Genomic DNA, 72,089 nt, shown 5'->3' with positions numbered 1-72,089 from the left:
TCCCTTGGAGTCATCTACTCAAGTTATGTCAAGAGCTCCACCATCCACCTCCATCCCCACCCATAACACGCACACACCACACCACCCACACTCAAACCATAAGCCACATTTACACTCACAATCCACTATTACACTACTAGCCTCATCCTTATCCTCATCCTCACCCACATTCACTATTCACAACCAACATGTTATACACAATTCTTCCTAATACTAGTTAGTGAGTTTGTTGTTACGCCGCTTTCAGCAATATTCCAGCAATATCACAGCGGGGAACACCAGAAATGGGCTTCACACATCGTACCCATGTGGGGAATCGAACCCGGGTATTCGGTGTGACGGGCGAACGCTTTAACCACTAGGCTACCCCACGCTCTTCCTAATACTAGCACTCCACCTTAATCCGAGCCCAAGTGTACACACAGCCACTATGACAAGCCACTTTTCATAGATTACAGGAATATTTCTGATACACAAAATGTTCATTATTTCTAAAACAAAATAATTACTGATACTTGGAGTAATGCTGTAACCATTCCTTGGTTCTCCTGGACGCGGCCATGTTGACTTCCAATATTCTGTGTTGTCCATATCTGTCAATCACACGGCCGCAGCGCCTTCATCCAGAACCACCAAGACCTGAAATATTCATAATTGGTTGATATTATCTAGTCGACCATATGTCAGCATCGTCACCAACGAAACATACACTATATACGGATACCGAACGGTACGCCTAATTTCCGAACAGAACAAATATGTACAACGGTTTATGGGTACCCGTTAGGAAACCGAACCCCATCAACCAATGTTTATCGTAACAGGCGACTACATGGATCGATGCTCATGATGCTCAATCACCGGATCATCTTGTTCAAAATTGGTTATTTACAAATCGCCGCCATCCAGCCGGAATATTTCCGCGTGCAGCATAAACAACAAACAAATCAATCTGTGTTTATCGTAACAGGAGATTAAATGGATCGATGCTCCTGATATCAACCACGGGTCGTCTAGTTCAGAATTAGTTATTTACAGATCGCAGAGATCTATTCTGAATATTGCCTAGCGCGGCATTTAACAACAAACAAATAAAACTTAATGAGCACCTGATGAAACATCAAAGCGTAACTTCTCTATCAAAATATTTATTGCAAATGTCATCGGTGAAAGGGTGCAGAGGCAATACCAGTACACAGTTGTCAATATTTGATGAATCAGCTGCCCCAGTGAAGCTTTGTTTCCATAACCATCACAGACAGTAGCCACACAGCCTCTAATCTGTTTGAACATGTCACTTTTGATTTAACCGTTGATATGTATGCGGTGTTCCGTGTTTGTATATTTTGGGTTCCACCACGAGGCAGACAACTCGATAAGTCTACGTTGTCTAGGTTGTACATACATGTCAATATCGGAGAACACCAGTAAATCTAATTTGAGTCTCGAATTATGTATAGCTTGGAAAGTATCACAAGTATTAGATTTACTTATTGAGGATAACGCCCCTTCGTTCGGGGTTTCATATTACTGATGACTGTTTGAGAAATAAAAGAAGAAACTCAATCGTGTTTAGGGACCGTTCATAAGTTATTGCTTGGGTGTGTGGGTGTGTGTGTGATTATTTTGAGAAAGGGGGGAGGGGGGAGGTGTCACCCATTTTGTTCTGGGGAGGTAGGGGGTCATCAGTTTTGTGCACATGAACTAGCTAGGGGGGTCATCAATTTTGTACATAAAAATATTTTATAAGTATGCTTTAAAATTATGGGAAAGGGAGGTGGGGTCATTGATTTTGTACATGACATGCAGAGGAGGTCACATACTTTGTACTTCAATTTTAGAGGGGTTCATTCATATTGTACATGCTACTCCATATAAAATATAATCATCATCACCCCCTAGCCATAAATTATGTACAGTCTTTTATCGTAAGGACAAGAAACGATACTAACAAATAGATAAAACCAGTAGTCCGCCAGACACAGATTTTTCATGCCCTCTTTAAAACACAATCTCGACAGTTTCTAGTTTTAAAATTAACACTCCTAGGAAAAAAAACATGAACATAAGCCACTGAAAAAAGGATTCAGCTGAAAGACATTAAACGCTAATTCAATTATGTTGGTATTTGTCCACCATCAGAAAAAACAGAGCCATGAGTCACGTACCATCAACCGTGCTTACGTAACGAAACGAAACATAAAATTAAAAAGGTAATGCTGCGTTTCTTTAGCTGGGACGGTTGTAAATAATCATGGTTTAATATGCTTTTGTTTGTTTGTTTGCTGTTTAACGGCACACTCAGCAATATTCCAGTTATATAAAAATGTAAATAATGGAGTCTGGACCAGACAATCCAGTGATCAACATCATGAGCATCTACGCAATTGGGATGCTATGACATGTGTCAACCAAGTCAGCGAGCCTGACCACCCGGTTAGTTGACTCTAGCATGAGTTACTAAAGATGAATTCCAACCCGGATTTTCACGGGTGCTTTTAATATGCAAAATATATCGAAAAAAATAATAAAGTTCAACATCATTATCATCGTACTTTATAACTTTGGTGCACGTCGAAAGACCACAAAGGTAAGCCATAATATTGGTGGAGTCTGTGTATACCATTTACATTCATATTCCATAATGTGCATAAAAACGTGGATATTTCATTTGAAAAAGTCCATTGTCGAGGTGTGAAGAAGAGAGACGGCAACCAAATTCACCTCATCGAAATAGACACGGGCTTATTTACACAGGATCTGACCCTTTGCGATCGAAGGCTCGTCTTCCTTGCACGGTATCGAATAAAGCATTGGTGGTCGACCTCGTTATTGTTGATTTCTGATAGGGAATAACACTATGTGGATACCCTGATGTTAGCCTCCTAGAGCACACTGTCAATACAGGGGGCGATGGGGTAGCCTAGTGGTTAAAGCGTTCGCTCGTCACGCCAAAGGCCCGGGTTCGATTCCCCACATGGGTACAATTTGTGAAGCTCATTTCTGGTGTCCCCCGCCGTGATATTGCTGGAATATTGCTAAAAACGGCGTAAAACCATACTCAGTCAGTCAGTCAGTCGTCAATACAGACACATACACCTATGTTGAACTTTATCCTTACTATAGACTGTTACCATATGGACGTATTTTTGTAATATAGGTCAGATAAAATAGTGAAACGTCATCATCATCTTGTCACTATTCCATATTCCATTCGTCTACAGGGGGCGGTGGGGTAGCCTAGTGGTTAAAGCGTTTGCTCGTCACGCTGAAGACCCGGGTTCGATTCCCACATGGGTACAATGTGTGAAGTCCATTTCTGGTGTCCCCCGCCGTGAGATTTCTGGAATAATGCTGAAGCGGCGTAAAACCAAACTCACTCACTCACCCACCATTCATCTAGTCATTATTTCATGATATGCTCATTTTGTTACTATTCACGTTCAAGTGACTATTGCAGATTTAAATCTCCTGGTCCCTATTTCACAAACTACTCCAGCCTACCATGAATGTAGATAATGTTGGTATTAATCAACATCAAATTCGTCTAGTCAATATTTCACTTTCATGGTGTGCAGTAACTATGTTACATACAATTTATATATTATCTAGTCACTATTTCATGTACAATAGTAACGAAATCACTTACTATTTCAGGCAAAATCGTCAAACATACAGTTCTTCTTACACTGACTGACTGAGTGTGGTTTTACGCCGCTTTTAGCTATATTCCATCAAGATATCACGGCGGGGGACACCAGAAATGGGCTTCACACATTGTACCCATGTGGGGAATCGAACCCGGGTCTTCGGCGTGACGAGCGAACGCTTTAACCACTAGGCTACCTTACTGCCCAATTTTCTCCTTACAAGAAACTACAAAGAAGACACTCAGTTGAATTTAGCCATAAACACCTCGTTTTCCTTCCCCTGCGGTTCTATTCAAGGAAGTAGAAAGAAAACACGCCAACTGGACCAATATGGCAACTGATGCAACGATAAGTGATTCCACGCACGACTAAGGGCGGCAACTCTGCAAATCAAATTGCGACAGGCCACTGAGACATCAGTGCTCCACTCTAATACAAGAGCGCGGCCTGACAATTTGTATAATCCATAAATAATGCAGTATTTCAATCACAACGTTCAACTTTCTACCTGCATGTGTTATCTAGTATCTCGTCAAATTAGGACAGTGCAAATATAAATAATAACTTATCAAAAATTAATACTTTCATAATGCCTAGAGTGTGACAACATGCCAAACAAAAGCCACATTGCAGAGCGCCTGAAACCAATTCATTATTTGGCGAGTAGGATGTGTTTGTGCTGCCAGCCTACATAATTCATCGCCGTATGATTGGGTGTGTGTTTTCAAATCCCGAATCAATACTAACATAGTTTGGAAGTGAATGACATTGTTTTATGCGCCCTAAACTAGCACATAGTGTTACACTTCTCGGCTATAATTATATGCCACCAGACAGCGTTTTGTGAATTAATAGTCAATACCATAAGGCCGGTGTGTCCATTGCAGGAATATGGTTGGTGCCACAGGCCTTGGCACCACTTCGCCAGAGACCACATAATCAATACCAGATGCTGTATCATTGTAACAATTGTAAAATGGGATACTCAAAGGCAAGTAGAGATATCTAGAAAAAAGGTAATATTTGCTCGACGGTCGGAATCGAAGGTCGGTATGATACGGGAGCGAGCCGGGGTTTTTAAAATGCCACCACGGCGTGTGTCTGGTGATAGAGATGTTTCCTGGATTTGCTGCGCAGCATTTCGCGTTGATAGGCCCACTGGGTTGCTAAAATAAATTTGCCTGTCCAGTGTGGCCAAAAATCAATTCAAACATGGCATATTACCGAATGGACTGTACCACGGGGGACATCATCTCCGAGAAGAAACGGATCTGGTACTGGACCATAACACTCGATACTTCACATTATTAACGAAATAGATGCATAATCCAGTCGTAATAGAATTCCCACTAAGAAAGTCCTTGAAGAGATTGGAAGATGCTTAGCCCAAGTAAACGATACTATTGAACAAATATTGGCCCTATAACACGACACAAACTCATGTCAGGGACGTTCGTTCATGTGTAGAGCTCTACGCCAAAGATAGCATTACGGCTTAAAGAGCGATCGGAGCGCCGTTTGGTTATTCTGGCCTATTCGTCACACAATCTCCGACTAGACAGATGAATACGTTCAATGTGACGGTTTCATGTGAACTTCATCTTTCCTTCACCTTTCACAGCGTTTCAGTCCCTGTTCTATATCTAACCGCATCTATATAGCCAACGGAAATAGTATCATAAGTGCACGTTTTCGTGATGATGATACAATTCTGTAAGGGTTCTTTATCTGATCTGATATAACACTTAAAGGTTCAAAGGAAGATTGTTTTTGTCAAGATGGTTCTCTGATTATATTATAACAATTCTAATACAAATGTTGTTCCGTTTATTTTATAGTATATCTGCGTTGGATGGATGTATTTGATGATAATGAAGCGTATATGCTGATGTAGGGAAGGGTGGATACGATTATCGATTTTCCCACGAGCTCTTGAGTAATAATATTCATCTGTTTTAAACGTAAAACATTAAAATGAATGTATAAACAGTCGCAGAAAGGGCATGAGGGACATGTTAAAGAACGGTGACAAAACTCCACGTGCAACACATTACGTTCACCATCAGAGGTACATGCCGTACCGGTTGCCCCAAGATTATTGGACTCATCGTTTCCATGCTGTTTAAGGCCGCACGCAGCATTATGTGACGGCGACCTGTATATAGTGAAATTAGACCAGACAATCGGGTGATTAATGTTATGAGCAACTATTCTTACCATCAGGGTACGATACCTAACACGTCACGCTGAAGGCCCCGGGTTCGATTCCCCACATGGGTACAATGTGTGAAGCCCATTTCTGGTGTCCTCTGCCGTGATATTGCTGGAATATTGCTACAAGAGGCGTAAAAATCACTCACTCACTAACGAACGAACGATGCCAAATATCCTGTCCAAAAAGAGCATCCTTCGATCAGCTGGTCTGGGGAACTATTCTGACCCGGGTTCCTATTCTGTCCCCTTGGGATATTGATTTCGTTGGCTACTGTTGTATTGTTGAATTATAGTGAATTTGTTGAACTGATTAAGTCGGGTTTACTGTTAATTGAATATTAATGACATAGATAATTAGTTTCTGTCGGTGCATCGATGGACTGACCATAGGTGGGCTTGCAGATGCTAATAAGTGTATACCGAGAAAATCTATAGCGAGCCAGCAAGATTACACTATTGTAAGGAATATGATCAAAATATCATTATTTTCTGAATTCGTCTGGAGATGGAGCCATATATATGATAAGCCAATATCTTAATGTAAAATTAAATCAAGCATTATATTGTATGTCACACTGCACAATGTACATTCATTCATTCCTGATAAAAGTTCAACTTCTAACATGAATACGGAAAATACTCGCTTCTGCTTGGTCAACCAGAGGTTTCAAATCGCTATATGAACCTCTCACTGTAAAAACAGAGTTGGCTATCACGTGGCCACTGAAGCTAATGTTTATTGGAAGTACTGCACTTCCGGTTTGTCAGCCATAGGATCTAATCATAACATTGTTGACATTGAAAATTAAGAATGTTTATTGTACAAGTGTCAAGCGTATGATCCTAAATCATGGTAAATATGAAAAATTAAAACGATAAATGTTTCCGATGTAAAGGTTGTTGAGAAAGCCAAATTGTCCTGAGTGAGTGTACTTTCACGCCGCGGTCTGTAATAAAATCGCGTCTGAACTATAAAATCCAGTGATCAACAGCAATTTGGACACGATGACATGTGTCAACCACGTCAGCGAGCCAGACCACCCGATCCCGTTAGTCACCTCTTTCGACAATCATGGGTTACTGAAGATCAATTCTAACCCGGATCTTCACGGGTCCCAACTGTTCTGAATGCGAGTAGAACTATGCAGGCAATCCAAGACGAGGACAACCCAGCGTACGAACGTCGGTGCAATTGTCGGCGACCTATAATTGTTCCCAAAAACAGACCGCACTGCTCTTCTGTTCTGGCATTCAGACGCCGTTACGTTTCCGAATTAAATGAAAATGAGACCGAACCTTTAAAATTGTCAAAGATGAAGTGTTATTACAAACCGCAACATCAGGCGACTATTGGACACATCCACGCAGAGATAGGCTTAACTTTTTCAGAGGTATAGTCTCATTAGATTCTGAAGCACAACACCCAAATCATCTCTGCAACAATAAGAGCCTGTCATCTTATTCCTCCTTAAATACTAGCATCTGGTGTCCATTTCAAGCACAGGCCTGCTGCCTAATAATTCTAATAAATACTGAAAGGGCTTAGACTCCATCCAAAGTATTACAAGATTTCTGACTGACGGGAGAGCTCCCCAATCAAACCGAATTACATCAAATCACAGAACACAGAGGCGCCAATGGTGGGCATTACAGAGACGCTCTGATCTCAGAAGTATCACCACAAAGTCTGGATGTTGAGGACGAACCAGTGTGGACATGTCTTTGACGAACTGGGTAGGGTGACAGCTATTCTGGGAGTCTCATAGCAGACTCTTGTCCTCGGCTTCAAAACTATGTCATTGCATGGTGAGAACTGTAGTCAATGCTGTCGTACGGTCTCGGTGAGACAGGCGCCTGTAATGGTATTTTAATTACCTGAGCGTTTCGCCACAGGGAATATAACGGGCCTGTGTGTACGGTGGCTTCATATCTGTATTGTCATTTTGTTCGGTGGCATATGGAGACAAGTGTGTTTTGCCCTTCGAATTATTTCTTCTCAGTGAGCTTCTATTGGGAGGCCTTTGTGCAGGCGATAGGAGGATGGTTTTGTCAGTTTTGTGTTTACAAGATGTCAGAATATTATGTTATGCGTTTGTGTTTCATTAATGGATTCGGTTTTGAGAGACAGGTTAGAGAATGGTTAAAGCGTCCGCTCGTCACGACGAAGACCCGGGTTCGATTCCCCGCAATGTGTGAAGACATTGCTGATGTCCTCTCCGTGATATTGCTGGAATATTGCTAAACGCGGCGTAAAACCATACTCACTCACTCACTTGAGAGACAATATGGCAATCTGCTTCCGATATTGGTAACTTACAATTTCAGTTCTATTGGAACGCACACAAACCGCCCCTAACAGGTAGAGGTGTTTCAAAGGCAGTATAAATTGTTGATTTAATACACATCTCTCTATAACGTAACTATACTGTGTGTAACTGTCTACGTGCTTGAGTTTTATGGCGCCAACGGCTTGGGGAGTTGTTCTCAATATCACCCACTGGTTTATTTGCCGAGACCCGATTATCCAGTAGCTACAGCTGTGCTTGTTGTTGCTTTACACAGAAAGCTTCATCCAAAGTATATAAAGTTTATATTTTGAGATAGAAAATACTCTGTGTTGAGTGGGGTATCATACCTTGCAGCAGGACCAAGATGCCACAACTGTGGACGAAAGACCATTGGTATCGCGAATGAAACATGGCTATTTATACCGCTATGGTCGATGACTGACACACAATAATTCAAGAAATGCGCTTTGAAGCATATCAAAACCCCTCAATTTCAAATGTTCCTTTCAATAAACCCACATTATGAATCTGTACAAGCGAAATCTATAAGTCAACATTGTGCTCATTGATGTAACATCCATTAATTTCCCTCTTACAAATTGCATTGTTTTCCCTTCATGCCAAAGCAATGTCGAAAATGGTTGCCCGTCAGACAAACCCATTGACAAATGCATTCCTCTACGATGTTACAGAACTCGCATAAGCGACGCTGATCCATTCATTGCGAATGGCACTAAACGTTGGCGTCTAAATTACCGGCACTCAACCGTAACACACGCGACTTGAGTGTTCTCTTGAAGGTGGCGATGGGGCTCGAACTCCACAACAGGTCATGGCTGACTGGTTCCATTAGCGCCGTGGGTTGATGTCAGACAATCCCGTTATCTTCAGTGCCAGACTGACCTCCATCAACTCTCTGACCTTCAGGTGATCCTTGGCTGTGAGTGCTGATGTAAGCAGTTGTAGTCAATGCAGCGTAATGCCTTATTAACGCGACCACTACAACGTATATGTGACGTACACTGAGATTTTCCATAACAGAGACAGTGGGGTAGCCTTGTGGTTAAAGCATTTCGCTCGTCACGCCGAAGATCCGGGTTTGATTCCCAACATGGGTACTATGTGTGAAGCCCATTACTGGTGTTCCCGCTGTGATATTGCTGGAATATTGCAAATTCACTCACCTTTCCTTTATCATGGGAAATGAATATTCGTCCAACGTACGATTACGTTAATAAGCTTGTTTTAACCACAAAAATATAACAATGATACAATATGTCTACGAAGAATATTGAAAATATATATCAAGAGTGATTTTTTAAGATAAATAGAATCTCACCCTCATATCTTCTGATACCAAATACATCAACACTCGTTAATAAAAGTAAAAATATCCTCGGCAAGCCTCGGATATTTGTAACTTTATCAACTCTTGATGATATATTTGATATCAAAAGACACTCGGGTGAGATTCTCTATGTAAACTTAACCACAGGTGGAAAACACATGCAAAGCCAACTCAAGTGTTTACCCAAACATAGAAAGGAACATTATGTTAACGTACATGTTAATTTACAGAGTTGCATCGAAATTATTTTTGTTCCTGAAATGAATATGCTACGAGTTATTTCGAAAAGTAAGTCTGATTTAGGTTCTTGAGAGGCATTTAGAAGTTGGTGTTCAAGTAAAACGTTTTACTTATAAGTCTGATTTAGTTGCGAAAACAAAGTTGTGTATGAAGTAAAACGTATACTGGCGCATTATTAACGGTTAATTTTATATGCAATTGATCACAGTTGTATTCAGCTCTGATCCTTCAAATTCTGGTTGGGGTCGATGTAACTGTCTGGGCCCGTTTCACACAGCTATCGAAGTGCTACAACTGCCGTACCTCCTATACTGTAACATAGACTTACGACTGTCGTACCTCCTATACTGTAACATAGACTTACGACTGTCGTACCTCCTATACTGTAACATAGACTTACAACTGCCGTACCTCCTATACTGTAACATAGACTTACAACTGTCGTACCTCCTATACTGTAACATAGACTTACGACTGTCGTACCTCCTATACTGTAACATAGACTTACGACTGTCGTACCTCCTATACTGTAACATAGACTTACGACTGTCGTACCTCCTATACTGTAACATAGACTTACGACTGTCGTACCTCCTATACTGTAACATAGACTTACAACTGCCGTACCTCCTTTACTGTAACATAGACTTACGACAGTCGTAGCGCTACGATAGCTTTGTGAAACGGGGCCCTGGCCCCGATTTCTCGAAACAAACTTAAGTTTTTACTCAAATGTCAAATGTTTGACAATTTGAAACAGCTGATGTGTTTAACTGCATTTTTAAATTAAATTTAAAAAACCCAAACAACTCAAGTAATCTATCCACCAAACTCAAATTGTCGACTATTTTTGAGTTTAATATCGATTTCAGTTCTTTCTGGGAGATTCATTTTCTCAAAACTCAGACTTAAGTTTGTTTCGAAAAATCGGTGCCTGGTCCCTGTGGATTTTGCACCTTTTAGTGAACCTCTGATAAATTACTGTTTGGTTGTGATTCATAAACGTATGCTTATCACAAAATGGGAATCGTACAATCGACTCTACTTCCTGAGTAAATTTCTTATGCACGTGGAAAGCTCAAATCGGTTGTCTCGAACTTATTTCGTTGGCTCAAATGACAAATTCCAGTATAGAATTGCCCTAATTACAAATACTTTGTTTCCTTTATTATCATGTTATTAAAGTTTGAACTCTTTATTGCTTGTTTTGTCTAAACCATTCCATTCCATATTGCGTTGTCTCATTATCCAGTTTTCACGGATGATATCGTTTAATAAGAATAAAGCTGTATCGAATTTTTCGTTGTTCGCCTTATGTCTGAGTGACTGAGTTTGGTTTTACGCCGCTTTTAGCAATATTCCAGCAACATCACGGCGGGGGACACCAGAAATGGGCTTCACACATTTTACCCATGTGGGGATTCGAACCCGGGTCTTTGGCGTGACGAGCCAACGCTTTAACCACTAGGCTACCCCACCTCCCCATTCGCCTTATATATTAACATGGTACTCCTAAGACCGCGTTATAATGAAACTTGTTAAAACATTGGGCGTTTTTACTGTATTAAAGACACAAAATGGAATGACGTATTGTACCCTTATCATTTGTGGCCAATACACAACACTCGGTTTGTGGCCTTTAAACCAATCAAATCAATATTATATACCTTAATAATCATTTGTAATTTAGGGTTGCTTAGGGTTAGTGTGAGTGGAAAGGTTAACCAGTGCTTTGAAAATGTTAACCAGTGCTAATTATTCTGTGTTTAACGTGGGTCACGTCAGCATTGTGTTTGGTGCAATGCGCACACTGAAAAGAAGGACACAATATTGGAATATACTAATTATGTCGGAGGCAGCTGTCATCAAAGTCCTGCTGTTCTATATGACAGATTTGTCGTTGTTCCCGCCGATAAGGACGCCAATAGCATAACCATCATATGTACGTATCACTGCAATATTTATTATTTATAAAATAGGGATAACTGACAATAATCTGAGGTAAATACGTCACCAGAGGAAATAATCTACCTAAACAACACATCAGTACAATCAACGTCTGGCTTTGAATCGAAAACTCAGAGAGGTAACCATTCCTCTTTTATACTCGACGTCAAAGCTCCACTAAAATCCATACATAGAGAAACATACTTTGGGCCCATCGAACAAATCCCGGTCTGAAAGATTTACAAACAAGGTAGTAATCTCAGAAAATAATAAGTTTGATTGTGTCAAAACATTGAATATTTCAGGTACTGTGCACTACTCCACGTGGCAATGTTAAGAGAACACTATATATTCCGATTCCGTGGAACATTTGTCAAGAGAACACTATATATTCCGATTCCGTGGAACATTTGTTAAGAGAACACTATATATTCCGATTCCGTGGAACATTTGTCAAGAGAACACTATATATTCCGATTCCGTGGAACATTTGTCACTAAACGTGGTGACCATAGACACAGTTCAATCTCTATCTTTAAAAGTTCAGGCGATTTTGTCAGACATTTAATTTAATCGGAAAGATACATGTACGTCACACTATAGATTTCCTCATATATAACATCAGATACTGTCGACCTGAAATTTGGGGAGAGGACATTTATGTGAATAGTAGTCATCCCCATGCGTACCACTGTGCTCCACTACTTTATTCTTGTATGCATGTGAGTCAGAATTTCTGCTTGGATAGGCTGAATCAGATGGAAGGAATTTGTCCAAGACGTTTGACCGACGGTCATTCAGTAATGGTCAACCTTCCAGTTCCTTTCCACTTATTTCTGACTATAATTAAAAGAGAACACCGAAACCTATTTGTTCCATACTTTGATCTCAGAGTGACAAAATATACTGAAAAGCAAAAGAAACGCAATTCAAGACATCAAAACGATTGTGTTAAAGTATCAAATCCAAACTCATGCTGAAAAAGTATCATTTTCATGAATTCTGACTTGCGTTTTTATTGCTGGTCAGTATACTATACATGACTGAGTGATCAGGTATGACTTTAACTGTCCCTATCTGTCAAGCAATGTTCAACCATCTCCAGCTTTTGGTGTCCACATACAATGCATCGGTGATGCAGCTCCCTATTTTGATTGGTGTCATATGTCTCCGTGAGGTTTTTTTCAGGTGAATAATTGACTTAACCCTGCATGTGTTTGGGATGGTGTGGGCGGTGGGTCTGCAGGCGCTCACCTTTTCACGAACACCAGGGACCTTCACTGCAATGTCCAATGATCATCGAGCGTATCTTGTCGCTCACGTTTCCACGAATTGGCAATGCAACACAATTATCGCTTCATATAAGTACTGTACACAATGTCTAAGTAAACATGTCCTTACCTTTACAACCTCTTGCAAGAACCTCTAAACGTATTGTATGTGTTTTGTAAATAATTCATAAAAGGAACATATTTTACGTCCCATACATCCATAGTTCTTTGCCGGAGTTAATTCATAACCTTAGCAGTACGGACACCCCACTTTCTGGGCGATTACAGCTTGGAGCTACCACATATAGCACACCATCGTTACAACAAACCTCAAGGGATTGGTGAAATCAGTTCGTAACATCCGTACTTCGTTACAGCTGAAACCTTATTCGCTATTTGGAATCCATCACTACCCATATCGTCATGGAGCCATTTGTTTGGAGTTCCCGTGATATTTTGGAATATTGCTAAAAGCGGCGTAAAACTAGACTCACTCCCTCACTATTATCATGGACGGTACAGCATACAATCCCCTGAAACCGGGTTAATCACGCGGATTTCGATGGGAAAGTCTGCTGGGAGTAGCGACATTTCGATGTATCGCGACTCATGGAAAACATTACAATAACATCATACAAATAGTATGAAATGATACAGTTGGAATTTCTCGATCTTCGACTACAATGTCTCATGAAATTTACATATGTATCATACCCACTCAGTTTATCAAATACAACCTTTCTGCTTATGGAAATTGTTTTTTGTCAAATGACATTAGAACACTTTCTTAACTAGAAATCTCATTATTAAACTACTACCAAACAGAAACCCATTAACAATATTAGAAACATGTGTTTTCAACAGAATGATAATGCACATGAAGCTATCTGAAAAGCCACACTTTATAAACCTCTTCCTTAGAGTGAACTGTTCTGTATTTTCTTCTCTATAAATAAAGTACTTCAGCAAAAAGCCAATTACCGTCTATGTATGTTTTATCCCAAAAACAGCACAACTAGACATGAAACAGTTCGAAAAGAGAATCAAAAGCCTCCTCGATTCAAAGGCATCAAAAGAGTTCTCAAACAGTAAAACAGTATCAAATATGTTATCAACAAAAACTCCGTTTCCATGGTAACTGTCAACTTCCCCAGCGCTATAAAAAGCGGCGATCAACTATAATGCATCATTTCCGCTATGCAATTGCAAAGTGTCAGATTTTTTGTGGACAAAGAAGACCTCACGTAAGATTCCCTGCGTGTTCCCAAGGCCATACGCTTCTATTCCCCCTAGACACAGTGCTCAGCCATTGATAGCGTACCTATAGTAATTAGTTGACACATTGGGATCTGTATGAAATATTCATCGACGGAGAAATAGAAAACGGGTCATGGCGTTGTTGTGGATGTAGGGTACTATCTCTCAATATTTTATGTTGTGTGTTTTTTAAATATAAAATCTTATTTCCTAGAAATAGTATTACTTCTAACACGAATACATTACAGTGTATATTTTTGAGGGCGTGAATAATATGATTCAATTAAAACGAATTTGTGAAAACATTATTTATATGAATCAGTTTTGCAAGTTTTAAATATGTGATCTAAAACAAATGTTTGATTTGATTACTTATCAATAATTATGAAAAGTAAATAAATTGGGTAAATAAATGGTGAAATAACCATAAACCTTTTGTGAGTAACTTGCAATTGTGGCAAATAAAATATGTGTGGCGACTTTAGTGAACGTGCTATCCTTGTGAAATCTATCTCAAACTGGCCGAGATGAAAGTGGCAAAAAGAAAGATGAAAAAGACGATAATATTACCCGGGTCAAAGGTCAGTTCCAGTTGGCGCATCCGCTGAACGGAAGGTTTTTAAGGTACAATCAGGTGAGATCGGCGAAAATGGATTATTTTTATAAATCACATCCCGTAAATTGATAATTTGTGTTGCGGATATATTGGAAGCAAGTGCCAGGGGTAAATCCGCCGGTCTAGTTGATGCGTCTCAGATTGTATCATGTACATGTCGTAGCTCCAAGACAAATACCAACCTGACATTATCGGGCCCGTAGCAAATGCATGGGGAATTTCACTGATAGTATTTCAGAATTTACGCAATGAATTCCATTAGGACAACTCACCAGTGAATGGACGAGTCTGTTGGAAAAAAATTGAATAAAATATCCGATTACCTCTGTTTAATTTAGATAAAATTGTAAAATAACTTTCGCTGGAAGCGTGTAGAGAAACAATGCACTTTCGTGTTGGTTTCCGCGGCGTAATCTGCAGGTAATGCGCGCACCTGTCAACTCTGCTATCGACATCGGCAAGGCGAACTGATATTGACATCTCAGCTGGCATGCATTATGAAACAACAAGATTTTAATCTTCCGCCATCCGCTCCTGCGATTAATCAGACTGAGATTGAGCGGGTATCATTACAAGAAAGGTGTGAAGCTCACGTGGTAATATTGCTAATAATCCGTACAGCAAACTAACACTCGCTACATCGCAAATGTCACACGATGCCGGCTGACGTATTAGGCTTCCGTTTATCACGGCTGCAAAGAGGGACTGGGATTTGTACAGCTCGCTGATATCACATACATTATCAGAGACCGCATGATATCAACGAATGACTTAAAAATGATTCTTAAATTAAATTCTAATTATATTCGAGTAGATATTTACGGTTTCGAAATGGAATTTTAAATAGAAATTATCTCTTTATCTAAAAATAATCTAGTTTGAAGAACGATTTCCTTGTCTTTCGAACCGAAAATTACCGCTGAGGATACAGTGTCTTTGTCTATGCATTTCAGCGGTCAAAGCAAACTTGGTCGAAGCTAGACACTGGTCTTGAAAAACGGGAACACAAGCGCCATATTTCTCACTGGACATGCCACTTCAAATGTGACCTTATATCCATTTTATTTCATAATAACAGGAGTCCATTCAGGTTCATCATGACTCACGCGTCTTGTTCATAAATATTAACTCAGGTGTTTTAACTAATACCTTGATGATACAATTAATACTGTTTTATATAATGCGTATTGACTGAACACTGTTGCGCATTCATGACAGTATATATTCATAGAAAACGTATTAAGGCAGTATAATGTCCGTCCCTCAATCTCACATTTTCCTAGCAATACTGTTGATCAACACCCCTACTCACCCCAACCCTTAATCCCATCAACAATATATCCCCCCTTCTGACAATACATTATCATATTGACTTAAACTATTCACTTATTTCGATATGCGACTTCAGAAATGATAACAGCACCGAGGCCCTCATCAGAGGAGCTCCCGTGGTTAGCCGTAAAACTGGGACATCATTTTGAACCGATTCTCCTCTTGTAAGATGAACAAACGGCATGAAACAGGAGAAAGAGCTATTTATTCTATTTCAAAGACATGTTCCCCTCGAGTAGAGCTATTGAGCGGGCACATAGAACTGATTTTCCGCCTTAGCAAGCAGCTAATCGTGGAAGCTGGGTGTCAGAGCCGAGCTCAGCCGGACAGATCCCCCAGAGAAGGGAGGAAGCCATTGGCGAGTCATTACTGACTGCAGACTTTCTGTCGCCACTGGAACAGGCCACCAAATGCCTCTCTGTCCGCGGCACAGCTGAGGGAGTCCATTAGTGCTGTGGGGATTAATGCGGCTTGTCTTTTTTTCTGAGTGACTATCTGGTGACTCGAGAATGTGGGATACGGAATCATAACAAAGGGTGCGCGCCCGTGAGATGGTCTGGCCGTTTGGCTGAGTATATTCTCCAGCATTGGCGATGTGTGCCGGCTGCTGTTCGGCACGAGCTAGGGCAATGAAAAGTGATAATTCACAAGAAAAATCGTCAAGGCATTGTGTGGTTTTCTAGATGACTAACCAGCAAGGTGATTTTCCTCAGTACTTAGACGCGACAACGTGTTCAATGGTTACGTACTAAATGACCTAATTAGAAACTGAGATGTTTATTTACCTTTGGTGCTAGTACTGAAGTTGGGCCAATCAGAGACTGTTTAGTTGCCCAGACATTATTAAGCAGTAATCCCAAAACGTGCTTGGTAGGTTTTATTGCCCATACTAGATATGAGAGTTATTTCATGTATAAACCATCGCACCTTGCCATGATTGTACTAATCTCCCCTCATTATAAAAAAACTCAAGTGGTGTTGGTAAATAGCTAAACACATTCAAACACATTTCATTCTACAAAGAGAACAAAATACACACCTTACACCTTTACGAGATAATTCTCTGCTATTACCACTGAAATTCGATATCAGGTGAGACTGCCAAATGGTGTATGGCCTGGAAGTCCTACGTGTTTTAGTCAAAATGGAGTCTTTGAACTATGGCCTATTCATCCAACACATGCCTGCTTATTTTCCGGTAATGCTGCACTTTGTATTCTACTGCTAATATTAACAGGGTTATTAATACTAAATAACGTACACGATTCTAACAAAGGCACCTCGTTTATACAGGTCGATGTCCCGACGGATTAAACTGATTTTAACCTTTATCACATGCCACTATATGAAAATACAAAACACATCATTGTCTCGATTTCGAGTTGTCTCCGCAATAAAGTATTAGTACAATGTTATTACTGAAAGGTAATAACTGGGGCGTTTAATGTATATTTCAACACATTTTTATCATGTCGTGGTGTCAAATATTTATCTTCAACACCGCTGTGTGATAAAATGTGTTGAGCGCCCAACGCGGTGATCTGTGATGCAGGGATCGTGATATGAGGTTTACTAAGCGAGGCGGTGAGATACACAAATGGATGAACGAATGAGCAACGTTCCAACTGTATGATTGTCCTCAAATAAGAAAGATTATGTGTCTTATACATGAAAACACATAGCCATGGTTACGTACATGTATGTCCAATTGCATAATCAGTGTGAAAATGAGCAGTTTTACACTAAGAAATATTAATATGCATATTGTTCAAACGAGGATAAGTTTAGTATGTATTGTGAATACACATATATTTTGTGTACATACTTGAACAATGTCTCTTGGGGTGGGGGATGGTTGGGGTGAAATGATTCCTTATGGCCACCAATCATCAACTGATCGTTGCATCAGACAACTACGTTTGGCGCTCAACATTTTATCATCATCATCATCATCATCATCATCATCGTTATCATCAATGGACATCATTAACATTAATAGTAGATGGGAGGTGACTGTTCTACGTGTGACATGACTATGTTAACATCAAGTATGTGATTCTTAAGTCGTGATATCACATCATCATCATCATCATTATCATCATCATCATCATTAATAGTAGATGGGAGGTGATTGTTATACGTGTGAAACAAGTATGTTAACATCAAGTGTATGACACTGAAGTCGTGATTCATATCGAATAATGTTCTCAGTGTACATCCTAATTCCTACATACGAGTCAATATCAGTGTAAAATTAATTAGCTGGTATTGGACTATGACAAGGCAGGTTTCACAAGTCAATCACTAATTACGTGTTGCCACGTAGCGGCATATGTCAGCCGAGGCTGCGACACAAGCACCATTACTTTTCTTAATGAAGACCACGTGTGTTAACCTTCCTTGCGGCAAAAATAGAACAATAAATGGTGACCGGATCTTCCTTATAATAGCCAGGCGGGACGATAAAGAATCACCGTGATTACACATCAGATGTAGACTGCAGTGAAGGTGTCGAGGCAGCTGGTCATCGGCCATAATGTTCAGTTGACCAGCCTAATTAGTGACCATTGGTGTGCTTGAGTTGTCAATGATGGTCAAGAACCTCCATGGCCTCAGCTCTTTCAATATTCAAAAGAGTTCCCTAAAAATATTTCCATACAAAATGTGACATGTAGACGGATCTCTGTCCTCCATTATCAGGGCAGTTTTTTTAACATCAATCACCTGCGTCGGTCGTGTGGCTGTCGAATCTAGAATCTTGCCTCAAGTCAGGTAATATATGGATGGAACAAGCACGAAAAAACCATCAGTCATGTACCAGACACGGGATACGGAAATTCGCATCTCTGTCCATGTATTTCTTGTGCCCATGGCTTATGTTCTTCCTCCGGAATCCAATTAAACGTACCGACATAAAACATGCTGGAATAATTAACGGTAAATCAAAGATTTATTCAAATGGAAACAATTTGGATTGTTGAAAATAATTCAATATATCTGCTTTTCAAGTTTCTCAATCAAACTTGCGAAATAGGAATTAAAGAATACCAGGGAACCATCCAGATGATACATGTTTTGCGGAGAATAACACACAAGTACCGGTTTCTTGTCTAAACTGAAAAAAACTACAGAGAAATTACCATATGTAAGTCAGTGCTTACATTCCTTAACATCACCAACAGTGTACAAATTACAAAGCCGAAACACCAGCAAGGACTGAAACCTAATTCCCACTCCAACAAACCAAATTCAGTACCTACACTACCGGGCAAAAGAAGCTGAACACTTGGATATTGGATATGAATAAGAACTGTGATAAAAACGTCACTAGGATGAAAACAGCCGAAACGTACACTGGGAACTTAAGGTCCAAAAAAACAACTGAAAATACATCTCCATCGAATACCGTTTCGTGTTGTTGGATTTTTTCAGCCATTTATGTATGCATACTTTTCACTTTTTTTACTTTTCAATACACTTGTATTTTCAACATCATGGAAGCAATATGGATAAAAAATTATAACTGAAATGTCCTGAATGAACCCGTTCTCTTGACCATAGATTGATGGGTGTGCTCTTCAAACTGACATCTTTTCAAGTATACAACGAGTTGTCAAGGCCAAAACACGTTCGTTATACCTGTCAATTCGTTATAAGTGTGTTCGTTTTAAACGTCGTTTAGTGTATAGTAATCTGATAGAATTGGTTGCCCTTAACATTTTTAGTAGTATAATCTGGGATGTGTCAATAAAACGTGTCATTCTTGAACATTACTAAAACTGTTTATTTGCCAGAGCTGAACAGAATCCGCTTGAAAAGCTGCATGATTAACGGGAATTAGGTTCTGTGACATTATAAAAGCCAACACGGAGAAATTGTTCGAATTGTATGTTTGGATATATTTGTGCAGCCTCCTTTAACTAAGAAACAAATGCATTACAAAATACATAATTTTTAAAAACTATTAAAATGTTAGATACATCTGTTATGTCTGTGAATAATAACATCTTTACTGCGGGCAAATTAGGCAATAGCTGCAAAGATAAGTTTTCCTAGTTATGAAAGACCTGCTTTGAGATACGAAATGTGTCGAAATGTCGAAGTGTATGAAGCAACGTAAAACATGTGATTGACAATGTACACAGTCAAAAACGATTATACCGACTGACTGAGTTTGGTTTTACGCCGCTTTTAGCAATATTCCAGCAACATCTTGGCAGGGGACACCAGAAATGGGCTTCACACATTGTACACATATGGGGATTCGAGCCCGGGTCTTCGGAGTGACAAAAAACGATTATAAGTGTCTGAAGCAATGTAAAACATGTAATTGACAATGTACAATTGTACTCAGCCAAAACGATTATAAGGGTCTGAGGCAATGTACATCATGTATTGACAATGTACAATTGTACTCGGCCAAAAACGATTATAAGGGTCTGAGGCAATGTACAACATGTATTGACAATGTACAACATGTAATTGACAGTGTACAACTGTACACAACCAAAAACGATTAAAGTGTCTGAGGCAATGTACAACTTGTAATTGACAATGTACAACATATATTGACAATGTACAACTGGACACAGCCAAAAACGATTATAAGTGTCTGAAGCAATGTACAACATATAACTGACAATGTACAACTGTACATAGTCAAAAACGATCATAAATGTCTGAAGCAATGTAAAACATGTAATTGACAATGTACAACTGGACACAGTCAAAAACGATCATAAGTGTCTGAAGCAATGTAAAACATGTAATTGACAATGTACAACTGTACACAGCCCAAAACGATTATATGTGTCTGAGGCAATGTACAACATGTATTGACAATGTACAACATGTAATTGACAATGTACAACATGTACTGACAATGTACAGCTGGACACAGCCAAAAACGATTAAAGTGTCTGAGGCAATGTACAACATGTAATTGACAATGTACAACATGTAATTGACAATGTACAACATGTATTGACAATGCACAACTGTACACAACCCAAAACGATTAAAGTGTCTGAGTCAATATACAAGACGTAATTGGCAACGTACAACTGTACTCAACAACCATGTCAGTGTCACCAACTAATGGTAACACATGAAAGGCTTTGTTGGGAAATGAGATAGCAATGGACACAGTCCGGCCAGAATGTCCACCAGTCACCGCTGATCCGACTGATAATGACATGCGTAGATTAACCCGAAGATGGATGATCTCGTCCCGCATTGATTCTCCTGATAGGTCGCGTGTTGCTGCTTGGCAAGTAGGCGAAAGGACAATATCAAATGTACACATGAAGTGATTTACACACGATAACAAAGAGCAATGGTGTTTATCATTGTGCTCTACATTAGGCGATGTATAATTTGGTCGTACTCGTCAATTACCTTGAGATAAACGCATCGCACGGAAAAGCTACAAGATCTGCTGTGTCAGCCGAATGTTCGGATTACTTACTGATGGATTAACACAGACAGCTCAGGCCAGCAAGGTTATCACGCCAGGATAACGATGTTATCATTGCCTTGTAAACTTTATTAAACAAGGTGGACATTTGGCTCAGCTTGGTCGAGATTCTATGCTTTTCCATTCTTCTCTTTGTTTGAAACGAACAAAGATTGATGACATATGACAGAATGTTTGACATGTTTTTCCAGTGCTTGAAACCATGTAAATAGGAAACCCGTTTCAATACAGTGTATTCCTCGGTGTATATTGAGCTGTCAGCCTGCGAGATATGTATTAATCACGGGATACAGCAATCATTCAAATCCTGTGCTGCAAAAACACATTTAACATATGCTTGTAAACACTGTTCAGTCAAAATAAGTCATTTAGGAACATGATACAGCGTTTAAGTCATAGAAAGAGTTGTCCTTGACGTCATTAATGCTTTGAAAGAAGAAGTTATCTCCTTCGTTCAATAGTGTGTGCGTTCAACCGCCAAGCACGCACAGGCCCCTGATGAAAGCGGTCTGGAAGCGATTACGTATTAGAGACAGACTGATGGCTCGAGTTTGACTTAAAGCCAACATACACAGTACCTTGGGATGTGGACGACCAGATAGGCTTCCTGTGTTGCTATACCAAGCACTAAATCTGGAAATGCCCGACGGCCGTATGTCAGGATTTTGTATTGTTTACAAACATCATTATTCCAGGTATATGATGATTACAAGACCTGTAACAAAGGGTCGTCGTGAAATTCAGAGATGGTGGTGGTGGTAGAGCTAGAACTAGGAAGGTAAACAAGTGAGATTATATATCAAGTTCTCTTAGTGTTGATGGCGTTGGCAATTGTGATGATGATGGCGGTGGTGGTATTGGTGGTGATGGGGATGGTGATGATGATGATGATGGTGGTGGTAATGATGATGATGATAATGATGGTGATGGTTGTGGTATTGGTAGTGATGATGATGATGATGAAGATGAAGATGATGTTGTTGGTGATGAAGATGATGTTGTAGTGATGATGATGGTGGTGGCAGAGGGGTTATCATGGTGGTGGTGTTGTAGGTGATGGTTTGGGTGGTGGTGGTAGAAGAGGAAGTGATCGGATAGAACTAGGATGGTTGCACATTTAGGAATATATCATTCCTGTGGCAATGGTGATGTGATGGTAATCATGGTCGTGGTGGTAAGTGTGATGGTGTTAGTGTTGGTGTTGCGGGTGTTGGTTCTTGGTCTTGATGGTGATGTGATGGAAGAGGTGATGAGATCTATGATAATGGTGATGGTGATGGTAATGGTGATGGTGGTAATCATGGTCGTGGTGGTAAGTGTGATGGTGTTAGTGTTGGTGTTGCAGGTGATGGTTCTTGGTCTTGATGGTGATGTGATGGAAGATGTGATGAGATCTATGATAATGGTGATGGTGATGGTAATGGTGATGGTGATGGTGGTAATCATGGTCGTGGTGGTAAGTGTGATGGTGTTAGTGTTGGTGTTGCAGGTGATGGTTCTTGGTCTTGATGGTGATGTGATGTAAGAGGTGATGAGATGGAAAAGGTGATGCTATGATAATGGTGATGGTGATGGTGGAAGAGGTGATGAGATGTGATGGTGATGGTGGTAATCATGGTCGTGGTGGTAAGTGTGATGGTGTTAGTGTTGGTGTTGTGTTGTGATGGTTCTTGGTCTTGATGGTGATGTGATGTAAGAGGTGATGAGATTTATGATAATGGTGATGGTGATGGTAATAGTGATGGTGATGGTGGTAATCATGGTCGTGGTGGTAAGTGTGATGGTGTTAGTGTTGGTGTTGCGGGTGTTGGTTCTTGGTCTTGATGGTGATGTGATGTAAGAGGTGATGAGATTTATGATAATGGTGATGGTGATGGTAATAGTGATGGTGATGGTGGTAATCATGGTCGTGGTGGTAAGTGTGATGGTGTTAGTGTTGGTGTTGCAGGTGCTGGTTCTTGGTCTTGATGGTGATGTGATGTAAGAGGTGATGAGATCTATGATAATGATGATGGTGCAGGTGGTTGAAGAAGAAGTGATCTGGGTAGTACACATGCAAGTATATTATTGGTGGGGATGGTAGTGATGGTGGTGATGGTGATGTTGGTGGTCGTGGATATAATCTGATAGTACCAAGAGGTTGTACAAATGGGATTATATAAGTTCATGTGATGGTTCAGCAGCGGTGATGTTACAGTAATGTGGGGATTATATTAGTTCCCGTGGTGACGATGATCATAAGGGTGGTGTAATACTAATGTCAGGATTGTACAACTAGGATAATAGTATTTCCAGCGGCGGTAAAGATGATGTAATGTAAAGAGGCGTTCGATTTTTAAAATTCCTCAAATAATGTTAATGATTTACAGCCTATGGTGAAGGCAGTTGAGGTATCACAAGAGTAGAATAATCACAAATACATAGTGACGGCTCATTTAGGCTATTGTATTTTATCAAAGTTATTGTCAAATGCTCATACACTCGAGGTGGAGGTCTCAAGATTCCTTCTTAATGAGTACCAAACTGTGCTACAAAGTTATCAGCGCACTTGCGTGTAAAGAAACTCGGGTTTAGGAGGCATCAAACGTCTTCGATTTGAATTGATCACCTAAAAACCTGTAAGAAGACACATGTGCATCTATCAGCAAAAATATCTTCCTATGACAGGTCATAGGATCCCGTTTGTCCTCGGCGTTTCTGCTGTCAAGTATGGCCGACACAGATAACCGAGGGTCAACAGCCAGGGAGCATTTCTTTTGGAGCCTTAGCTGCGAAATTAACGTCACGCAAAACATTCGTCCCCAAACTAATTGTACGCGGAAAATTTGTGAGCCCAAAAAAATCAGCATGGTTAAAAATATAAAAGATGAAGACGGCGTATTGCTATCAGGGAACGCAAAACGTGGACTGTGAAGAAGATGTCAAATTGGTCTTAGCTTCCAAGATCGAGACACAAAGATGGTGAAATAATTTACGTTTTGATGCAGGGCGCGAGTAAAAAACCGTCAATGCTGGAGAAAATCGTGACATAACTTCCGCTGTTTTATACCCAGCATTTCCAGCTGCATACCGCTAATAGAATCTTTTTTTCTCAAAGCTTAATCCCTAGGGATAACCGCATGCAATGAAGAAGTGTAGGGAGTCTTCTAAATTCACAAGTTTCTCACTGAAGTTAGGGGTATGATTGATGCCTCCCCGCCCCAAAACGCCGAGCTAAATCGCCTGTCCATGCACTTTGATGATGCAATTATTGTTTTAACGAAGGTGCCGAAAGACTACGTCAAACAATCAAACATCACCAGTCTTTTACGGAAACCAAGTTTTACAATTTGATCTTTGAGCTTTCATTGTTTCGAAGTTAATTTCGTCAGCTGTAAGATAATTACCATATAAGGGAGGAAGGGGAGGTTGAATGGTTCTCTTGTTGATAATTGATTTAAGGGAAAGTAAGTTCCAATGATGAAAATGGCAACTCAACACGTGTTTCAGAAAACGGTCAGATCGATTTAACGTTGAACGTTTTCTTGGCCCAGTAACACCTGCTATGGAAACGAATTAAATTACACCAAGCTGACCCACACTACAACACAGTGTGTAGACATGAAGGTTCAGTGTTGATGAAGACTGGCGTTGTCTGTCCTTATGTAGAAGAATCATCACAGATGTAGATACCAGAATACAACCAGTACTTTGACTGGTTCTCTGACTACACAGCGCGAACATTTTTTGCTATGGAAACGAATTAAATAACACCAAGCTGACCAACACTACAACGCAGTGTATAGACGTGAAGGTTCAGTGTTGATGAAGTCTGGCATTGTCTGTCCTTATGTAAAATAGTCATCACAAACGTAGCTACCAGAATACAACCACTACTTTAACTGTTTCTCCGACTACACAGCGCGACCCTCCTAATGAACTCACATACGTCACGCAACCAGGCGACAATAAAAAGGAATGTAGGTTCCCTATGTCATTTCAGATGTAAATGGGAAATGTGTTGCTTATCACGCAATAGAATCACTAAATACGTCGAGACATCATTGGTGATGTATCTCCGGGAGTACAGACGTTACCTTGCAATCTGGTTAAAACGCCCAGTGTGATGTATCTCTTGGTGCCTAAACGTTACCTTACTATCTGGTAACAACGCCAATCTCCAAACAATTTTTTAACACATTGACACACAATGTTGAACATTTTACATGTGATAGTGTATGATTTCTGGTAACGGTGTTTTATGATGTGACTGATTAGTAACTTATACGCTTTATCCTAAGTTTACGTGTTAAATATTTAAAGTATCTTTAAAACAAATTGTATTATTTTGGGTAGAGTTTAAGAAGAATGGGTCCGGGTACTCCTCAGGAATGCTAACGCTTACGGTTGACCTGTCTTTTACCCAAGTGGCATCACTGCCTCACAGGGGCGGTAGGTTACCCTAATGGTTAATGCGTTCTCTCGTCACGCTGAAGACCCGGGTTCGATTCCCCACATGGGTGCAAAGTGTGAAGCCCATTTCTGGTGTCCCCCGCCGTGATATTGCTGGAATATTGCAAAAAGCGACGTAAAACCACACCCACTCACTCACCAACTCACAACGTAGTGACGGTGTACTTACTAACTTTGTTCAATGTGGATGCATGGTGAACAATTCCTTGTGTCCCTAGTATGATGTTCCTGGATTAATGCAAGCAATGGTATAATACCACACTCACTCACTCGAGGATAATCGTTCGTCAAGTTTCATCAGTTCAGTTTACACACAGTCTACATTTTCATGAATTTGCTCCATCTAAGACTTATAATGAATATGATGGTTGTAAAATCATGCATCTAAGCTAAAAATATAATAACATTAAGATGATAACACAGGCAGTATAAAGAACGCACCCCATCTAATATGGAACAAGCGTGATGACATTAATGTTACATTAAGATGATAACACAGGCAGCATAAAGAACACACCTAATCTAACATGGAACAAGCGTGATGACATTAATGTTACACTAGGATGGTCACTCAGGCAGTATAAAGAACACACCCCATCTAACATGGAACAAGCGTGATGACATAAATAACACTAGGATGGTCACTCAGGCAGTATAAAGAACACACCCCATCTAACATGGAACAAGCGTGATGACATAAATAACACTAGGATGGTCACTCAGGCAGTATAAAGAACACACCCCATCTAACATGGAACAAGCGTGATGACATAAATAACACTAGGATGGTCACTCAGGCAGTATGATGAACATACCCCATCAAACATGGAAGAAGCGTGATGACATTAATGTTACATTAAGATGATAACACAGGCAGTATAAAGAACACACCCCATCTAATATGGAAGAAGCGTGAAGACATTAATGTTACATTAGGATGGTCACTCAGACAGTATAAAGAACACACCCCATCTAACATGGAACAAGTGTGATGATGTTAATGTTACATTAGGATGGTCACTCAGGCAGTATAAAGAACACACCTAATCTAACATGGAACAAGTGTAATGATGTTAATGTTACATTAGGATGGTCACTCAGGCAGTATAAAGAACACACCCCATCTAACATGGAACAAGTGTAATGATGTTAATGTTACATTAGGATGGTCACTCAGGCAGTATAAAGAACACACCCCATCTAACATGGAACAAGTGTAATGATGTTAATGTTACATTAGGATGGTCACTCAGGCAGTATAAAGAACACACCTAATCTAACATGGAACAAGTGTAATGATGTTAATGTTACATTAGGATGGTCACTCAGGCAGTATAAAGAACACACCCCATCTAACATGGAACAAGTGTGATGATGTTAATGTTACATTAGGATGGTCACTCAGGCAGTATAAAGAACACACCCCATCTAACATGGAACAAGTGTGAATGATGTTAATGTTACATTAGGATGGTCACTCAGGCAGTATAAAGAACACACCTAATCTAACATGGAACAAGTGTAATGATGTTAATGTTACATTAGGATGGTCACTCAGGCAGTATAAAGAACACACCCCATCTAACATGGAACAAGTGTAATGATGTTAATGTTACATTAGGATGGTCACTCAGGCAGTATAAAGAACACACCCCATCTAACATGGAACAAGTGTAATGATGTTAATGTTACATTAGGATGGTCACTCAGGCAGTATAAAGAACACACCCCATCTAACATGGAACAAGTGTGATGATGTTAATGTTACATTAGGATGGTCACTCAGGCAGTATAAAGAACACACCCCATCTAACATGGAACAAGTGTGATGATGTTAATGTTACATTAGGATGGTCACTCAGGCAGTATAAAGAACACACCTAATCTAACATGGAACAAGTGTAATGATGTTAATGTTACATTAGGATGGTCACTCAGGCAGTATAAAGAACACACCCCATCTCACATGGAACAAGTGTAATGATGTTAATGTTACATTAGGATGGTCACTCAGGCAGTATAAAGAACACACCTAATCTAACATGGAACAAGTGTAATGATGTTAATGTTACATTAGGATGGTCACTCAGGCAGTATAAAGAACACACCCCATCTAACATGGAACAAGTGTAATGATGTTAATGTTACATTAGGATGGTCACTCAGGCAGTATAAAGAACACACCCCATCTCACATGGAACAAGTGTAATGATGTTAATGTTACATTAGGATGGTCACTCAGGCAGTATAAAGAACACACCTAATCTAACATGGAACAAGTGTAATGATGTTAATGTTACATTAGGATGGTCACTCAGGCAGTATAAAGAACACACCCCATCTAACATGGAACAAGTGTAATGATGTTAATGTTACATTAGGATGGTCACTCAGGCAGTATAAAGAACACACCCCATCTAACATGGAACAAGTGTAATGATGTTAATGTTACATTAGGATGGTCACTCAGGCAGTATAAAGAACACACCCCATCTAACATGGAACAAGTGTAATGATGTTAATGTTACATTAGGATGGTCACTCAGGCAGTATAAAGAACACACCCCATCTAACATGGAACAAGTGTAATGATGTTAATGTTACATTAGGATGGTCACTCAGGCAGTATAAAGAACACACCCCATCTAACATGGAAGAAGCGTGATGGTGTTAATGTTACATTAGGATGGTCACTCAGGCAGTATAAAGAACACACCCCATCTAACATGGAACAAGTGTGATGATGTTAATGTTACATTAAGATGATAACACAGACAGTATAAAGAACACACCCCATCTAACATGGAACAAGTGTGATGATGTTAATGTTACATTAAGATGATAACACAGACAGTACAAAGAACACACCCCATCTAACATGAAAGAAGCGTGAAGACATTAATTTTTCATTAGGATGGTCACTCAGACAGTATAAAGAACACACCCCATCTAACATGGAACAAGTGTGATGATGTTAATGTTACATTAGGATGGTCACTCAGGCAGTATAAAGAACACACCCCATCTAACATGGAACAAGCGTGATGACATAAATAACACTAGGATGGTCACTCAGGCAGTATAAAGAACACATCCCATCTAATATGGAACAAGCGTGAAGGTGTTAAATGTTACATTAAAATGATAACACAGGCAGTATAAAGAACACACCCCATCTAACATGGAACAAGTGTGATGATCTTAATGGTACATTAGGATGGTCACTCAGGCAGTATAAAGAACACACCCCATCTAACATGGAACAAGCGTGATGATGTTAATGTTACATTAAGATGATAACACAGGCAGTATAAAGAACACACCCCATCTAACATGGAACAAGCGTGATGACATTAATGTTACACGGGGATGGTTACTCAGGCAGTTTAAAGAGCATACCCCATCTAACATGAAAGAAGCGTGATGATGTTAATGTTACATTAGGATGGTCACTCAGGCAGTATAAAGAACACACCCCATCTAACATGGAACAAGCGTGATGACATTAATGTTACACTAGGATGGTCACTCAGGCAGTATAAAGAACATTCCCCATCTAACATGGAACAAGCGTGATGATGTTAATGTTACACGGGGATGGTCACTCAGGCAGTATAAAGAACACACCCCATCTAAAATGGAAGAAGCGTGATGACATTAATGTTACATTAGGATGGTCACTCAGGCAGTATAAAGAACACTCCCCATCTAACATGGAACAAGCGTGATGATGTTAATGTTACATTAGGATGGTCACTCAGGCAGTATAAAGAACACACCCCATCTAACATGGAAGAAGCGTGATGGTGTTAATGTTACATTAGGATGGTCACTCAGGCAGTATAAAGAACACACCCCATCTAACATGGAACAAGTGTGATGATGTTAATGTTACATTAAGATGATAACACAGACAGTATAAAGAACACACCCCATCTAACATGGAACAAGTGTGATGATGTTAATGTTACATTAGGATGGTCACTCAGGCAGTATAAAGAACACACCCCATCTAACATGGAACAAGCGTGATGACATAAATAACACTAGGATGGTCACTCAGGCAGTATAAAGAACACATCCCATCTATTATGGAACAAGCGTGAAGGTGTTAAATGTTACATTAAAATGATAACACAGGTAGTATAAAGAACACACCCCATCTAACATGGAACAAGTGTGATGATGTTAATGTTACACGGGGATGGTCACTCAGGCAGTATAAAGAACACACCTCATCTAACATGGAACAAGCGTGATGACATTAATGTTACACTAGGATGGTTACTCAGACAGTTTAAAGAACATACCCCATCTAACATGAAAGAAGCGTGATGATGTTAATGTTACATTAGGATGGTCACTCAGGCAGTATAAAGAACACACCCCATCTAACATGGAACAAGCGTGATGACATTAATGTTACAATAGGACGGTCACTCAGGCAGTATAAAGAACATTCCCCATCTAACATGGAACAAGCGTGATGATGTTAATGTTACACGGGGATGGTCACTCAGGCAGTATAAAGAACATACCCCATCTAACATGGAAGAAGCGTGATGATGTTAATGTTACATTAGGATGGTCACTCAGGCAGTATAAAGAACACTCCCCATCTAACATGGAACAAGCGTGATGATGTTAATGTTACATTAGGATGGTCACTCAGGCAGTATAAAGAACACTCCCCATCTAACATGGAACAAGCGTGATGATGTTAATGTTACATTAGGATGGTCACTCAGGCAGTATAAAGAACACACCCCATCTAACATGGAACAAGCGTTATGGTGTTAATGTTACATTAGGATGGTCACTCAGGCAGTATAAAGAACACACCCCATCTAACATGGAACAAGTGTGATGATGTTAATGTTACATTAAGATGATAACACAGGCAGTATAAAGAACACACCCCATCTAACATGGAACAAGTGTGATGATGTTAATGTTACATTAAGATGATAACACAGGCAGTATAAAAAACACACCTCATCTATCATGGAACAAGTGTGATTATGTTAATGTTACATTAAGATGATAACACAGGCAGTATAAAGAACACACCTAATCTAACATGGAACAAGTGTGATGATGTTAATGTTACATTAAGATGATAACACAGGCAGTATAAAGAACACACCCCATCTAACATGGAACAAGTGTGATGATGTTAATGTTACACGGGGATGGTAACCCAGGCAGTATAAAGAGCAAACCCCATCTAACATGGAAGAAGCGTGATGATGTTAATGTTACACGGGGATGGTCACTCAGGCAGTATAAAGAACACACCCCATCTAACATGGAACAAGTGTGATGATGTTAATGTTACACGGGGATGGTCACTCAGGCAGTATAAAGAACACACCCCATCTAACATGGAACACACAAGTGTGATGATGTTAATGTTACATTAGGATGGTCACTCAGGCAGGTCACACCCCATCAGGCAGTATAAAGAACACACCCCATCTAACATGGAACAAGCGTGATGATGTTAATGTTACATTAGGATGGTCACTCAGGCAGTATAAAGAACAGGAACAAGCGTGATAAAGAACATTACACTCAGGCAGTATAAAGAACACCCCATCTAACATGGAACAAGCGTGATGATGTTAATGTTACATTAGGATGGTCACTCAGGCAGTATAAAGAACACACCCCATCTAACATGGAACAAGCGTGATGATGTTAATGTTACATTAGGATGGTCACTCAGGCAGTATAAAGAACACACCCCATCTAACATGGAACAAGCGTGATGATGTTAATGTTACATTAGGATGGTCACTCAGGCAGTATAAAGAACACACCCCATCTAACATGGAACAAGTGTGATGATGTTAATGTTACATTAGGATGGTCACTCAGGCAGTATAAAGAACACACCCCATCTAACATGGAACAAGTGTGATGATGTTAATGTTACATTAGGATGGTCACTCAGGCAGTATAAAGAACACACCCCATCTAACATGGAACAAGTGTGATGATGTTAATGTTACACACCCCATAAGATGGTCACTCAGGCAGTATAAAGAACACACCTAATCTAACATGGAACAAGTGTGATGATGTTAATGTTACACGGGGATGGTCACTCAGGCAGTATAAAGAACACACCCCATCTAACATGGAACAAGTGTGATGATGTTAATGGTACATTAGGATGGTCACTCAGGCAGTATAAAGAACACACCCCATCTAACATGGAACAAGTGTGATGATGTTAATGTTACACGGGGATGGTCACTCAGGCAGTATAAAGAACACACCCCATCTAACATGGAACAAGTGTGATGATGTTAATGTTACACGGGATGGTCACTCAGGCAGTATAAAGAACACACCCCATCTAACATGGAACAAGCGTGATGATGTTAATGTTACATTAGGATGGTCACTCAGGCAGTATAAAGAACACACCCCATCTAACATGGAACAAGTGTGATGATGTTAATGTTACATTAGGATGGTCACTCAGGCAGTATAAAGAACACACCCCATCTAACATGGAACAAGTGTGATGATGTTAATGTTACATTAGGATGGTCACTCAGGCAGTATAAAGAACACATCCCATCTAACATGGAACAAGCGTGGTGATGTTAATGTTACATTAGGATGGTCACTCAGGCAGTATAAAGAACACACCCCATCTAACATGGAACAAGTGTGATGATGTTAATGTTAAACTAGGATGGTCACTCAGGCAGTATAAAGAACACACCCCATCTAACATGGAACAAGTGTGATGATGTTAATGTTACACTAGGATGGTCACTCAGGCAGTATAAAGAACACATCCCTTCTAATATGGAACAAGTGTGATGATGTTAATGTTACATTAAGATGATAACACAGGCAGTATAAAGAACACACCTAATCTAACATGGAACAAGTGTGATGCTGTTAATGTTACACGGGGATGGTCACTCAGGCAGTATAAAGAACACACCCCATCTCACATGGAACAAGTGTGGTGATGTTAATGTTACACGGGGATGGTCACTCAGGCAGTATAAAGAACACACCCCATCTAACATGGAACAAGTGTGATGATGTTAATGTTACACTAGGATGGTCACTCAGGCAGTATAAAGAACACACCTAATCTAACATGGAACAAGCGTGATGATGTTAATGTTACACTAGGATGGTCACTCAGGCAGTATAAAGAACACACCCCATCTAACATGGAACAAGTGTTATGATGTTAATGTTACATTAGGATGGTCACTCAGGCAGTATAAAGAACACACCTAATCTAACATGGAACAAGTGTGATGATGTTAATGTTACACGGGGATGGTCACTCAGGCAGTATAAAGAACACACCCCATCTAACATGGAACAAGCGTGATGATGTTAATGTTACATTAGGATGGTCACTCAGGCAGTATAAAAAACACACCCCATCTAACATGGAACAGGCGTGGTGATGTCACTGGGATGGTCACACATTCAGAATGAAGAATGCATCCCTGCTGTCTTCCGTGTTACTTTGTAATTACTGCATACGGTGAGAAATAATTGGTCCTTAGTAGCTTGTCCACTCGGCATGCTAACGCCACATCAGCTATTAACACATCGGCTGACATAACATACATTGGCTTGTCTGGAATGACCTCGTCATTCTGTTAAAGGATGAGGGTCAGGATGATGAACCAGACACGTGACACGGTACCTTGGGGTAAAAACATGTTGATGGACCGCGGGTTATTTTAATTTGTGAGAAGGTAGAGGTTGTTTTTTTCCAAAAGGTGAGACTTTCAACCCATTTCTGGGTTAAAAGTCACTCTTTAGGCTGGTTTTGAAGATATAAGAGACCTATTGATCTGATCCGTGGTGAGGTGATGGGCAGCCGCACCTTAGGCTGGTTATTGAAGACCTTAGATGCTTTTGGTCTGATCCGTGGTGGGGCAACGGGTTATTTCAATTTGTTCCAAGGGTAGAGTTTTGTTTTTTATCTCCAAAAGGTGAATGATGTTTCCTGACTGAGGTAAAAGTCAGTCTTTAAGCTGGGTTTGAAGATTTAAGAGGCCTGTTGGTCTGATCTATGATGTTTACCAGTTATGGACAGGTGTTAAGGCAGTTTCTGATTGGCAAATTGGCACTTTTGTTTGAAGATGTTAATCTGCCAGGAAGTTACATCAACCACACATACTCAGTTTTGAATTGGACCTTTTCGCAACCACCTGGTGAGTGAGGTAGTCATATCCCTGGGAAGTCATACACCTGGCTGAATATAGACTTGATTGTTTCCAAATATAGCACAGTGATGATGTTTTATTGAACTGGCAAGAGGAATTTTTCTGATTGTGAGCTGAAATTGTAGGTCAGGTTTGCGTGATATCGGTAGTATCTGAGGGTGAGTGAGTGAGTATGGTTTTCCGCCGCTTTTAGCAATATTCCAGGAATATCGCGGCGGGGGACACCAGAAATGGGCTTCACAAAATGTACCCATGTGGGGAATCGAACCCAGGTCCTCGGCGTGAGGGGCGAACGCTTTAACCACTAGGCTACCCCACCGCCCCCGCAACCAGCTGGTATCATCACTAGTTGATAGTGATCCGTAAACTGATGCTCATGATAGAGTTGGAGAATGGTGTCCGCTTTCAGTGGTGATTTTGGGGCGTTACGGAGTGGTTGACGTTTTTATTCAAACGTAAGTAATCTCTCGGCGTGTGAACTTAATGTGTGGAGAAAACCTAAGTATTGGAAATTTAGCAATCATTTGCACCAGGGGCGGTGGGGTAGCCTAGTGGTTAAAGCGTTCACCCGTCACGCCGGAGTCCTGGGTTCGATTCCCCACATGGGTACAATACGGGAAGCCCATTTCTGGAGTCCCCCGCCGTGATATTGCTGGAATATTGCTAAAGGCGACATAAAACTAAACTCACTCACTCGTTTTCACCAACATCCATACCAGTGATCATAATAAGGCTGAATCTAAGCTCCGAACCAACCATTATTATATCGCTTCTGGGATGCGAGTCCTCACAGAACTGCCCGACGTTGAGGATGAGCTGAGCCACCACCTCAAAAACATTTTGTTTTTCAATCGTATATTCAGATAGCGGTAAAGATACAAACATAACAAAGAACTAATAATATCTGTTTTAGTATGCAACCAGTTCGGATTCGCCTACCCAGAGCCTAAGAAGATTAAATATTTCAGATCAAGGGAAGACAGAGAGACACATTGTCATTCATAAATCCTGCTGTACAGTACAAGACACTCCTCCTAGTCGACCTCTTCCTGTTCATTATGTATGGAGAGCACAGGTTATATGTTTACACATTGATCTTTAAAAACCCGATGTCTGTCAGCTGAGCTCTTTGAAACCCTTTCTTATCCTATATTTATTGAAAACAAAGGAGAAACAAAATAGGGAGAAACAAAAAAGGAAAAACACGCGATGATGGAGATGAAAGGCAATTATCGTTACTGCAATTAGTGTTCGCGAAGAGGTTAACCTGATTGGACCGAAGATGCAGTAGTTCTTGCATTAGGTAGAATTAGCTTTAAGGAGATATTTTTACGGTTTAAATCCATTAACAACTCAAGAACAAATAATTCTCCAGAGTAAACATGAATGTGAGGAAGACTTGAACAAATATCAAACGGTTTTTCTTAGTAAGTCGTAGGTGGTCTTAGTTCTCAATTGAGAAACTATGTTAAGCACTGTTAAGTGAGTGAGTGAGTGAGTTAAGATTTAACGTCACATCGGCAATAAGCACTGTTAAGACTTTTGAAAGAGAACAAATGCAAACATATTTGATACATATACGAAATTTGTATACGTGTACATTTGGATTATTCCTTCAAGAACAGGTTACCATAAATTGCTTAATACTATACTATTCTTACTTTGCTAAGGATCAAATCATTGATTCAACGGAACACTGTGATGTGGGGTCAGGTTTGGTTTAAATATCTAAGCTTATTGTGAGCATGGATCCTAGGTTTCGTTTGTCATTTCATTTTGTGGATCCCATACCTGCTATTGACAGGTGTTGTGTCCTTGTCCATGGCTTGTTCCATGATTTGTAAAATGGTTCAATGGTGCCATGAAAACCATTTTTATGGTTGATCATGTATCAAGTGCATACGGTTAGATTATAGTGACTGTTTGCCTAATGAGGGGTTGCCATGTTATTATCTATCCAGTTTTAAATGGATACAATTTCAAATTATAAATCTACGTTTAAGTAAAGTTGTGAATTTTTGTGACCCTTAGCAAAGTGTGAGTAGTATATTTAGACGTTTGATAGTAAACATGTGTTCACTCAATAGCATCCTCCTATATACTACATGATACTATCCTAGAACGTCAAACATGGCTGGTCTATCAAGGAGAGGTTTCACGTATGACATAAAGAAAATATTTGTGTTTTATGATCGCGTTGCCTTAGAGAAGATACGATCACATAACAGAGGACAACTGAAAAACAATTTCGGAAGTTTGAAGGATTCCAGTTGAGTGCAATTGCCATCCTGTCCACCAAAGCATAGAGAAATAGTGTCCCCAAAACACATGTAGTCATTGATCAAAGTCTAAAAGCGGCGGCCCCTGCAATTTGCCGAATACTAGTCAAGACACAGCAACGATGTTTCCGATCCTTTGGGGTCAGGTAGCGCGGCAAGGGACTTAACACTACCGCGATTTTCTTCCAGTCATTCGAGAATTTAGTCGAGGATCAAGTTTTTCCAAATGAGAGTGGATTGGCTGCAATCCTCCAATGAATGAAATGTTAGAATCTGTAATCCCAACGAAGCTCTTGAAAATGAACTGCAGCTTCCAAGCAGTTACGACCACATAACGAATGTGTTAGCTACACAGATTGATGCTTGGACGTAAGCCTAAAGTTTATGTCTCCCACACTCGCTGTTGAATGCTGGAAGAATGATTATCAAGTAAAATACCATGTTTTTGTAACTTATAAAATATATCACCTGAATAATGTTTTTCAGTTTAAATTGTCCGTTTTAAATCTATTTTCTGTTGACCATATGATCAAACACTTTAGCTTTAGTCGTGTAGACGTAAGTGTAAATGATGCAATAAATGTACATTTCATGCATCATTTAACTTTAAATGATAAATCTCAGGTGTACACATTAAAGGTGTAAGGTAAAGGTTCAAACTGTTTCAGATTATGTGTAAAACCCGTATGATCAAAACGAGATTTTTCAAACAGTATATAGTTAAGTTTCACTAGTCATATTAGATGCACACATACACGCTCGCTCGCACGCACGCTCATACATACTTATATACCTACGTATGTGTGAATGTACATACATACATACATACATACATACATACATACATACATACATACATACATACATACATACAATACATACCTGTAATGAATAAACATGTGTGTAGAAAACCCATGATATATGTGGATTCCACACTCAAGACCTACAGAGCAAGACCTACTTTCTATCTGACCTATACGTAGTCAACCCACACAATGGTCAGTAACTCCTAGCAAGAGACACAAAACAGCATATATTGGAAGTAGCCCTGGTCTAACCCCCTGTAGCTTCTGCGAAACATCTTGGTGTTGGCCAAGGAAGCCATGTGTTTTGTCTGATCCAGGTCTGAGCCATAGCGGCTGGAGACCAGGCCATTTCTCCGACTTAAGTTGACAAATGGACATTCGAGTAATGAGGTGTTAGAAGGTAAACTGTGAAGCTTTGTTGTTTTACTTTAAAATGAGGCTTGATAGGCCAGCTGCCGTCTGCCTGGCGGTATAGGAAGTGATTACTGCGGGGTAGACGGGCACCTGCCACTGAATAAAACACCGAACGCTATATATCAGCACGTCCACAATGGTAAGTAACGCCTTGGGCGCAACGTCGTCTTCAACTTTCTGTCTTCATTTAGGAGTCAACGAATGGGACAGAATGAACGTTAGATGTACACACGGAGTCTGTTCTGATGAAAGGGTTGTATTATGTTAGTCTCTGTTTGAGTAAATAGTTTGTGGAGTTTGGTGTATTAAAGGCACTCTAACCTGGGGGCAGTGATGTTTTCTGTCAGGTTTAACACATAGCTATAAGAAATTGGTTCCTTGAGGAATGGGAAGTCATACCCCTGGCTGAATATAGACTTGATTGTTTCCAAATATAGCACAGTGATGATGTTTTATTGAACTGGCAAGAGGAATTGTTCTGATTGTGAGCTGAAATTGTAGGTCAGGTTTGCGTGATATTGGTAGTATCTGAGGACGAGTGAGTGAGTATGGTTTTACGCCGCTTTTAGCAATATTCCTGATATATCACGGCGGGGGACACCAGAAATGGGCTTCACCCATTGTGCCTATGTGGAGAATCGAACACGGGCCTTCGACGTGACGATCGAACGCTGTAACCACTAGGCTACCTCACCGCCCCCATCTCAGGACGAGAACAGATTCTGATGCCTGAATCCACTACATAGAGAATATCACCCGAGTGTCTTTTGATAACAAATACATCACCACGAGCTGATAAAGTTACAAATATCCGAGCCTTGCCGGGGATATTTTTACTTTTATCAACGAGTGGTTGATATATTTGATATCAGAAGACACGAGGGTTAGATTCTATTTATCATCAAAAATCACTCTTCATTAGTTTTCATTGAAAAAAGTACATCTCTGACCACCGTTCTGCCATTAGATTTGCAGTGCAGCAATGTCATAGCATTGTGACGTCATCATGCTCATGACGTCATAGCATTGTCAGTGTATTGTACAAAATCTACTGTCAAAACGATATCTCCTAGGAGATATCGTTTGATCTCACACAAGCGATATCTCCTGTGGAACACAGTTTTGGATGATAAACATATTTACATGTACGTCATCAAGTCACCGGTCCGGGTGTGTGTGTCTGTGTGTGCGCTCGTGTGTGTTCGTTTGTGTGTGTGTGTGTGTGTGTGTGCGTGCGTACGTGCGTGCGTGCGTGCGTGTGTGTCCAGTCAGCTGATTTCCAACCCCAAATAATGTTTTATGCAAAGTTTGCATTTTCCCCATGGATTTTTACTTCCGACCAAGCCTTTTACATAATGCGTCTCGTGGATAATGTGCTTAGGGGTGAATGAGTATGTTAGTTGGTATTAAAATCTAACGTACCTAAGTTTTTAGACGATGTTAGCATTGGGGGTTTTTTTTCTATTACATAATGGCATCGGACTGTGCATAAAACATGACTTACAGTTACTTTGGATCATTTTTTCAAGCAGCGTCCCTTTGGTATGATTTCAATATATTCAAGTGAGAGTTTTTCCCGTTTTTGATAAAACGGATTAGTGTTGTTTGTCTGTGGGATGATAAGAATTAAGGCCGATAAGACTAATCTGACGTCAAACAAAGCTTTTTGGTCTAAAAAGCCATTCTCATGAGTTTTTCATGTTCAACCGTTCCTCCTAACAACATTACGAGAAACAGCTTCACACAAATCCCTCACTCATAATCTAATCCATCACTCGAGTCTGAAGACCGCTTTACATATTAAACTACCATAAAAATATACATCAAACAGACTTCGCTATCAGGAGACACCAATATTGGATTAGAATGTGTGACGTCCGGGAACGGGGTGTGCAGGGCGTGTCTCCGGAGGTACGTCAGGATGACGGAGAATATGTCTGTGATGGAGATAATATAATAGATACTGGAACACAGACAGTCGTTGTGTATCAGCTGACGTTGGAGTTCCAGTACTGGTTCCACCAAGTGTCTTGGCACAAGTATCGTTGTTTCATACTGGGTATCATTGAATCAAAACCTATATTATTATAATCTGATATATTCGATTTTAAAATTGAAGTATGAATATAATAATTATTAAAAAATATGATTTTTTAGAAATTACTGATAATTATGATAGTGATAATAAGTATTATCATAATAATATCAAATATACTTATGCTCTCGTAATTAGTCTTTTTTGAGTTACGAATACATGCTTGTTCAAATCCAATGATACGTATGGTTTCGTGTGTGAGTTAAAAGTGGTAAGTATATATTCCCGACACACAGGGTTTTAAATTGAGCATACCCATCACCCTAAACCCTAACGACGTGACGGTTTGCCTCCATGTCCACTCTGATTGTCCCTAGTTACAAACAACTCTGGGTTGTAGGTTAAGCTGTAGGACTGGGTACAGAACCAGAACACCAGAAGATAGAAATTCTGTCACCAAAAGATATCACCAAAAACACTCAGTGGAGGAGTGAGTCAGTACGGTTTTACGCCGTCTTTAGTAATATTCTACCAGCTTCACGGCGGGGGACACCAGAAATGGGCTTCACACATGTGGGGAATCGAACCCGGGTCTTCGGCGTGACGAGCGAACACTTTAACCACAAGGCTACCCCACCGCCCCCTTAGTGAAGGAGATAATATTGGCCGGGGATGATTACGGTGCTAAATTCGCCACTACAATGAACACCAGGCTGCGAAGGCTAAACACCGTTACCCCATACCATTCACTCACTCAACTACGGAAATGAAGTCAACCAATCTGTACTCTAACGTATATGAAAATTTAACACCCTCGAAGTATCTCATTCCGCTTCACGTTTCACATTTTCCATGCATGCATATATATGTTGACATATCTTGGCCCTGAAAACGAGGATCCGATAAAACTGTTGTTTCACGTTAATGCGTGTTTCCTATGTGCATGTGTCGTCATATGCATTCTCAGAGTTCCTCCTCAATGATCCTGCATTAAACATTCCAGCTTCCCAATATAAAGGCATACATACATTTGATACCTGTCACTATAAAGGATACTGCAAGCAGTCTTAATATGTTTGCACTGATAAGGGTGAAACGGTATACCGCGGAATTAGTAGAACCGCGGTATTTTGCCTTCTGTTCGGTAAACCGTAATGCAATAAAGAAAATCGGTATTTTCTGTTTTCGTACCGGTTTTCTATCTAATCATAAAATGTTTTGTTCATTCAAAATTACAAAGATTATGGTTATGTTTATCCATGTTATCAAACAATTTTAGGTTTGGCTCTTGTCAACTTTCTGCATTATGATCATATCTCATATACCGAACCGAAGTTGACCGAACCGAAGGCCTGGTACCGCAATAGGTACTGTACCGCGGTACTGTTTCACCCCTAATGTTAAACCCTTCTGTATTGCATGGATCATGTCTCGCAATGCACGTACTCATTACAAGACGTCTTCAAAGCAGATGTCATTTTTTTCTGACAGTTTGACACCTAATATTTGATATGACGGCTTTATGGGTGTAATTGCATAACACATCATAGTATGAAAACACGCTCACCCTAAAGACGACATTTGACAGTAAATTCAGACAAAGGTCTTCCACCAACACTACGCCTTAGTTTGCAATGAAGACCGCTGGGTACACGACCAAGGAACGACAATATGGTTTCTTCATGTGTCTGAAGTAATATGTTTACACGTCAGGTAGCTGTAGAATTAGCACTACGGATGACACACGACCACCAGTAGTCTCTGCTTGTAATCAGAAGGAAGCCGTACTCTCTCCACATCCGCCATTGTCTTCCACGAGACTTCAAAGACTGCATAGTCAACAGCAGCATCTATGTTGACATAGTGTCCACGTAATAGCCAATCCATGGTCCTTCTCAGCTGGACTCCGAGACATTCATATTTGAATTTTTCTCGTGAGAAGGCCATATTTGTCTCTTGGAAAAGGCTATGTCTTCTCGAAGCCTCGATAATGCCTTGTCAAAGGCGCATTTTAGCCTTTATTGCCAACCCTTTTTTAAATACTGTTTCCCTAATCACGTATTGAGGATGTTTGTCTCCATAAATCAGTTTGCTGGGCACGGTATTACTGTCAATGATTTGCTCTGGTAGTCTCGGTAATCAGGAAAGGATGAATGAATGTGATAATGTTGTGATGAAAATGAAAGACAATTCCATCTTAAGAAGCATGACTTTTGTGATTAGCTCCAAGATGACTTTGTTTATTCTTCACCGGCCACGTACTGCGCTGGGCCCTTCAGAGAATCAGTATATAGGTTGTCTAGTGGTGCCCTAATCAGTTTTGTTATCAATCAATACCAAGATGACGTCATATGGGAAATGTGTCTTACAAATTGTTTCCGGACATAAATGATATAGTTCTTAATGGCCATGGATGTTTAAGAGACCAGCAAATGACGCTTCAAAATAAACGACATTCCCCAGTCATTGAATAGTTTGGAACTAATGATTTATTTAGTCTAGTCCATTCGGGAAGAGACTTAATACGCTTCAGGTAGTCTCTGAATGTATTTGAAGCCCCTTACATTACTTGAAGCAGTTAAAATTGTCACGACCAGAAAATATTTATAGCTCTACTAATTCAATCTATAAAACATTTTATTGTTATCTTTTTCAATTTACACATGCATGTGAAACTTAAATTCATAATAAAGAAATGTTCACATGTTCAATAACGTGATCGACAATATTTTTTAAGTTTATAGTCAACATGGACATATAAACAAAATCCCGGGAAAATATTAAATGTTTGTTTTAACAACATGAAGTAAATCAAGATTGTTAAGGGTCAATCTGATAAAAAGATCTGTGAAAATGCTGGCATGAAGCCTGCGTGACCCGTAGTCCTGTGTTCACCTTACCATTCTGTTTCTTCTTAAAAAAATCCAGCTCGCTGCCTTTGATAAATTTCGTCCAATCATGGTCTATGGTGATATCATTAAATTAAGGAAAGGTCATTGCTTAAAGTAGAAAGGTTGTTTTCTCGTATGTTAACTTTATAGTAACCTACAGAATTCCCAACGGGCTTGTCTCTCTTGACGCCTGGTGTTAGCTTTCAAGGCCATTTTGTCTAGTGACGCTCCAAGCACAAATAAACGACGTGATTGCATTTGCATGTTTCCTTCTTTAAAACGCAACACTTTAACTCAATCACTACACAACAAAGGCAGCCTAGAATCCCCTCAAGGTAGGACTGATCTGTTAACCCATAATTCCTCATTGTGCAACAGGCACATAGATACTATTTACCTGACGGCTTATTGCCCGCAGCTTTTGAAGCACAGCGGATCAATGGTGCATTGTCTGTGATCTTGCCATCTGAAGGGGTAAGAGGTGGCAGGAATCCTCATTAGTGGTGGGGAAAATATGCTTTAATGTTGGAGAAGTTACGAGTAGGAAGAATCCTGCGTTCACTGCTTCGGGGTCGAACTGGTCTAAAACAAGCGCTGGTGTAGCGTGTACAATGAACTTGAGCTGCTCCAAGCCAGGAAATATACGGAGCCCAGTTTTCACAAGGACACGTTTTTGTATTGTAGTAAAAGTACGACCAAATACACCTCTATAATCTGGTTGTGTAAATTTAATGTAAAATACAGCCTTATAACAACATGTCAAAATTACAAGACATCGAAAGGTGATATTGATATTCCAAACACAAAGCATTTATCTGTTGGTAGTTTATAATGTATCACCTTAAGCAGAATGTATGTCATGAAAATAGATCTTATATTTTTTTTTTCAATTTGGCAGCTATTGTTAGTATTGTTTCCAGTTTGTGTGAAATTTGACACAGATCCACAAGCACGATTAACCTTTTAAGAATGTAAAGTGTTCAACGCATGTTACTAAATATAGAACATCAACGCCAGAGAAAGACCAGCCTCGATTGTCTGCCCCAACGGATTTTATTGGGTGTAAAGTACGCTTATAACTTCCAAACATCTTTGGTCTATTTAAATCTGACTGGTGGGAACTTCCTTAATAGGTTTAAGGAAAAAACTGATAATGTTCCCTATTTCCCATTGTAACGCTGAATGACCTTATAATGATGCACGAATCGCATTTTGGGCACAGTGCAGTTGTTCAGTTTTATTGACTTGATGTATTACTTCAGTAAATACAACTGAGAATATAGTCCAGTTTATTAAATCTCCATATGCATATATATTTGCTGACCTAACGTAATCACTGAATAACAGGCTTCGATATGGTAGTAATACGGTTATACGAACTCAAGGGAAACTAATTAGATTTCGGAGTTCTAATTAGTTTGTTAAACCAATTTCGACTGAAATATACAGTGCCCAAGACCAAAACATAGTTCGTTGTATCCGTCAGTTCGCTATAAGCGTGTTCGTTAGAAACGTAGTGTACTCAAACTCTCTGAGTGAGTGAGTGAATGAGTGAGTATGGTTTTACGCCGCTTTTAGCAATATTCCAGCAATATGGGGGACATCAGAAATGGGCTTCACACATTGTACCCATGTGGGGAATCCAACCCGGGACTTCAACGTGATCTAACTCTCTGAACAGAAGAATAGTTTATGTAAATATTTGTTGCGTTTTCAATCCAAAAATATCTACAAAATATTCATGATCCCAAAATATTTTGTCCAGTATGTATATTTATGCAGAGAACGAAGCCGTGTATGATGAGTCGCCAGTGCAATCTGATGACCAGTTGATGACCAATGTACAAATCCGTCCCCTCATGTGCGTGGTTTATAAAACCAGGTCGTACTTAACAAGGTAGAGGTAGGATTCTTTCCTCGGCGCCGGCAATTAGTACATACCTTTTTTGCAGTTTATTGCCTGCCGTGCCTAAACAGTATTGATTTCTTGTGAGTTAGAGGGGCGACATCTGCATGGCATTAAGTTACATGTCACTGATCACTAGACATGACCGATTATGGGTTGTCTGTTTTCTCTAAAATATTCATGTTCTGTCAATTGCCACTCTTTCAGCCTCCTGAAGTCGGTTTTCAATAATATGGCGAGTCGTTTACTATCCCCGTTCTTGCTGGATGCAGTAAAACTTGACTAAATGTCTGGTTAATAATGAACATACAGTGAATGAAGCAGATACAACTTGACGTCTTACAAACTGACTTACTCTCATAACAACTGTTCACTTTAAATCCAATTCGGTCCACTCCTCGTAAACTTGTTATGTGTTCAAAGAAGTACTGCCCTACTAATCCCTATGTTAACCGTTCCAGCTCTTCCTGGTGTCAAAGAGATTCCATTTAAACAACAATTATATAACCCCAACCAGTACGTGTAGACGCCGACAGAAGTATCGATCTTGCGATCCCAGTACCCGATTTCCAGCTTGCTGCAATTCATGCCAACGTTACCACGACCTCCCCGGCCCTGAGCCGATATATCGACCCCGGCCCTAATCCGTCACTCCCATTACCCTCCCTAACCCTAAAACCCCGCACGCCAAACCTCATCACCCCAGCCAGGACACCAACGTATGTCTTTCACAATTATCCAAATGTTATTCCCATTTCCAAATTTAGTTCCACATTTTGTGTCCATTCGTGACAACAAATTCGTCGACAGATTGCCCAACTGTATGTTGTGCTAAGTATTTGTCTGTGCGATTGACTTGCCTATGCGTGTGTTTGTGAATGTGACACTGGTGCAGGGTCGGCTCACCTTTTTTCCAACACCTGTAATCATCACTATTTCCGATGACTCATAGAGACATGCTCAAGACTTGTATATGATGCTGGTTATTGTATATAACCGTACAGTCGACTCAGCTGTTGTCACAGATTTGTATTAGTATTATAAGGGTTTTGTTGCTGTTTTCGCTTGGAAATATGCCGAAATGTAATGACAAATAAGTCAGGTTTCCATTGGTTGTGTAACTTGTGAATATATTGTAAAGAAAAATGACAATCATTTTAATTCCTAACTTAACCCGTAATCCAGTTGTGAGAGTCTTTCATTTCCCTTGCTAAACCATTTGGCCATTCATTATCCCTTCATTTCTCTTCTTAACCCAAACTAATACATTGACTTCCATCTTAACATGTGAAGCATTGGTTCCGTCATTAACCAGCACCAAGTCCTTTCTCCTGCTGAGATCCCTTTCAGGTCATTACTGCAAACCTATTTCCCCCAGGTGACCTACATCATCAACCCGCATCTTCTTACCACCCCAAATCGAACCTTGACAGAATTACCCCGTGGGGTTTACTGGGGACGCTGACGCTCCAGCATCTTCTGTATCTGAATCTTTATGGAGAACTGTGTCAATATCAAACTCTGTGTTTGGTACAGTTGTTTATATGTGAAGAATCAACAAAAAAAACAAAATCTGTGAAATTGATTCTTTTATTTGATCCGGTTTTCTACAATGCACGGATTATACTAAAACATTGCTCACAAATGTGAACGCAACATGTAAAGAGTTCATTAAAAATACATTCGATATTTCTCTTAGTATAGGAACACGCATTCCTTCCTATAACACAATACATTATGAACGTGTGAGCTACAAAAGGTTTATTATTTCACATCAAGATACAATCTTTCAGTTTCTTTTCCCATGGGTGCCCTTAAGCGTTCATAGATAACATGTAACTGTATGCCTCTGAACCTAAACGTGATAACACATGAAGTAAGATTAACTTGAACATTTTTTCTATATTCACACAGGAAGATTTTTTACTAAAATTCTAAATTCACGAACAACGGATTTCACAATTAACAAGCATCGTTTTCATTTACCGGATGTTCTAATCCTACTGTTACACAGCAAAATTATGTCTATGACATTAAATGATTCTTAAGAAAGTCATTATTATTCATGATTCAAACCGCATGCCATACAAATGCTATAAACTTTCAATGACTACGAAAATATGACTCTTGTAAGCACCTCTGTGAAATTATGAATGTCGTTAGACGTTTGACGTGTATTTTGACAAAATTATATTTTGCAAAAAAATCATTTGTTGCTCAAAGCATTCAAACAGTCATAGGTTGTATTTGAAATGATAACTATAAAATGAAGATACAATTGTCAGAAGTAACACATTCAATGCTGATCTGAAACATAATTTATCCCCTTACAATGACATGTCAGTAGGAAAATAGCTTCATGCAAGATAATTTGCAATATTGATCAGGTTCCTTATTAGATAAAGATACGTTAATGATTATGACAGTAATGCAGGGTTACCAGAGAGACTGGCATTATTCGTTTAAGTACATCATATGTATGACATGAATTGAGTCATTTCCCTGTACAAATGTCACGATGCCGAAGCTAACTCTCATTGTAGTACTCAGAGAGCAATCACAGAGGATAGAAAGAGCGGTCAAGTTGTATTAGGTATATAAACAGTGTTTATCTTGACAAACAGGAACGGTGCCAGAGTTTCAGTCTCTGAATAACGGTATTTCATAGATCAAATGAGTTGCCTTAATAATTAATATTACAAACAAAACACATTTTATTTCTGTGTTATTGTGAGTCTAATTCGTTTGAAAAATGCTGCAGGAGTTTAAACTGTGAGCAAATTTCAATTTCTTTATAAATTATTACAGTGACATGTTTCTTTAGTCATTTGCCTCATGATCATCCACCCACATGCCCATTTCGTCCTTTGACAAAACCGTCTTGAGTTACCAAGAAGGATTAGAGGAGTTTTCGAATATACATAATCTTGGACCTGATATCTTAAGCTGTGATTGTGAGCCTCCGTTAGGGTGCAAAATGAATCTTTAAAAGGTTTCAAGGACAATGTTTATGCACGTACTTGAGAAGGGTTCACATTTGTCTTTAGAATCAAATTCTTGTTATTTGTATTTTCTGTGGAAACTAAATAGACAGAGTGCAGTCTTCTAATTTCTAACATTTCAAAACTATAGTTAATAGAAATACTTATTGAAAATAGCGGGATATCGCTACAATTGACAGTATTATATAATGTTGTGATACAAGAGTTTGACGTATATGTTGATATTAACAGCCACAGTTGCCTGACCACAAATACAACAGTTCAATTGCTTCATCTACGACTACAGCTACAGTTTCTACTGCATCAACTATTAAGGCTGCTACAGTTGTTGCTGTTATTTCAAATTGTCCCACTATTATCGGTGCTATTATGAACATTTCTACTTCCCAAACTGCTGATGTTATTTCTACTACTACTGGTGCTCCCTGCCTATTGCTGCCACAAACCTCCACTACAACTGCCACGGCTGCTACCACGACTACTACTACTACCACTACTACTACTACTACCACTACCACTACCACTACCACTACTACCACTACCACTACTACTACCACTACTACTACTACTACTACTACTACTACTACTACTACTACTACTACCACTACTACTACTACTACTACTACTACTACTACTACTACCACTACCACCACTACCACTACCACTACTACTACCGCTACCACTACTACTACCACTACTACTACAACTACTGCTACCATTGCTACTTACATTACCAGTTTTACCAGTATTACAACTACTACTACTGCTGCTACCACTACTTTTATTTCTACTACTACTACTACTACTACTACTACTACTGCTGCTGCTGCTGCTGCTCTACTTCTATCTCTACTTCTACTATTATCACTATTACTACTACCACTACTACTACTATTACTACCACTACTACTACTACTACTACTACTACTACTGCTACTACTACTGCCGTGACTGAGACTACTAGTGGGTCTTGATAATACCAAGCTACTGCTGTTTGTACGAGTGCAAATACCACTATTTATGCTGCTGATACTACTACTACTACTACTACTACTACTACTTCTACTACTACTATGATGATTCAGCTACTATTTGTATTTATGTTGCTGCTACTACTGGTACTGCTACCACGACGACTACCTGTTCTATAGGTTTACTACGTCCTACACCAAAACAACCATCCCAACAATAGTATGTATCTACTAGACTTATCAACCAGCTACTACAGGTAAGACTTTAAGTGTCGCTTCTTCTACTAGTCCCAATCAGCAACTATCTCTATCGCACGTAGTCTACCACACTAACCTTTACCCACTATATAAAGTAGCTTCTATTGCTGCTACTACTTCTACTACTACCACCACTAGTAATACCCCCCTACTACTACCACTACCACTACTTCTCTTCTCTTATGCTACTGTTACTTGTACTGCCACCACTTATACTAGTGCTGCTACTTCTACTACAACCACTACTAACACTCCTACTACTACTACCACTACCACCACTACTAATACCCCCCTACTACAACCACTACTAACACTCCTACTACTACTACCACTACCACCACTACTAATACCCCCCTACTACTACCACTACCACTACTTCTTTTCTTTTATGCTACTGCTACTTGTGCTACCACCACTTATACTAGTGCTGCTACTTCTACTACTCCTACTGCTACTAATACTGCTACTACTACAAATGCAACTACTAGTAATGCACCACTAGTAGCTACTGCTACTTGTGCTTTCCACGACTACTGTTACTACTAATGCTGCTGCTACTACTACTGCTACTTCTACTGCTCCCCCCACTGCTAATGCTGCTTGTTGTCCCACCACAACTACTACTACTACTACTACTACTACTACTACTACTACTACTACTGCTACTGCTGCTGCTGCTGCTGCTGCTGCTAGTTCTACTTCAGCTGTTACTTGTGCTTTCACACTACTACTACTACTACTACTACTACTACTACTTCTTCATCTACTGCTACCTGTGCTTTCCCTACTGCTGCTGCTGCTGTTACTGTCACTCCCCCTACTGCTACCTCACCTACACTATATCTGCAACCTGACGCTACAACTACCCCTACCATACAATGACGTTTCTAACCATCTCAAGTAACTGCTACTCCCCTACCACTGCTACTGTTACCATGGACACTGTGGCTGTTACTATCATCAGTCTAGATATTGTTCACGAATAAATGTTATTCTCTTGGACAAACAAAAGATCAAGTTCGTTCAGTTCTAGCTACACTATAAAAATGTGACAAAACGTTACATGACATTACATGTAATTACATGCGCCGTACATGTTTGTAACCTGCCATACTGTATTCATATCTAAAAGAAACATTTGCTAATCCTAAAGATCCATATATTGAACACTGCCACAGACATTCGATACATTGCACCTTAGAGTGAGGTGGGTATTACGTCATGTTGACAGTATCCTGCTTATATCGCGGCGTTGATGAAGTAAAGCCCGAAGTGACGTACTCCTTTGACGTGAAGCACTTCGATGAAGCCCTGGAACACGTGTATAGTGCTGGCAAACCATGAAACATAATCAGGGAAAACCGGGATTCGAACCAATGATCACAGGTTCCAGGCGCGCCCAAGGGACACAACTCTGCACAGCTCATTGCGTCGCCTTTGACGATTAGACCACCTGTGTCTCTTCAATATGTGAAAATGAATTACAGCTGTTCCTTGTTTTTACAGCCTTGTTTTGACCTGATACATTTTATGCTGAATAAAGGATAATAGATAGGGTTTGCGCACTTTATGATCAGGTTAACGCATAAGGATTACTCAAATCATTATCATTTTATGAGCGTAAAAACATTTAAGTGACTCATTATGTGATAATGTGTAGGTAGGCATTCGCTTCAATGCTCCAGTTACTGATCCCACCAAACATGTGAACCACATCACTGGTGTTGCTCCATTGTAACTCTTTTAAAATAAATGTCACTATTTGCACCGTATCGTTTGCTGATAAGAGGCCAAACAAATCCAATTTCAGCTTCATTACTGGGTCGGACTGCTGAAATAAGAAAACAAACGAGTTCGACGGGAATTGCTATGTAAGAAATATGTGCAATTTACCTATTAAAAGTATAAATAATCATTAATTCAAATTCGATAAACTGCTGACGATATATATGATTTAAACATTTGCATTTTATATTATACACACATTAAATCTACACGACATAGATTCCATTCTTTAAGTAACTGTGTTATCTTCGAAAGGTTGGCATAATTAAACCCAAATACGTTTAAGAAACAAAAATAGATTATTTATCTGTCTACAGTACTAAACACAGTAAAAGGTTTCTAATACCACGAAGAACACCATACAACTAGAAGTACTATTGGACAACAACTACTACAAACTAAATAATCTATTCTATATACGCCAATCTATCACATCGACTAAACTATCGTACATACCACTTCCTCAATTTCCAAAGGAATGTTCGTTCCCTTCTTCATTTGTCTGTGAACATTATCCAAAAAATTAACGTAATTGAATAAAAATTGCATAATAATCGCAATAACCGACTCGAAGAATGAATTAAGATAAATTAAACATTGTAAATTCCCGCATTGCATTTAGTCGTAAGGTAATAATCATATACATTTAGGTGATGCTGTTCTGTCAATATTGTATTGCATTAAAGATGAGCCCTGTTATCTCAGAATGGGATACATAACAGGGTAAACATGATCACAGCAATGATGCTAACTTCAGAACAAGTTCCACGTTGAACACATGAATAATATTAAAAATGGCCCTCTTCAACGTTACCGAAATTCTTGACTTTAAGAAAGAAAGAGTTTTCCATAATGACTGATTTAAATGTATGCAAATACATGTTTGTGTTTCTACAAGTATATATTCACACATACATAGTCTTTCATGATTACGTTAAGTTAAATATCAACGTGTGAATTGTTTTCGCTGATTTATTGACGCTTAAACTATTTTTCCATTACGAATAATCAGAATGTTTCCATCACGAATAATCAGAATGTTATATATACACATGCATATGTTAATTCCGTATCCATCGGTTCCTTAACGAGCCTATTGTTACATATTCCCACTGAGTCTTTGGTAATTACTTTTCATTGATTCATGAATGATATCGATCTGAAAGTTATGCATAAACATGTGTATGCTAATTCCGTGTCATCAGATTCTTCACGAGCCTCTCGTCACATGCACCCTGTGTGTTTGTTTATTACTTACGTACAGTAAAAAAAAGCGTTAGAAATATTTTCACTGGTTCATCGATCTCTTTCACAAAAACCGCTCGTAGTTCTATTTTCTGAGAGCTCAGTGTGATAACATAATGCAAGACGTCTTGACATGGAACTTGTAATGTTGCTACATACACTACACAATACTGTAGCCTCACATCGATCACAATGTTGATTCAGTGTTTTCATTCCCTCAATGTATTTTGTACTGACAAGATATTCACTTCTCATGTATTGTATGCACACCCATTACTTACTTGTTACTGACAAGATATTCACTTCTCATGTATTGTATGCACACCCATTACTTACTTGTTACTGACAAGATATTCCCTTCTCGTGTATTGTATGCACACCCATTACTTACTTGTTTCTGACAAGATATTCACTTCTCATGTATTGTATGCACACCCATTACTTACTTGTTACTGACAAGATATTCACTTCTCATGTATTGTATGCACACCCATTACTTACTTGTTACTGACAAGATATTCACTTCTCATGTATTGTATGCACACCCATTACTTACTTGTTACTGACAAGATATTCACTTCTCATGTATTGTATGCACACCCATTACTTACTTGTTACTGACAAGATATTCACTTCTCATGTATTGTATGCACACCCATTACTTACTTGTTACTGACAAGATATTACCACACACCCATTACTTACTTGTTACCAAGATATTACTTACTGACAAGATATTCACTTCTCATGTTACTGACAAGATATTCACTTCTCATGTATTGTATGCACACCAATTACTTACTTGTTACTGACAAGATATTCACTTCTCATGTATTGTATGCACACCCATTACTTACTTGTTTCTAATAGGTGAAACACTAATACATTATTCGACAATAATTTCCTATATGTTATATATACTATTCACACTTTGCTAAGGATCAAATCATGGATTCAACAGAAAACTGTTATGTTAGGTCAAATTTGCTTTAAATACCTAAGCTTATTGTAACCATGGAACCTAGGTTTCTGTATGTCATTGCATCTTGTGGATCCCATACCTGTAGCTGCTATTGACATGTGTTGTTTATTTGTCAATGACTCGTTCCATGATTTGTAAAATGGTTGATGGTTGGTTGGTGATAGGTGCCATGAAAACAATTTTTATGGTTACTCGTGTATCAAGTGCATAAGGTGAGCTTAAAGTGAGCATTTGCCTAATGAGGGGTAACCATATTATTATTTATCCAGTTTTAAATGGATACAATTTCAAATTATAAATCTACGTTTAAGTAAAGTTGTGAATTTTTAGGATCCTTAGCAAAGTGTGAGTAGTATATACGTATGTACACAAAAGGTTATCATTGCAACGCCTATTGTTTATTGGTTATCCAGTTTTCCTTCAGAGCGAGTATGTGTCTATCCCGTGTGTTTTGCCGTATCTTGAAGCATAGATACATCACTTGCAAAAATTACCAACGTACACTCTTAAAAGGATTTCTAATTTTTCGATTACGACACATTCCCTTGCCATCTTGGCTATGAATATTTACAGTCATTGGTTTCACGCAATTGTTTTACTGTTACATAAACCCCCAAGGACCAGGAGAACTATTAAAAGGATATATTTGTTACATTAGGACAAATTATTTCCCTATCAATTATTTATTGGCAGACAGGGAATCTTGTAGAGAAATTTCAGCAATAACTTAATCTTTTTCTGTCTTGTATTCTTGACGGTAAATTTACACGTTGAGCCTTCTAAGTCTTTTTGTGATTCTACAAACCCGGGAAAGGAGCAGTTGAAATCCCGTTATTGTAACAGTAAACTGTGTTTAAAACGACGCCTCTCAACAGTTGTACATGAGCATCGGACTGCTTGTGGCGAAGTCAACACATTACAGCCCGAAACAACGGACGAACAATTTATTGAAAGCTTCGTCACGTGCACCTATATATTCAGACAGGGGAGGTGGGGTAGCCTAGTGGTAAAAGCATTTGCTAGTCACACCAAAGACCTGGGTTCGGTCCCCACATGGGTACAATGTGTGAAGCCTATTTCGGGTGTCCCCTGCCGTGATATTGCTGGAATATTGGTAAAAAGCACCGTGAAACCATACTCACTCACTCACTCACATACAACTGAATGTTTTTGTAGTCTGGGAGCATTACGACATTCTGTATAGCTAGGGTCTACAATCATATGGTTGTAAGTGATTGTGTTATCAAAAGTCAAATTGTTTGCTTTGTTAAATCTCCAATCAAATACACTATAGAGTGGACATTACGGTATAAGGAATGGTTTAACATGAAGGCAATAAGGAGTTTCAAAACCCTTAAGCGTGCAAGACATTAAGACATTAAGGGTGCACCTTGGGTTGCAAAACCCTGTTGTACTATTCGGATGTATATCTTGGGAAAATACCCTTTGCACGTTGATGAACGAACTAAGCGTGAACAAGTATTTTGGGTATAGCATTCAGTGATATCATTGTATTTAGACAGCTATAACCTGTCCTGCTGTGTGATCTATAGTATACGCGCGTCCACCTCCACCACCCGCACAAACACACACACAGACCGCCCCCGCAAAACCACTCCCGCTCTCACACACTCACTCCTAGACTAAGGCTTAGTCTCTGAATATATATAATTTTGATAGTAACAAACAAGCCCATTTATATTGAAAAGGAGCCCTAGGGAGACCAGAGATTCAGACCTGAAGAAATCTAGACTTGCTTTATTTAGGGCTTTAGCACTGCAGAGAGAGCTTGGCAGTAGGGAAATTAATGTGGTTCAGGGACTGTGAGACAGACTAACTCACTCACTGTGATCTATGAAGTACGTATGCTGGAATATTTCTGAGTACAGCTTTAAACAAGAAACAACACCCACTGTTTATTGCCCACAATCTCAAACGCCTTCTTATAGGTCAACCTGACAAACTGACATCCCTCACGACACCATTAGAATGATCGTTCTTGGATTAGTTGAAGGAGCTCCTATATATATCCAAGTCATTTCTTCCTAACCAAGTACTAACTTCATCCCTTGTTACGTGACCTAACGAACGCTGAGAGTTACCACGACCAATAAATGTTGTTCTTACCGTCTTGGTTATTTTTTCATAATCAATAAAGCTATTTCTAAGTTCTTACGGGAGTCAAGGTGACTACATGGCATCAGGAAAATTAACAAGATATCTCCGTGGAGAGGTTCTTCGATGTGAAGAGGTAGGAGAGGTCAGACCGAACCAAAGCTACTATAATTCTTCCTCCTTATAGGAATAAGGGGGCGCGGAGTAACAATATGCGTTTGCTAAATGTTCCGGTATGCGGTGAAATGAATATATAACCAGCATCTGCGAGTAACAAAAGGACCTGTTCTCTATCAGTTTCCCACTGTGACTAGTTGTTGAGTTCACAAAGCTTACGTTCTGAATACTTAATATAGTACAGAAAAGAAGGATGGCCCATTTGCACGTCGTCTTTTTTTTTAATCCTTACACACTTTAATTCTAAAAAGGAGGTTTTAAATTGGATGGCGTTCTTTGCAGGAGTGATTTACAAAGAATCCTTTGGAGGGAGGATTTGATAACGTAAATCTTTGGACTAAGATAATGATCGGTGTGAGGTTAGGTTACACATTTTATGACTGGTGATTGAAGATAACCTTCTCCCTCGTCAGCTGGTTAGTCATGCTTTGAACTGATGTTTGGAGTAGGTGGTAGGGCGCAAGGTTCAGTATCCACACTATTTCTCATTGAAGTACATTAGGTAATGCCCATTCTAGGTCGACCCTACGTGACTTCAATGTAATATCACTAAAATCGGAGTGGCACTACATTCCTTGGCGTCTAAATATGGAGTACTTTTACATTTTGAGTTGATTGAAATAAAGTCAGTGTCGATAATTAACAGGTGACGGGAGTGAATCCAATATTTTAATCCAGTAGTCAGTTGCACTGTAGTCAGGAATGCCAGGTCCCCGTTCAACACAGCGATGCTAGTGCGACGACTACCTAAGTCTATGTTAAGGTATAGGAGTTACGATCACCTTAGCGCTACGGTCGCTTACTGGAATGGGGCCTGGTGCCAAACGGTAGTTTTTGTGTGTGCAGTTGTGGGGTGCTGGGTTTGTGTGAGTATTGTGGTTGTATGAGTGGCCACGTGTGTCGTACACATGTTTGCAGATGAGTATTTTGTGTGTGCAGGTGTGTTGTGTGCAGGTGTGGACTGTTGGGTTTGTGTGAGTATTGTGGTTGTATGAGTGGCCACGTGTGTCGTACACATGTTGCAGGTGGGTATTTGTGTCTGCAGGTGTGTTGTGTGTGCAGGTGTGGACTGTTGGGTTTGTGTGAGTATTGTGGTTGTATGAGTGGCCACGTGTGTCGTACACATGTTGCAGGTGGGTATTTGTGTCTGTGTGTGTGTTGTGCCTGTAGGTGTGGACTGTTGTGTTTGTGTGGGTATTGCGATTGTATGAGTGACCACGTGTGTCGTACACGTTGCAGGTGGGTATTTGTGTCTGCAGGTGTGTTGTGCCTGCAGGTGTGGACTGTTGGGTTTGTGTGAGTATTGTGATTGTATGAGTGGTTTCCTGTGTGGTACACACGTTTGCAGCGAGTATTTTGTGTCTACATGTGCGTAGTGCCTGCAGGTGTGAAATCTTGGCTTGTGTGTGGATGGTGTGTCTGCAAACATGCCTTCTTGTCTGTAGTACGCATGTTTTTTATAGATAAGTATCGTGTGTCTGCAGGTATGAAATTATGTGTCTGTGCGTGTGTGTGTGTGTGTGTGTGTGCGTGCGTGTGTGTGTCTGAGTGTGAAAAATGTGTGTGTAGTATACGCCTGGAGACTCAGTGGAGTAAAAGTAGAATGACTATGTGTATGTGAAAGTATGTGTGGACATATTCTGAAATATTGCTATATATCTGCTTCATGCGTAACAAACATGAAAACATTAAGTCGTGTTATTGTTAATTCTATGTAAAGTACACAGGCATAGAGAAGCAAGGGAGTTTCAGAAAAGTAGATTTAGTACAAGTTGCAGTAAGCATGAGCCTGACACAAACAATTTGGACACATAAGGTTTGAGGCACTCCGGGGACAAGCGGCTGTGTTAAAGCAGGGGAGAGTCACTGTCTGAATTGTGTTGCTACTCCAGAATCGATCCGCTCTGAATTATTCAGCTCAGTTCTCAGCTCAGCCCCCCAATGGGAGGATAGGGACGCACGAGTTTGGACAGCATCAATCAAACAAAAGGCTACATCCAGACACAGCAATATGTCTTCGTCCACTAACCCCATGAATTGTTAAACGCCAATTGCATGAAAGTCATAGCATTTTGTACTGCGATTATGGCCCCTTGAGGCAAGAGTTTGAATACGACAACTGGGTATAATTAACGAGACCGTACAATAGAAAGCGATTAAACGCAAGATTTAGCCGAAATATCTTTACTGGTTGGAAAGATTTTATGTCCCAAATAGTCTTAATTCCTATAGGTTCGCCCTCAAACTACCTAACTAAGCATAAAAGACCGGAGGTTTATTAAGAGGTATTAAACTTCTTGAAACGGTTAACATGCTCGATCATTGACACATACCTTGATAAATACTTCATGAATGACGCATAACGTTGCAGAACCTCAATTTCTGTAATTCAACGATTTTAATTAACATTTTCACATAGGAGGTCAAACCTAATATCGTATTCCTTTTCCCAGAATGTCCTGGGTGTACGATATTCTTAATATAGAACAGGATGATGTGAATTAGAAACGAGTGGTTGAGACTTTCGGATGGCCTGAGTCTGTAGGCATTCATATTTTAGCACGGGGGCACACAGCCAACGTTGGTAAGACGCAGCAACATCGCGCACATGTTAAATGTCTGACACTCCTCCGTGTCTACAATGTGAACGTGAAAGGCTTCACAGGTTGCTTGTTTACGCATAGCATGAATAATTGCTGAATCAGCGGATATTCAGTTGCATTAGAGTTGTCCTGAAATAGTCCATGGTGGTTCGTGGCTGTAAAATACAGTTTTTGAAAACATTTGTTACTTGGTACTTCTTCCATCCCCTGAAGTATGTTCATACCTTTAAAATGATAATATCCATCCTTCCATCTACCTACCTACCTTCATATCCATCACACACACAAACACACACTTACATAGCCATCATACACACAAACACACATATCCATCATACACGCATACATACATGCATGCATGCATGCATGCATTCATACATTCATACATACATACATACATACATACATACATACATACATACACATACATACACACACACACACACACATACATACATACATACACACATACATACATACATACATACATACATACATACATACATACATGTCAATGTATGAATTTCAATTTTTTCAATGTATAATGCTTTAAAATGCAGTGTGTTTTAGAATAGTGTTTACAAAAAAACCTTCCATTACCTCGTGAACGTTAAAAGCGTTAAAAATTCAAAAAAGGCATTTTTCAATGCATAATTTTATCTTAAATCTACAAGTAAATGAACTGATTATATTAAAAATCAAGCAGATTTTTAAACAGGTAATTTGGATTCTTACATTACCTTAAAGCTTAACATTCGAGATCATGTGTCATTTCTTTATCCGATGATGAGCAGTGTATATTCTTCGCCTGTGTGGTCTAACATACAAGGTCTCCATGCAATCGATTGATCGCATCAAAACCGATGTAAGTACTCGCTAGAGAGCAAACAGACGTTGTGCTTGGAAGAGTTACAGGTACAGTCTGTCTCCACAGCGGTAGATCGCTCACCCCACTCCTACCGTACTGTAGATAATTCTAAGTCGTCCTAATTTCGAAAGCTGGAAAATAGCCGGCTATATCGGGCAAGCTGTGCCCAGAAACCCTGCACCCTGAAGCACACTAAGAAAAGAAGGATAAACAAGCACATCTTACAATAAATTAATTTGCAAATAACAGCGTTCAGCGTTTGATATGGGATCGCAGGGGCTTGTATTGTATGTAAAGCTATCATACAGAGAGGGGCATAATCAGCCATCTTATTACATTCACAACAGGTAGTCTATTTTCTCTATGGTAACTGGTTTTCATTCACCAACCAGACAACGGGTCGGAGAACTATCGCTTGTAGTCAACCTATCAGAACTGGTTAATCCGTACACGTGAGTTAATATTAAAGCTGCATATGAGGAATACCGTACAGAGCGAGCCCTACAGATATAGACAGATGTGAGTGAGTGAGTGAGTTTAGTTTTACGCTGCAACATGCAGTATTTTAGCTATATGACAGCGGTCTGTAAATAATCGATTCTGGATCAGACAATGCAGTAATCAACAACATGAGCATCGATCTGCACAACTGGGATACGATGACATGTGTCAACCAAGTCAGCGAGCCTGACCACCCGATCCCGTTAGTCGCCTCTTACGACAAGCATGGGTTGCTGAAGATCAATTCTAACCCGGATCTTTACGGGTTATAGACAGATGTATATAACCAGGCATACTCTACAACACCTTATATAGTCTCCCTGATATAACATACAATAGCGGTATGTAAAACAGTTGCTATATGCAACCCTTTGTTGTGGATTACACACAAGACACTAACACTTCAAGAAGCGTATTACAATAGCGGCGTGGCATGCAGTTACTCCATACAACGTAAGTGTTACAACTGCGGATAACATACAAGACTGCAGGGTACCAGTTGCTTTCGTAAGTTGCACATATCAGAATGCATAAGGTATGATACCTACATATATAGACAAGTGTGTATCACATACAATAGGGATGTGGATCCACACACTTGACTAATGTGGTACAAGTTGTTACACATACAACCAATTGTATATTTTAGTGGTGGATCTATACACTTGACTAGTGTGTTACAAGTTGTTACACGTACAACCAATTGTATATTTTATTGGTGGATCTACATACTTGATTAATGTGTTACAAGTTGTTACACAAACAACCAATTGTATATTTTAGTGGTGGATCTACACACTTGACTAATGTGTTACAAGTTGTTACACATACAACCAATTGTATATTTTATTGGTGGATCTACACACTTGACTAATGTGTTACAAGTTGTTACACATACAACCAATTGTATATTTTATTGGTGGATCTACACACTTGACTAATGTGTTACAAGTTGTTACACATACAACCAATTGTATATTTTATTGGTGGATCTACACACTTGACTAATGTGTTACAAGTTGTTACACATACAACCAATTGTATATTTTAGTGGTGGATCTACACACTTGACTAACGTGTTACAAGTTGTTACACGTACAACCAATTGTATATTTTAGTGGTGGATCTACACACTTGACTAACGTGTTACAAGTTGTTACACATACAACCAATTGTATATTTTAGTGGTGGATCTACACACTTGACTAACGTGTTACAAGTTGTTACACATACAACCAATTGTATATTTTATTGGTGGATCTACACACTTGACTAACGTGTTACAAGTTGTTACACATACAACCAGTACAACCAATTGTATATTTTATTGGTGGATCTACACACTTGACTAACGTGTTACAAGTTGTTTCACATACAACCAATTGTATACTTTATTGGTGGATCTACACACTTGACTAATGTGTTACAAGTTGTTACACATACAACCAGTTGTATATTTTATTGGTGGATCTACACACTTGACTAATGTGTTACAAGTTGTTACACATACAACCAATTGTATATTTTAGTGGTGGATCTACACACTTGACTAATGTGTTACAAGTTGTTACACGTACAACCAATTGTATATTTTATTTGTGGATCTACACACTTGACTAACGTGTTACAAGTTGTTACACATACAACCAATTGTATATTTTATTGGTGGATCTACACACTTGACTAACGTGTTACAAGTTGTTACACATACAACCAGTTGTATATTTTATTGGTGGATCTACACACTTGACTAATGTGTTACAAGTTGTTACACATACAACCAATTGTATATTTTAGTGGTGGATCTACACACTTGACTAACGTGTTACAAGTTGTTACACATACAACCAATTGTATATTTTATTGGTGGATCTACACACTTGACTAATGTGTGACAAGTTGTTACACATACAACCAATTGTATACTGTATTGGTGGATCTACACACTTGACTAATGTGTTACAAGTTGTTACACATACAACGAAGTGTATATTTTATTGGTGGATCTACACACTTGACTAGCGTGTTACACGTTGTTACATGTACAACTTGTTGCTTGTTTCAGGATGTAGGACTATTCTAAATGCAAATGTAGTACAATTTCCTACGTATATATTGTGGGATATAGTTTCGTTGTAGATCTATACACAAACCTAACGTGTTGCAAGTTGATAATTGAACCAGTTGTATATCTCAGGTTGTACTCTAAAGACTCTAATGTGTTACACGTTGCCATATACAACCAATTGCATGGTACGAAATATGGCTGGAACAATGTTCTACTTAGACTTACTGTTTGTATTTTTTTATGGAATTTAGTTCAAACTGACTGAATAAAAGGTTAAAAGGTCGTTAAGTACGTTCAGTTCTCACCTTCACATAACATGAGGTTGCTCGTACAATGCGTGAAGCATATTTATGGTATACCCCGCCGTGATATTGCTAAAAGCACCCACTCACTCACCCACTCTACAAGTTATGGATGTTAATTTAATCAATGTATGTTTATTCACAATAGTTAATGTATGTTATGGATGCTCTAGATACCGTTACCTGCAAAATTCTTGGGTTAGGTCTTGAAAAACAGCTTAGTCAGCATCTGAGTGCTTACCTTTCCAAAAAGTCAATACTTTCAATTTACTGTGCTGTAGACATGTAGAATCTATGTCAATGTTTACATATTCAGTGCCTGAATCATTAATGTGTCCATACAGAATAACATGGATATAATGTCATAATTTTACTGTGGGAACGTTTTTGACGAAGATGATTATCTTTGTCTGTTTACTTGTGTCATAATCATATCTGTTTAGACATGTCTGTCAAGCTAAAAGTCTACAAAGCGTAGATGATGTTCGGTATTGTTTGCCATATCTTGGTGTTCAGTGTATACAGCTGCTGGTAGATCATCGTGGCGGCCAGTGAGTTAGTGAGTGGGTGGGATTTTGCGCCGCTTTTAGCAATATTCCTGCAATATCACATCGGAAATAGGTTCAGGGGAGGAGATAACTGTCGATCACTCTAACCACTGGACCACCCCTATCCAAATGTAAACACAGGAATGGTTACCTCCCCTATTATAATTTCAAGATATTTCTCGCTTAGAATTGGTGTCCTGCAACCTATGTTTATCTTGTTTAATGGATCGGGTGGTAAGGCTCGGTGGCTTGGTTGGTGACATCGTACCCCGACGTTGTCGCACGTTCATAATATCAACCACTAGTTTGTTCGGTCCCGCCTCAGTTATGTCCATGTCGCTGTCAAATGAGTGGAATACTGATGGGTGCGGTGTAAATAGTGAGTGAGGTAAGATGTTAAGTCACAGTGGCAATATTTCAGCCATATCGTGACTTAGTTGTTAGTTGGTTCATAATATCAATCACTGGTTTGTCCGGTCCCGCCTCAGTTATGTCCATGTCGCTGTCAAATGAGTGGAATACTGATGGGTGCGGTGTTAATAGTGAGTGAGTTAAGATTTTAAGTCACAGCGGCAATATTTCAGCCATATCGTGACTAAGTTGTTAGTTGGTTCATAATATCAATCACTAGTTTGTCAAGCCCTATAACGACCATGCCGCTATCATACAGGTGGAATGTTCCGGCGTTACACACTAGACAAGACACACTAATTATTAAGTTGTCAGTTTGTTCATAATACCAATCACTGATCTGTCCGGTCCAGCCTCAATTATGGCCATGTCGCTGTCACATGGGTGAAACAATGCTGAGTGCGGTGTTACACACCAGACTAAGACGCACTAATTAATATATTGTCAGTCTTAACAATCCTAAAATGGTCATTAATATCATAAGTATATATGTATAATTCAATCATTCGGTGTCATTTTCATTTAACATCGCTAAGGTTATTATAGAAGGCATTAACACAATTGGGAGTGTACATTAAACCGGTAAAGCTATTTCTATAGTTAAAAAAACTATGGGCTAAAAGCAGAGTCCTGTGTATGATCTATGATCCGCTTATTACATGCACATCCTTCCATCTGATCGATATATTTCCATTATTAATCCACATTCATATCACCCCTCACGAAAGGTCATTACTAAACATGCTTCCGAGTGAAGAATACAACCATGATATTTCCGTGAATGCAAAATTAATAACACACGCAATAAACGTAACGCAGCCTTATCCAGGTAAAAGTGCGTAGCAAACCGATAGCTTAATATTCTGTTGCCTTTTCTATTATTACTAAGAGAGCTCTAACCTCCTTCGAGGGAGGGGTCATTTGTGTTCGGCGGTTCTACACAATGGTCCTCCCCGCCACCACATGTGTACGGTGCAACCGCGAAATTGAACTGTCATTGTCAGCTGTCCTTTTCGAGGGTTTTGTCGGGTTGTAGGTCTAAATCCAAAAACTAATTTCCTAGGAGACAATTGCCTATTTCCCCCCATAACCGTGTGTAAATTGACTGTACAAGAAATTTGTACAAGTAGCTAATCACATCATGAATATTTTAAAACAATGTGCAAAAAAGTGCATGTCCAAAAAACTTGCATCCTGCTGAATGTGAAATTGTGTCCCACGAAAATATCGTTTCTAATAGACCCTTGCCCGCGCCTCAAACCTTGTCATTTGGGGATCTTAAGTGCCAGGATTTCATACACACTCTCTCACCCAACTTAGTCATGTAACATCACTTCCGGGGTACGGATACACTAAGGGAACTTAATACTTGAGTGCCTTCGAGAGGTCACGTGATCAGATTGCACGGCTATCGATTGGCTCGTGTGGGTCTCGCGCTCATCTCACGCTGCGCCGGAAGTGTCGGGCACTCTAATTCTTCAGTCATTGCACCGCTGATAAATAACGGATTGCGTGGACGAGCAGACGGAACCTAGTCACACGCAATAGAAGAACAAACAAGGAACTGACAAAAAACCTCGTCTAATGATGACAGCGTTCCGACCTGTCCAGCTCCGACATAGAGATTTTGATTTAGAGATGCAGTTACATTCCGTGATATGTATTTTTTTGGCTTGCTTTATTACATAATAATATGTTCCACCACATCGCCATTGAGAGGTTTCAATCATTGCTACTGCTAGTCATATTCTTGCATGTTGTTTAATCGTTGGGAATCCCCTGTCGATGATTTTATAGCTGGGTCCAAGGATTTTACGACTTGATTATTGCCTGGAACTCCCTGGTCTTCCAAAATGATATATGATTAAAACTCTTAATCACATTATAAAAATGAGGATTGGCAGCATAAAATATTACAGTAGCAGACAATTATATAGAACCTGCAATACCGTAGCAGAAATATTACTATTTTTCAAATCTTTACACAATTTTGGATAGAGCTGTTCTTCAAGCAATATCTTAATCGTCTTTAAGAACACAACAGCATATGGACCTACTGTAATGATGTTTGTGTCCATAGAAATATCACTTTAAAAATTGTTACTGGAGGATTGGATCTTGTTAAAAGTCTCGTGTTTCAGTTAATAAGATTTCCCTATGAACTAATCTTTCTGGGAATAGTGTGATGTCTCGGAAAAAGAGATTTAGCGTGGTGTCTCTGCTGGTACATTAGTATCTTGCACATGCCCCAAATCGTTGAATGGCGGTCTTTTTTTCTATCACTAGTGTCAAAGTTTGAATACAAGATGTGTTATAAAGTTTCGATTTTGATAGGAGACAGTCTTGGTGTTGCATTCAATTAGTCTCAAAGCGCGTTGCCATAAAACCTTGGGAGAAGTTCAGGGATGGTTGCTTCATATTGATTTGGATTACATGAAGCAAGGCGGTGAGAAATCCACCTAATTGCAGTCCTTTGGCAAAAACAGTCTCTGGAGAATTATTTGGAGACATTAGCAAGAGTGAGATTATGATTAAGCAGATCCAACGGTGACGTTCACTCGGGCCCGTTCCAATTGCTTCAACAATTGCAAAACAACGACAACACAGTTGAGAGTCACTTAATTGTACACACAACTGCTGAATAGCTATCGCCGATCATATTATTTTCCAGTCGCCAATTTCAAAGATGTAGGACAGATGTTTTTATCGTTCCAATCGATTGTTCAGTCCGTGTATCTAATTTCATTACAACTGACTGTTTAAAAGCGGGAGATAATTACCAGCATTGTAAATAGCACCGTGCCCATTCGACGCGATCCCAGCCGGCCCTAAGTCTTAAATTATAATGTTTCCGATATAGTAATGCGTATCTTCAAGGAACGACGCCGGAAGCAGGTATTTTTTGTCGTATCAAAGACCCAAGGAGACACAGACTGGACCATTGACCGCTAATCCATCAAGGCGCCCTGTATCACCGGTCACTATTGTGTTACATGGATACTGGCCACTAAGGGCCTTTGTTGGGAAGACAACAGCTCGTGTAAAGGTTGCACATACGGCTTTCCGGGTTATAGTACAAGTGTCTAGAATGATCGAGTTCAATGTTCAAAGTAACATACACCAGACTACTCAAATCCAATATCTGGGACATCCTCACAGCGCCTTGGCTTAATGTAATGATGCTGCAACCGCTTCTAGGGTTTTTTTCGGTATAGGTATCTAAATTGCTGCACGTATTTGTTGGGTTACGATGACTTCTACTTTGAGTGAATTGCAGACTTCCCCAACCCATAACGACGATCTCTAATGCACTTACCGAGATGCAACAGTACCACTAACAACTCTACCCATCTATTACGCTATCTCTCGCTCTTCCTCACATTATTTCCATATGTACATCCCAGCTGTACATACCAAACACCATGATCATACTCAGCCTGGCACTATGTGACCTAAACGCTTTAAATCATTATTTACCGGTAATATTTCTGATAATCTTGAAGTGTAAATCCATACGAAATAACAGGTTACAAAGATATATGCACCCTCTGTAGGATATACTTTGTTCAATTTACTGTTAAACAAAACTTGTTCAAAAGGTGGTGTGTGTTCTTAATTGGGACTAACATACGTCTCGTCAACTCTGAAATTTTAATTTTAGATATTATAATGTTTATTCGGTGTTATCCTACGTATACCATTTCGAAATGAGACACATTAATATGAACCATTTTGTCTGAAGGTGGTTGCCATTGAAATTACAGCAGGTGTACAATTGTGCCGCATCATTCACTGATGCTACTGTATCAGGTTGTGTCAATATAATGTGGTAGGGTATGGTTGTATTGTGAGACACAGTGTTGGTTACGATTCAATTAGAGAAATATAACATGGAGCAAATATATTAACACTGCCATACAATACTTTATTACTCAGGGCTAAACCATACACCACAACTTGCAAATGTTCTTCGTAAAGGGCATACCAATTCAATCAACACTTTTTCATTAAAATGAACCATTGTTGAAAATTATCAATAGCACGGGAATTCGGAAAAGCTTGATATTGGTGGAATGATCATCTGATACATAGTATAGCGAGACATTATGAATTAGATGTACTGAGAATACCCCTTATTGAACAGCATCTGTCGTAGCATTGTAGTACATACATTATCACCTGAGCGTTACCATTGTGCTTTCATCTCCATTGCGAGAATCTGTTTATTAAAATGTATCACAGGTTTAATTGCGGCACAGACAAATTGTTAGACAAGTATATATATAAAACCATTTACTGTGACACATGATCATATACATAAGGTACATGTGTTTTCCTTTTTCCTATTTGCCGTTTACGTATTTCAGATTCGTGTTATAAAGTCGTTTACTTGTCGCCATGTTTACCTAAGGATACGAGGAGATGCAAACAATTATAGGATAGCGTAGAATTCTCGGATGACGAAAGATTAGCATGGAAGCGGCTTCAAAAATCAATTATATATATTTTGAATTATACATAGAAACAGTGACACACGCACGCAACAAGAAACATGGGTAGATAATTTCATCTGATGACACTACGGTAATATATAGCATCAGACGAAGGCGTCTTAATATTTAAGCTAGAATAATGTACATTCTTGGAACTAATAGACAACAGTCATGCAAGCATTTTTAACCCTTATAGAAGATTATTTTCCATTTGTAATACTATGGACACATTTATACTGGACGATTAACAAAATGAAGATACCAATCATTCTCCTTTACAAATCATAATGACCGAATTTTGTTTTAAAAAAAATAAATACAAATGTTACTTTTTCAAATGTTATTTAAATACTGTGGTCTGTTACAACGTTAGTTTCAATCCGAATCCTAGAACAAAACCTAGAAATTCTAAAGGGTGAACCAAGCACACATGTGAGCCTTCAGGGTAGGTACCAATTTTCAGATTTAGACCAGGGTATAAAATGAGCTGATTAAGGAAGCTCTAATCTTCTGAGTTAAAGGCTATCCATACGGTTAATCTTTGCCAATGACCCCTATACTTCATAGCACAGTAGCCATCGTCAAACTCCTCCCAGAACCATTAATTCTTCAGTGAAGCATTGGACAGAGAAAAAACATCTGTCGGTCAGAGATATAATTATAACATGATACCAATATTCTGAATGCGATAGTTTCAGGGAACACATGTCCAAATATATGACCGATATACTTTGATAAAGAACACAATAAACACTTATTGCTACCAGGTATTCTGATCTAATGATACTTCTCAATTACCAAATACTGATATTTCAACTTCTCGATAAATATGTCTTTTAGGTATTCATGTGAGTATTCTCACGTTCTGTGTCCTCGTTTACTTTCGAAGGAGATGTACCATTTATCTATCACTGAGGTATCCAATACTGATTAAAGTTTCAAAGCTGTGGACTCAATGAGTGTGTCCTATGAAATATCATATCCTAGATGAATATTTCATGATAAACAATGTGGTGTTTCCAGTTAAAATATAAAATATTTAACATGAGTTTACTAAATATTGTAACTATCAACTGCAAGCCAACTCTGTGTTAAAGTCTGTCCAACAATGATCTACGGACAGTCCTGTGTAAGGCAGACACTTCCCTGGACACATTAGAGCGCCGGATCCATGACTGTCATTTGCCTCCGTTCTCTCATCTGTCAAGCACAGTGTGATTGCTATCACTGGTCGACTCTATCCGCCCACAGCAGTGTATACTTTGATACACTTAATGCATCCCCAAGGAATGATGAAGTGGGCTGGAATGATCGGGCGCTAAACGTCCATCCCATGATTTCTGTTGCATCACGTTACATCAATGTTTTGGGACAGTTATTCTGTTTTTGTGTCAGCGGACATTAGCTTGTGTTATAGTGAAATGGAGTAAAGTATTATAGTTATCTGTGATGCTTTGTTTGATCGGAGAAAAGTCTTCACAAAATGGAATCGAGCACTGTACATTTGTCATCAAACCCATTAAAGCATTAAGTACTTAACCGTTCCAGACTGTACCATAAAGCTGTTTAATCTATCAAGGATTAATTGACATCATTTTCAAATATTAGGATCTCAACCTTCCGTTTTTTCACTTTCATAATGAATATTGGCAAATGGACGAGGAAATATTTGCTAAATCCGACCTGAAAGATGTAATTCTGTTTTTCCACAGCAAACAACCATGCGATCCTATTAACACCGACAAAGCCTCCCTAATCATGAAGCTAATTAGCCAGGGCCATTAAGACAGCATCGAAATTTAGGACAAACCACCACATAATTATAGAAGAAGACAAACATATTCACACATCTCTTGCCATTTGTTCCGAGTAGTCACACGCCAGTGGCGCCATCGATTTTAGCCAATAAAGCAACAATTATTAGAGCCATGTGATGCATTTTGTATGAGCCGGAGTTCAAAGCCCCGATATCATTTATCTGATGTAATTTTCATCAAATGAAAATGAGGAAGCCTTCCTTGGCTCATTAGTTTAAAGAGAGTGACTTTATACCGGTCCTCTAGGCTTTGGGGACTACTCTCCTGTACAGAATCAGTCGGATGAACGTGGAACCCCCAAGGATCTGGTGAATTATTCAAGCAGTCTGGATGAAGATGGGACCACGTCAATTACGTGTATTCTCAAGCAATAACAGCCTTGTGTTGTATTATTTACCCAAGAATACCCGTAGTCGAGCAAGGTCTGTTCGCTTTCCATGCTTTCACCACTACAAGTCTGAGAAGTTCCAAATCACGAACCAACACCTCAATCCTCAGCGGGAGTTAGCTATACAACAACTTTTAACCATACCATACGTTTGAGAACAAGATTGCTACATCACGTATTGAAGTCACAAACCAAGATCTATATCCTCCAACAATGAGCCATACGTTTGAGATTAACATTCCTTCATCACTTATGTATAACACCGAATGCATTAAAGGAAGAGAGATTTGATGTCTATCAGTCTCAGATTCACTAAACTTGATCCCTGGCTACAAATAAATGTGACAACTGCTCATACTACAAACCTACGGGAAGTTGGACGGAGTCATTTGAAGGCAAATTAACCCAAACCACAAGACGTTGACCATAGTGGAATAGTGAATGCTGAAACGTTGAACATGTTAACTCTACAAACCCAGAGGCTGACAAACACATGTCCTCGGTGGACAAATTGAGAAACGCTGAACATATTGTGAACTAATGCTCAATACTGTTAGTATGTTTGAGGACAACATCCAAACTCGTGTTTAACTGTAATAAAGTACACCTGATGAGAACACAACTGAGAGTTACGGCGTCGCTGAAGTACAGCTGGTTACAAGTTTAAACATTGGAAATCCGCAATACATCTCAATCCAATCTGAGCTGAGTAAGAACGGCCACGACTATAGCGATCTAATCTGGAGGCATCCAAGTTAACAGCGTCATAGAAGTCCAATAACGGCAATGCACAACAGAGATATACTTGATTGTTTGGCACATGTGGCCCTTCTACAGGTGAGGGGGTATTGTGTTGTGTGTACAGAGTAAGACCTACCTTGACGTTAATCCATCCACAAGCACATGCCGCCACTCTCCATCCCTCCGCTCCTGCGTCCACGAGGGTCTTCATCCTTTCCCCCACTCCTCCGAGTGCGAACGTCGTTCGCGCTTACCCTCCCTCCCCTTCTGCGTCATCCGCTTTCATACCTTGCTCCTCACCTGAGCACAGCTCGAGTCAGCTGTCATGTTCTCGTCATCCAGGTACACTACCTCAGCACATCAAAGGAGCCGTCAAGGTGCGCTTGCCCCGCCCTCTCGATGACCACTTGCAAGACACCTCACGAGGGGTTCTGATCAAATATATCCACAGTGAGCGTTTGAGAACGATACACTCGTCTTACGTTTTACATTCCATTGTACCGAAATGACCATCGCAGAAAAAACGACTTTTGATTTTTATTAACCCTGTATGTGTGCGGAACATCCATCTATAAAAGTCGTCTGCTAAACCCTACTTGCTTCAATTGAGCACACTCTCGAGTCACGTGACAATCAAACGGTGCGTGGCTTCCACGCGCAGGTATATTGATCGCGGAGTCGGCTCTGAGAATGGCGGTGTGGCGCCTGATGCCATAACAAAGACTAAATGACGGAGCAAAATAAACTTGGGTATGAGCTGAATACATTCGCGACCTTCCCCGACCTGCTTTCTGTAACAATCTGCAGCAATTCTTTCGATGCAATAAAACGGGAACTCGCACTAATTTCTCTGTCAAGTGCAGTTGTAACAAACGAAATTCTTCATAATTGACTTCCTTGGTAGAAAAATCAAGACTCGGTGGTTGGTCTTCTTGAGTGAAATTTATTTCCATCCTTCTCCCCTTTCCCCTTTGTTAGCCCTTAATGAGCGTCTAACACGAAGAGAGTCCTCGCCCAACACACCAAGGTTTAGCAATCAGAGGACCAACCCTCCAATATGGCATCGCTGGACTGGACACACAGACAGAGAGCGGTTATGAATACAAATAGAATCTAAATTCCCAGCTGATCTCGTTGAGCGGGTTTTGATGACATTTGCCAATGTCTTCAGTCTCAATGGGTCTTCTACGAGCCCTAGCCATCCCTCGAGCCTTTTCCCAACCAGAACTTCCAAACGTTCAGGGAAACGGCTCACAAGAAATGCACAAATGTCGCTTTTATTTCCCATAAGTCGAGAGAAAAGTCAACTGAAGTTCCTGAGATCCTTTCAAGCGTCAGGAAAGTCGTGCTCTTGATCAGCTGGTAGAATTCACGCTCTCTGGCTATAGCCTCCGCCCTCCAGGATCACAGGAATCATTTACAGGCTGCTCTTGATGGATCTTTTTGTTCGCGTGGTCTCTGACAATGTGCTGTTTCTGTGTAGGCTACAGAGACCTTGACACGACATTCAGAATGTGGGCAATTTTGGAAGAATATTCAAGCACGAGATCCCTAAATTCATTCTTTATCAAATACACATATCATATTCTTTATTGCATTTTTAATATCTAAACCTCTGTATGTTTTGAATTTTAATAACATGTATATTTTATTAATTTGTAATGAAACTTCATAATAATTATATGTATTATTAACTCCTATGTATCTGTCGATATCAAAACCATATAAATAATGTAATTTTGCATTCCTTGTCTTACGTCGCCTTGGATTATTTCTTGATTAACACTTATTATTTTGACTTTACATTGTGTTTTACTCAAAAATTCAAGTATAGATTTTTAAAAACGCACTCAACCTGACACTTCTGTCAACTGTAGTTTTTAAAATTTACTAAGATCCATTTTAGTTCGACTAAAATAGCTTAGTATAACAGGGTTGAGTTACAATGAATATCTCTCCTTGAAGGGACGTCAATCATGATGATGTATTTATTTAGTTTTCCAGACACGCCTTCCACAAAACGTATGCGTTTGTCAGCCTATGTAAATCATTTGTTAAAACATTTTAAATATATATGCATGGACTGTCTCCTGATTCCACATCTACAAGGGAAGACAGTGTCATATTGACCAGGGTTATATGCATTCAAGACAGTGTTAATATTGACAAA

The 72,089-nt window shown here is 39.5% G+C and overlaps 2 long non-coding RNA genes across 2 annotated transcripts; one reads left to right on the top strand and one right to left on the bottom strand.

Annotated features, from left to right (window-relative positions):
* The first annotated feature begins 35,964 nt into the window (after nucleotides 1–35,964).
* On the top strand, nucleotides 35,965–52,939 carry LOC124260120. Its single transcript, XR_006894000.1, has 3 exons — nucleotides 35,965–36,052; nucleotides 43,270–43,271; nucleotides 52,908–52,939. It is a non-coding gene; the product is annotated as an uncharacterized LOC124260120 (long non-coding RNA).
* LOC124260121 lies at nucleotides 49,618–70,499 on the bottom strand. Its single transcript, XR_006894001.1, has 3 exons — nucleotides 70,056–70,499; nucleotides 51,117–51,162; nucleotides 49,618–50,706 (listed from the first exon to the last, which is right to left on the bottom strand). It is a non-coding gene; the product is annotated as an uncharacterized LOC124260121 (long non-coding RNA).
* Nucleotides 70,500–72,089: the final 1,590 nt, after the last annotated feature.

This window comes from Haliotis rubra, unplaced genomic scaffold, assembly GCF_003918875.1.
Source record: "Haliotis rubra isolate DU_JTF1 unplaced genomic scaffold, ASM391887v1 Scf75, whole genome shotgun sequence".
In the NCBI taxonomy this organism is placed as follows: domain Eukaryota; kingdom Metazoa; phylum Mollusca; class Gastropoda; order Lepetellida; family Haliotidae; genus Haliotis; species Haliotis rubra.
This window is presented reverse-complemented; position numbering and strand designations above follow the sequence as displayed.